At 43.9% G+C, this 62,401-nt stretch overlaps 3 protein-coding genes across 7 annotated transcripts in view; 2 read left to right on the top strand and 1 right to left on the bottom strand.

Moving 5' to 3' along the window:
• Nucleotides 1-1,529, top strand: part of LOC137331613 (coagulation factor X) — a 27,229-nt gene extending 25,700 nt beyond the window's left edge. For both annotated transcript variants that reach the window (XM_067995525.1, XM_067995526.1), the window contains exon 9: nt 365-1,529. In XM_067995525.1, coding sequence (XP_067851626.1) covers nt 365-927 — 563 coding nt within the window. In that variant the 3' untranslated portion in view covers nt 928-1,529. The remainder of the gene's footprint in view (nt 1-364) is intronic.
• Nucleotides 1,530-5,138: 3,609 nt separating this feature from the next.
• Nucleotides 5,139-56,486, bottom strand: LOC137331615 (protein IWS1 homolog). 4 transcript variants are annotated; one of them, XM_067995527.1, is made up of 16 exons: nt 56,328-56,486; nt 51,409-51,524; nt 47,906-48,269; nt 42,482-42,541; nt 41,348-41,975; nt 37,100-37,166; nt 34,710-34,822; nt 32,585-32,735; nt 30,672-30,754; nt 26,280-26,409; nt 24,518-24,635; nt 23,491-23,602; nt 18,389-18,445; nt 15,543-15,654; nt 14,731-14,877; nt 5,848-5,936 (listed from the first exon to the last, which is right to left on the bottom strand). In XM_067995527.1, the coding sequence occupies exons 1-15, from the start codon at nt 56,362-56,364 to the stop codon at nt 14,749-14,751; spliced, it is 2,277 nt and encodes a 758-aa protein (XP_067851628.1). In that variant the 5' UTR covers nt 56,365-56,486; the 3' UTR covers nt 5,848-5,936; nt 14,731-14,748. The 4 variants fall into 4 exon arrangements, with proteins under 4 accessions (XP_067851630.1, XP_067851628.1, XP_067851629.1 ...); XM_067995528.1 differs by having other exon boundaries at nt 5,861-5,936; nt 14,746-14,877; XM_067995529.1 differs by lacking the exon at nt 14,731-14,877 and having other exon boundaries at nt 5,139-5,936.
• Nucleotides 56,487-56,545: 59 nt separating this feature from the next.
• LOC137331146 (fap1 adhesin-like) lies at nt 56,546-58,754 on the top strand. Its single transcript, XM_067994751.1, has 2 exons — nt 56,546-56,586; nt 56,837-58,754. The coding sequence occupies exons 1-2, from the start codon at nt 56,546-56,548 to the stop codon at nt 58,752-58,754; spliced, it is 1,959 nt and encodes a 652-aa protein (XP_067850852.1).
• The last annotated feature ends 3,647 nt before the right edge of the window (nt 58,755-62,401 follow it).

Consider the following 62,401-nt stretch of genomic DNA (forward strand, 5'->3'; position numbering starts at 1 on the left):
AACTGAGCAGTATCACTGAGCAATAGGGTTGACTTTATTTTGACGAACCACCTGAAACATCACATTTTATTTTAAAGACTTCTTACTTCAGATGGAATCATAGAACCTTACAGCATAAAGGAGGCCATTCGACCCTTCATGCCTGTGCCAGCTCTCTGAAAGAGCTAGCCAATTAGTCCCACGCCCCTGCTCTTTCCTCTCAGCCTTGCTAATTTTTCCTTTTCAAGCATTTATCCAATTCCCTTTTGAAAGTTACTATTGAATCTGCTTCCACCACCCTTTCATGTATGGCATTTCAGATCGTAACAACTGCATAAATTAAATGACATAAGCAGGTTCTGACACTTTGCTCTTACTCCCCCAGGTGAATTTGACAAACTTCGAACGGAGAGCTGGGAGGAGAAGGTTTTAGTGAAGAAGTTTCTGATCCACCCTCAGTATGACCCAATAATATATGACAATGACATTGCCCTTCTGTACTTGGATCAACATGTGAATTTTAGTACTTCCATTGCTCCAATTTGCCTGCCCAACGACAACCTGGGCCGGCTCCTACTGCAGGATGGGAAAATGGGGATGGTGAGTGGCTGGGGCCTGACCTACGAAAGAGGCAGGTCGTCCCGATTCTTGAGGCGAGTCCAACTTCCATACGTTGAACAGGAGGCTTGCATAAAATCGACGACGTTGTCAGTCACAGATAATATGTTCTGTGCTGGATACAAAGATGAATCCATGGATTCCTGTAAAGGTGACAGTGGGGGACCCTACGCAGTTTTATATCGAAATACATGGTATCTGATTGGCGTAATTAGCTGGGGTGAGGGCTGTGGCCGAAAAGGAAAATACGGATTGTATACCAGGGTGCCTGGTTACTTATCATGGATAGATGATACATTATCAGAACAAAGCGACAGACGTTGTGAATGAACAGAACAATAGCACAAGCGAAAGGCAGTTAAACAGTAGACACATGACTGAGGCATTGGGTTATACAATACCATTATGACACTGGCAGCAACTCTCAAAATTGCTATTTATCTTTATTAAAAAATTAGCCCCAGTTAAAATAGTTTGAGCGTGCCAATTTATCATCAACAGAAGGTATAGCCGATAATATTCTAGCCTAGTAATTGCTGCTGGTGATAGCAGCGAATGAATACTTAATACATTCATTTGATGTTCTCTGTTGGCTATTTTAGCAGAGATGTCAAACCATTTTAAATAAACTGATTAACATTGGGTTAAAATATGGACAGAGGAAAGTCATACAAACACCAGAATCATTGGCTCACTATCTGCAAAAGGAATTTCTAGGCTTGAATTTCTTCTGAGAGACTCACGGGTGGTACTATCACCAGTGGTTGCTGAATTGTCAGAGTGAGATAACTATTTGTAAATTACATCTGTGTCTCATTTATAGTGTGATGGCGGGAGGGAACATTCAGCTCCTGTCACTATCAGAAGCAGCCTTGGTTGGTACACATAACACACATCCATGTAGACTGGTTATTAAATGATGTGGACTTCAAGAGTTGGAGCTTCTATGCTTAAGATTGAAACAAATAAAAGGTGCCATTCACATGCAGAAGTGGCAAGTGAAAGAGCTGAAGTTCACAGCAGTAAATAAGATTATCACCATCATATACCTTTGAACTGCTCCTTTCTTAGACTGTAATCTGAATTGAACAGCTAGAACGCAACTAATTTCTTCAAGCTAGCCAGCTCTCAATGTTAGTGCTGCAGTACACAGCCTGGCACCATTGCGAATTCCGAGTTGGTGTTGCAATATATAATCTGGCACTATCATGTATTTTAAGTTAGTGCTGTGTTTTATAACCTAACACTTTCATGCGGTCTGGCTCTACAGTAAATTAATTACTTAAATGTTGATAGCTGAATTTTCCTTTATTCCTTTTTGTGGCCCTGACTGCTACCATCCATCAGCCCACCATCTTCATCACACAAAGGCCAGAATGATGGGCTGAATCTAGGAAAGTAACTTCTCTCAATACCAGGTCCATAGGCCAAGTGGCACCATATTTGGCCACTGGGGCACTATGAGTCATTTTCCTCATTCTTTGCATATAGACGAACCTAAAAATGAATGTTTCAACATTAGGTGGAGGACGCACTTGGGGACAACTCACCCTGTAAGTAGTGGCATCAACTTCATTAGGTGATCATCCCCAACCTACTGTAGACAAGGCAAGGACCAGAAAAATAATACATAAGGCCTCAGGAATCCTGCTCAGCGACACTAAGTACACAATGGAGTCCCCAGCTCCCAGCCATAGTCTGAAACTTCAAGACGAAGCCCATGCTCCTTACAGTGCCATAGCCACTCCATTCTCTCTGCGGCAAGGTGAGAACTGTGGGCTGGCATTAGGTGAAAGTCCCTCACCCAAAACAAGTACTTAAAAAATCTTAGGCCAATATCTGGCAATGCAATATTGCCAGGAGTCGAATATAAACCCCGTTACTGTAATTAGGTCACTGAAATTAACATTAGACCTTTCATGTCTTCAATCAGTGAGAAAGTAAATGTTCTATCAGACTGTGTGACCCAGGCTATAAATTATAATCAGATTTATTAAAAGTGAAAAGTAGACTAACTGAAAATCTATACAGCAGAATGCACCAAATTACAGCTCCTTTGGTATAGAAACAGAAGGCATAAAATATCAATAACTCTTGGTGATAATAAACCCGGAAGAGTTTCCGTAGCATAACTTACATGTGAGGGCTTGTCTAACCAGCATGTCTTTATGAGCCAGCTCCACATAGACTGCAGCACAGCGCTATGGAAAGAACTGGTGAAGTGGGAGAGGACCGTCACGTTTATCCTGAGCATCAGCAAGCACTGGCTAAGGAGCTGTCTATCCAGTGGACTTCAAAGGAAGAACACCTCTCCTCAGAAACCTGCCCCAAGAGTATTTTCTATTTCCAGGACAAAACCAAGTATTGGAAGCAGCCTCTCTGATGTGACAATCACAATTGATTTGTCCATCTCCTGCAGTCAAATAAACAGTATTAAGTCATTCTGCCCATGTGAAATTGGCAAATAACCCTAGCTAATCGTCTATTTAGACTGTGATCATCCGCCTTTGAAGTGGCACTTTGCATAATAGACAGTGATGTGTATCCTTCCAACATGGAAAAAACAAGTCAGCAGACAGCCACATACAGATTCTTTCTCCCCATGAAGTAATCAAAATTTAAAGTGACCAGCCACATCTAAGGACCTTTAAAGGCAATTTTTATTGCTGATTTTAAATCCTTGATTTTCCAGATGTTTTTCATTTTTTAAAAAAGCAACAAGAGAGAAAATCAGGGCGAAGTCGGAGAAAGCTGGTTAAAAAAATTAGTTTTTATTTTGATCATTAAATCTCAAGAAAACAAGCAAGAGATAAATAAGGCACAATTAAGCTAAATGGATCATTAACTAATCACAAACATACAAAAAATGAAGGGATAAACTCATTATTCATATTTGTTCAGGCTTTGGTGCATGCAAAATTGGATTTCATGCGGCCAACAATCAAGCTCCAATCCCACCAATATGTAAGGCTGCCTTTAATTCTGCACTATATGATCCAATGCAGTGAAAGATTTTATTCCATATCCACTGAGGAGCAGATTGAGAGCTGTTGCATTGTCTCAATTCCATGGGTCAATGGTGGGTAGCAAAACAATGTACTCATGTATTACCCACTTCATAAATTCTTTTCCATTTTGACATTTCTGAAATTTATGGTAGTTTGAGGTTGCTCGGGATTGGAAAAAAATCAAAACTTCAACTCTTCTTCCTGTTGTTTTTTTAATGATTTCTCAGGATGTGGGCATTGCTGGCAAGGCCAGCATTTATTGCCCAATCCTAGCTGCCCTGAGAAGGTGCTGGTGTTTCACAGCCTATGAACAATATCACCAAATAACTTACCTCAAGTTGTTTCTCTTCCAAGGTTTGGCCACTGAAAGCCGGGGTCCTGAGATGTGTGGGCATCAGGCTAGTCGTGGCATTGCACTAGCGTGACACACAATCATCACGGGATCAACTGGGAACAGAGGTGAGAAATGGGCAGAGATAATTTTTTTCACCAATCCACCAGCCTAGAAAAATCTGGGAATGTATTGGTGGAAATTGGTTAAAAATTTTTTTTAAAAAGGTGTCTACACATCTCACATAGATATTAATATTAGTGGATCTCCCATGGCAATATACACTAAGTCGGAGAATACGGTCTCCCACTTACCTATGTTGTCTCTTTCTGCGTCTGTCCTCATTTGCTACTTTCCTTTATGTGCAAAGTGGTGGTTGGCATGGCTTGGTGCGGCAGAGAAAGGAGCAGCCAATGACTATAGGCTGCGCTTTCTGGTAGGGGTCATAGATAATCTGGCCCTCAGTGGTTCCCTGTCCATCTCCTCACTATTTAACTCATCTTTGCCTCCACCCTCTCACTTCCATTACATTCTCTACCCCTCACCGTCCCGCTAACCCCTCCCATTGTTATGCCTACCTATTTCTTTTTGAATTGCCCCATAACCCCTGTACTCTTCCCTTCGCCTCATTTTCCTATCAACCATCTCACTCATAACTTTCCATCCGCTGCCCCATCACTTCAACTTGTTCCTTCTGGGGCAGGTGGTGAGAGGCCTGAGGCCCGCCATCCTGAACCTGTTTCCCTCCCCTCCTATTCATTTCCCTCAAAGAGGGAAAGCTTCCAAAATTTATTTTCTTTAAAAATCAAATTAGAATGAGGAAAGAAACTGTATGCTTACCCCTCTCCATCTCTCTATCTTTCTGTCTCCCTCTCTCGTTGCAGAATTTATCTCGTGTTGTTAACTACTTTGCAGCTTCCTAGAAAGGTTAACATTCATTTCGAGTGTGACACGATGATGTGAAATATTTTGAAACTGGTTGTCCAGTAAGCAGGCACATAATGATGTCATGACAAAATGACAGTTCTCCTGGGCTTTTCCCTCCCAAAGATGATTGGCTTACAAGGCGATATAGTTTCTTTTAACATCACTTTCTGGTTATTACATTTGATAGCATAACGTTCCATCTACAACACAAAGGGAGGAGGAAGTGTGTGTGGGGAGTGAGCTCTACAACCAACCACCAACTGCTGACAACCACAAACCTTTACAAAGAGGGGTTTATTTGTTTAAAAAATACGGCATGTGTCTACAATCACATTGCATTTCATCACAATCTATATCTCATCAAGAGGATCAGCCCAACCTTTAACCAAGGTATCCACCTACAGACTCATCCAGTTAGTGAGAGCTTACTGAAAGACTTAAAGACCAGAACGATGTGAGGGGTGTGCTGATCTGGCAGAGACAGCAGACATTTCAAGCAATACAACCAAACACAGCACACATCTATATTTAATCAAGTCCTTTTTCCCTCCCCTCTCCATTTACTTGGACAGCAGCTTGGCTCAATGCCAGGCAGCTCTGCTCCTCCACCACTGGGCACCAGTGTGCTATGAAAAAAGTCTGTCCAACCTCTATGCATGCAGTCTTCAGATAAGTAAACTCATCCGTTCGATGTGCAGAGTGGGCTCACCAAATATGCTGTAGTCAGGAACAGCGACTGGATATCCTGGGCTCAGATGTTACAATTAGTCGTAGTTCACCATTCCAAGACTGCAACAAACCACTGTCAGAAAGAATGCCTGAAAACAGAAGAGAACAGAGGAGGTATATTGATTCCACTGGGCCGGACGGGTAGGAGCACACAATCGTGTATGTACACAGTTGCACTACATTCACCAGCTCCAGGTAGAGTTACTGGTAAATAAGGATCACAGGGGCATGCGATTGCCTTCGATGCTAATTTTTACTGCCCGGGACGATTTGGTCATTTTCTTGATATCTTGGAATCGACGCATTTGTTTGTCGAGACGATTCAATGTCTTCTTTACTGCTCCCTGGGGGGAAAAGAAGCACAAAATCAGTGAGCACTTGTTAATATCACATAACTAGTGAGGAACCGAGTGAACAGTCAGTACATTGTCAATTTGCCAATTTAGTATTTACACATACACACAGCTGCCCCTCATCAAATTTTCTCCAACAATTTCAAACAACCCTAAGAATTACGATAGTTTAATTTCAATGAGGGGTCGGTACTGGGACCACTGCTTTTCTTGGTATATATTAATGACTTGGACTTGGGTGTACAGGGCACAATTTCCAAAACTGCAGATGACACAAAACTTGGAAGTGTGGTGAACAGTGAGGAGGATAGTGATAGACTTCAAGAGGATATAGACAGGCTGGTGGAATGGGCAGACATGTGGCAGTTGAAATTTAATGCAGAAAAATACGAAGTAATACATTTCGGTAGGAAGAACGAGGAGAGGCAATATAAACTAGAGGGCACAATTCTAAAAGGGATACAGGAACAGTGATCTGAGGGTATGTGCACAAATTGTTGGAAGTAGCAGGGCAGGTTGAGAAAGTGGTTAAAAAAGCATACGGGATCCTGGGCTTTATAAACAGAGGCATACAGTACAAAAGCAAGGAAGTCATGATGAACCTTTATAAAACACTGGTTTGGCCACAACTGGGGTAGTGTGTCCAGATCTGGGCACCGCACTTCAGGAAAGATGTGAAGGGTTTAAGAGAGGGTGCAGAAGAGATTTACTAGAACGATTCCAGGGATGAGGGGCTTTAGTTACGTGGATAGACTGGAGAAGCTGGGGTTGTTCTCCTCGGAAGAGAGAAGATTGCAAGGAGATTTGATAGAGTTATTTAAAATCATGAAAGGTCTAGACAGAATAGGTAGAGAGAAACTGTTCCCACTGGCAGAAGGGTCAAGAACCAGAGGGCATAGGTTTAAGGCGATTGGCAAGAGAACCAAAGGTGACACGAGGAAAAATGTTTTTACACAGCAAGTGGTTAGGATCTGGAATGCACTGCTGGGGGTTGGTGGGGGGGATGGAGATAGATTAAATCAGGGCTTTCAAAGGGGAACTGGATAAGTACTTGAAAGGAAAAAAATTGCAGGGCTACAGGGATAGGGACTAGCTGGTTTGCTCTTGCATACAGCCAGCACGGACTCAATGGGCCAAATGGCCTCCTTCCACGCTGTAACCATTCTATGATCGTGAGAGAGAGAGAGAGAGAGAGAAACACATACTGACTTAGAATGTCCAAGGGTGAGCAGGTTAAAGCTCTCATTCCCAGTGATGCAACTGGAAGGCTTCAGGAAAAAAAATCGTTTAATAGGAAAAATGATCCTGGGCCAAAGGAATGTTCTTATAATAAGGCTTCACTACACTCACAAAGGCAACCAATTTTTGTTTTAGGTTTTTGGAAGTAGCAACGTTATATTGTAACTGATGCAGAAAGCATTCTGCACTCTTCAAACTACTAAATTTGTGTATTAAAAGCAAATTTCAACAGCTCCACTCATGGATCAGTGGCTAATTGCACCACCCAGCATGGTGTGCAGCCATACAGAACAGAAAGACTTCAGGTTCCATCCCTGGTCTGCATTGAGTCGGCTGATCTCACCTGGGGCAGCATTAGCAACTAATGGCTTTGGCATTCCTTGGTGGGGGAGGCGGGTGGGACAGCAGTCAGAGCTCCTGATCACTATTCGGTGAATCCTTCTGGAAACTGCACATCGAGTCCCATCAGGAAAAGACTGGTTTGGCTTTGATGCCGCTGCCCCCAAAGTTCAACAGCTTGCCAGCATTCTCAACATAAAATGCCACAAGCATCAACCAGAACATCTTCAGAGGCAGAGGCAATTGGAGGAGGGGGAGGGAATTATGAAGAGGGTAGAAAGTGTTTTCAAAAAGCAAACCTTTTCTCTCATGCACGAGAAGTCAGAGAGGTGCCACGAGTGACCTGTGTGGAATGATGGGCTGTATTAATCTGAGGCAGAAGTTTACAGAGTGGTCTGGTCTGTGACCTGTGTGGAATGATGGGCTGTATTAATCTGAGGCAGAACTTTACAGAGTGGTCTGGTCTGTGACCTGTGTGGAATGACGGGCTGTGCTATAGCCAAGAGTGAAGTGGCAACCACAGACACGTAAATTTCAGGACAAGGAAGGTGATGCATTTGAAATACCTGCAGTGAGCTTGGTGATGCTGCATCCACATTTTTGGGAACAGAGCACCTGTTAGCCACAGTGGTAAAACAGGCAGTTGCTTATATCAGCCAAAAACACTAACCATCAATCATTTACAATAACATCAATTTCAAAGTTGTCGGTTATAGCGTCTTAAACTGCTGAGTTTATTTTGGGCAGAAACAGCTGTGCTTACTCACTAGCTCACACCTCGCAGTCTTGATCTACAACATTCTTGTGACATATAGTTTTCAGGGTCATGAACAACTGAATGCCTTGAATTGTTGTCTTGGCCCCTGGATCAAAGGCATCTACAATGGGCTAGTGAAACAATTTAGCAGCTTGCATGATGTTATCCAATCATCTTCATGGGGCTGGTGCTGCGGAACTTGAGGTCCTTGTCAGGCCTATGGCCCAGCAGTAAGGAGTTTCATTCAGGTATATAGCGCTACTACATTATACTGGCCATTGCGTAAAACAGGCAAATCGCGTTCAGATGAACGCGCCTGCTATAAGTGAGGACTGTACTCAATGTGCACTAGAATCAGCCTGCTCCTGGCCACCTCAAGGCGCTTGATGGCTTCACTGTTCATCGACTGGCATTCGTGCTCTCGCTATTCCTTCACATCTCAAGTGGAATTCCCACATTTCCCCCTTTGCTAAAGCTGCCTCCAATGAGCTCAGTGTCCTCCATCATACTAACAGTTTTCCCTTCAACAACACTCAACTCACTGAAGTTCAACTGTGTTCAAGACTTGAATCCTGCTCCTATACCCAGGAAGGCTCTTCTAACCCCTCTATGGAATAGGGTAGACAGCTTCAGTTGAAGAGCCAGCACTAGTAACAGGCACAATGGGCCAAATGATTTTACAGTTCCCAGAAATACCCTTTATTGTTCTGCATAAGACATTAAACTGAGGCCGGTCAGGTTGACATAAAATATCCCATGGCCCGAAGCAGAGTAGGGGAGTTCTCCCCAGCGTCCTAACCAATACTTATCCCTCACCCAATAGCACTAAAGACAGATTATCTGGTCATTATCACGTTGCTGTTTGTGGGACCTTGCTGTGTGCAAATTGGCTGTTGCCTTTCCTATATTACAACAGTGACTACATTTCAAAAGTATTTGATTGGCTGTAAAGTGCTTTGGGATGTCCTGAGGTCATGAAAGACACCATAGAAATGCAAGATTTTTCTTTCTTTTACAGAATTCCGGCCCCTCAATCCAGCATGGGACAAAAATCATTAAACAATAAGTCCCTTGATCAATACCGCCTGAAGTTAGAATCATAGAATGGTTACAGCACAGAAGGAAGCCATTCAGCCCATCGAGCCCGTGCTGGCTCTTTGTAAGAGCAATTCAGTTAGTTCCATTCTCCCGCTCTCTCTCCGTAGCCCTGCAAATTTTTTCCCTTTGAGTATTTATCCAATTCCTTTTTGAAAGCCACAGTTGAATCTGCTTCCACCACCCTTTCAGGCAGCGCAGTCCAGATCATAACTACTCACTGAGTAAAAAAGTTTTTCCTCATGTCGCCTTTGGGTCTTTTACCAATCACCTTAAATCTGTGTCCTCTGATTCTCGATCCTTCTACAAATGGGAATAGTTTCTCTTTATTTACTTTATCTAAACCCTTCATGATTTGAACACCTCTATCAAATCTCCTCTTAACTTTCTCTGTTCCAAGGAGAACAACCCCAGCTTCTCCAGTCTATCCATATAACTGGTTCCAGAAATGAGGGACTTCATTCTAGTAAATTTTTTCTGCACGATTTCTAAGGTCTTCACATCCTTCCCAAAGTTTGGTGCCCAGAAATGGACACAATACTCCAGTTGTGGCCGAACCAGTGTTTTATAAAGGTTCAACATAACTTCCCTGCATTTGTACCCTATGCCTCTATTTATACAGCTCAGGGTCCTGTATGCTTTTTTAACCGCTTTCTCAATCTGTCCCTGCAGGCCCTTTAGAATTGTACCATTTAGTTTATATTGTCTCTCCTCATTCTTCCTACCAAAATGTATCACTTCACACTTCTCTGCGTTAAATTTCATCTGTCACGTGTCCGCCCATTCCACCAGCCTGTCCATATCCTCGAAGTCTATCACTATCCTCCTCACTGTTCACTACACTTCCAAGTTTCGTGTCATCTGCAAATTTTGAAATTGTGCCCTGTACATCCAAGTCCAAGTCATTAACATATATCAAAAAAAGCAGTGGTCCTAGTACTGACCCCTGGGGAACACCACTGTTTAACTTCCTCCAATCCGAAAAACACCATTCACCACTACTCTGTTTCCTGTCACTTAGCCAATTTTGTATCCATGCTGCCACTGCCCCTTTTATTCCATGGGCTTCAATTTTGCTGACAAGCCTATCATGCAGCACTTTATCAAATGCCTTTAGAAAGTCCATACACACATCAGCCACATTGCTCTCATCAACCCTCTCTGTTACCTCATCAAAAAACTCAATCAAGTTAATTAAACAAGATTTGCCTTTAACAATTCGTGCTGGCTTTCCTTCATTAATCCACACTTGTCCAAGTGACTATTCATTTTATCCCGGATTATCGTTTCTAAAAGTTTCCCCACCACCGAGGTTATAGTGACCGACCTGTAGTTACCAGATTTATCTTTACACCCCTGTTTAAGAATTTGCAATTCTCCAGGAGGATTGAAAGATTATGGCCAGAGCATCTGCAATTTCCACCCGTACTTCCCTCAGCAACCTAGGATGCATCCCATCTGGATCGGGTGATTTATCTACTTTAAGTACAGCCAGCTTTTCTAGTACCTCCTCTTTAGCAACTTTTAGCCCATCCAGTATCTCAACTACCTCCTCTTTTACTGTGACTTTGGCAGCATCTTCTTCCTTGGTAAAGACAGATGCAAAGTATTCATTTAGTATTTCAGCCATGCCCTCTGCCTCCATGTGTAGATTTGCTTTTTGGTCCCTAATCGGCCCAGCCCCTCCTCTTACTACCCATTTACTATTTATATGCCTATACAGAACTTTTGGATTCCCTTTATGTTAGCCGCCAGTCTATGCTCAAACTCTCTCTTAGCCCCTCTTATTTCCTTTTTCAATTCTCCTCTGTACTTTCTATATTCAGTCTGGTTCTCACTTGTATTATCAACCGGACATCTGTCATACACCTCCTTTTTCTGCTTCATCTTACTCTCTATCTCTTTCGTCATCCAGGGAGCTCTGACTTTGGTTGCCCTGCCATTCTTCCTCGTGGGAATGTACCTGAACTGTACCCAAACCATCTCCTCTTTAAAGGCCGCCCATTGTTCGATTACAGTTTTGCCTGCCAATCTTTGATTCCAATTTACCCAGGCCAGATCGGTTCTCAACCCACTGAAATTGGCCCTCCTCCAATTAAGTATTTTTACTCTAGATTGCTCCTTGTCCTTTTCCATAACTAATCTAAACTTTATGATACTATGATCACTGTTCCCTAAATGTTCCTTCACTGACACTTGCTCCACTTGACCCATTTCCCCAGAACCAGATCCAGCAATGCCTCCTTCCTATTGGGGCTGGAAACATACTGATCAAGAAAGCTCTCCTGATCACACTTCAGAAATTCTTCCCCCTCTTTGTCCTTTACACTATTACTATCCCAGTCTATATTAGAATGGTTGAAGTCCCCCATTATCACTACTCTATAGTTCTTGCACCTTTCTGTAATTTCCCTGCAAATTTGCTCCTCTATATCCTTCCCGCTAGTTGGTGGCCTATAGAATACACCTAGTAGTGTAATGGCACCTCTACTGTTTCTTAACTCCAAATAGATTCTGTCCTTGACCCCTCAGGGACATCCTCTCTCCAGCACTGCAATATTGTCCTTAATCAATATTGCCCTCATCCACACCCCCACTCCCCACCTTTGATTCCTTCTCTATCTTTCCTGAACAACTTGTATCAAGGAATATTTAATACCCAATCCTGCCCTTTTTTGAGCCAGGTCTCCGTTATCGCCACTGCATCATATTCCCATGTGGCTATTTGCACCTGCAGCTCACCAACCTTATTTACCACACTTCATGCGTTTATACACATGCACTCTAAACCTATCTTAGACCTTCTCGTATTCTCTCTTAGTCTGATCCCACCCAATACTGTACTATTTCTTAATCTAGTGCTATCTGTCGCTCCCAGTCCTTTGTGGACCTTGTTCCTCCTTTCTAATGTTACATCTTGGTGCCCACCCCCCTGCCAAATTAGTTTAAACCCTCCCCCACAGCACTAATGAACCTCCCCACGAGGACATTGGTCCCAGCTCTGTTGAGGTACCTCCTGCCCCAAAACTGGTCCCACTGCCCCAAGAATCTGAAGCCCTCCCTCTTGCACCATGTCTCTAGCCACGCATTAACCTGCCTTATCTTCATATTTCTGTATTCACTAGAGCGTGGGACTGGGAGTAATCCAAAGATTTCTACCTTTGAGATCCTGCTTTTTAACTTCCTCCTAGCTCCTACAACTCTGACCGCAGGACCTCATCCCTTTTCTTTCCTATGTGGTTGGTACCCACACACATGGACCACGATTTCTGGCTGCCCCCCCCCGCAGAATGTTCTACACCCTCTCCGTGATGTCCTTTACCCTGGCACCAGAGAGGCAACTCACCTCGGTCTCACGTCAGTCACAGAAACACCTGTCTGTCCCCCTGACTATCGAATCCCCTATGACTACCACATTTCAACACTTCATTGTGCCCCCCTGTGCAGTCCTTTGCCCTATAATGCCATGGTCAGGACTGCACTCAGTCAAAGTGTCATCATCCTCATTGGTATTCAATGCTGAATACCGGTTTGAGTGTGCCATTCACCCAGAAGATTCCTGCACTGCCTTCCTCTTCCTACCCTTTCAGATGGCCACCCACTTGCTATCCTGGACTCTATAGCTGCGGGGTGACCACCTCCTGGAACGTACGATCCAGGAAACCTTCAGCCTCCCTTATGCTCTGCAGTGACTCCAGCTGCCCCTCAAGCTGTTATGTTTCAAGGATGCTTCCAGTTAGCTATCCCATGGGTTGAGAGTCTTGGAGGGTGTCAAAGTTTTCTCAGCTGAAAATTGTTCATAAGGGAGAGCAGTTTGTATGCAATATTTTTATTCAGAGTTGCCACTAATGAATGCCAGTTCTGAATCTGCCAACAGGATCTGCATAGTTTCTTTAGCCAGCAAGACCTGCGACTGAAATTCTGAGCTTGGTTTGGTAATGCATCTCCTGTGTACGTCTACCTAACTCTTGTATAATGGGAGAGTTTTGCCCCAAATTCAGTACATTCTATCAATCACAAACTGACTAAAAAAACTGGTCAAAAAGGGGAGAACCCATGAAACAGCTCCATTTAAATTCAGCCTCAGCAGTAACCTTCTCATGCTCCCTCCCCCATGTGGAATGTATCATTTAAACAGGATGAAGATGATAAAACATTGCTGGTGACTTATAGCGAAGGGTTAATCAAATGGAACTGCTATTGATTACTCTTTATATTAATTTAACTGTGTTTAGTAACTTTTCAATTGGAACTGATCTCACTAGCAGTTTGATAATCCCTTTGAAATGGACAGACCCTGCAACAAGATCGGGAGTGGTGTAGATGCGAGTGGGTATGTAGATGGAACGCCACCTTATAAATTATTCATTTTTAAAAAAACTTCACAGGGGCAGAGAGATCTGTCGAGAGAGATCATGGCGGTTAGGCGTCTGTAAAGTTGACTGTGTTTTTATACATAAACGGTTGTATGCAAAAGCACCCTGAAAGGCGACTATCTCAAAAGGAATGCGGCCAGGGTGATGGAAAAGTAACATGCACAGGAGTGTTAGAATGCCTTTGATAGTTCTGCAACTGACTTCATCCCAAGGATTTGACAGACAAATCAATCAGGAAGGCAAGTCATTGACACGGGACATGAAAGATATGAAAAGGTACAATAGGTAATACTAAAACATGACATGATTGGGGGGAAAAACGATATAAAACAATCATTGTTGGAAGAGAATCATAATTCGATGAGGCCTGATCAGCCAACCATTTCGCCGTTAACATGTGGATTCTCCGGGTTAAAAACTCCTAATTGCTTCTTAGTGTATGTTTAATTGTCAATAATAGTTACCATATGTTTAATAAATCTGTAAATATCTACCTGTAATGCTGTGAACCCTACTTTTTTGAGGAGTAGCTTATAAGTAAGAACATCCATCCTCTAACAGTAGCCAAAGCAGAGCTAGAAAATGCAGAAATACAAGTATCTACCAAACACACCAACAGTTCCTGGAACCAGCTATGCACCCAAATGTCCAGTATGGTACCAGGTGTCAACACCTTACCCTGAAATATCAGATAAAGGATAAACTCATGCATACCATGCAAAATACACATTTAAAGAAGCAACATCACCTCTGTTAACTGTACACAGACACAAATGCCTTTAACAGACTCCATTTAACAAAAGGCATTCTTCATATCTATCCATCTAAAAATAATCAGCAACGAAGAAAAATCACCAAGCAGATCATGAAGCCAAAAGCAACTGCATCGAGACTCAAGGGGCACAATATTAGCAACACCATGCAACAGCAGCATGTGCCAAGGAGCAGAGACGCCAGATCACACCTCCCTGACAGGTACCATACAATCTGTCACCATCTACAGTGGCATCCTATTCCCCTCAATGCTGAATTTGACGGCCCCTTGCATCCGGTTTAGCTTCCTCTTTTCTGCAAACAATCTCTTGTGTTTTTCCAAGCGGGTTATCGCTTTCCTTGATGAGTCTTGCTAATAGGAAAAAAAAGGGAAAGATCCAAATGTGGTTAAATTATCAATCTTACTCCAAATGCATTCTAACCAGGGTCTGGTGGGATGTGTAGAATGTGACGGAGGTTAAAGAATGTGGCAGAGGTTAGAGAGGAGAACTGAGATTATTGAGCCTAGAAAAGTCCTGGCAGGTCAGCACCATACATGGTATGTCGATACCAGTCCAATTTGAAATTAGTCATGGTATCAACCAAATAAACAACAAAGACAAGTGTGTTACTGACTTGGGCAAAGAAATATATGTAATCTGTCATAGACAGGTTAGATGTACCCAGACAGTAATTACATAACAGCAAGTCCTGGGGATTTATGTAACGCAGGAACAGAAGAGCACGAGTGGTACGGCTTATTGGCAACATCATGTCAACACGTTTATGTATTTGCTTAGCGCGTGGTCGCCCCACTATTTACCAAACCAGGATATGCTCCTGGATTGTGTGGAGGATGCAGAATAAAGATTCATCCTTCTTTTATATGCCCCACCGAATAAGAGGTTGGCCCAGTTACCTCTTCCTTCTGGGCCCCAGCCAACGTGACTCTAGATTTCAGCTGGTAGCAAATGTTTTCCCTTTTGGAATTGACTGTATTTGAACTGCATTTGTCCCCACCCAACCCTCGTTACTCACCCTGCTCCCCTCAATCTCCACATTCCACTTTGGTCTAACAACGTAGTCACGGTTCGATGGCAATGGCACTCTGGCTCTCGCACAGAATCCTGGCTCACCAGGTCTCAGCGCTCTGAAATTGAAAGATAAAATGTGTACTGTATATAAGTAGAGGATGTGTGAAGATCAGACCCACTGTGCACAAAATACTTGGTAGCGATTTGTACAACTAAAAGTCACCCCCTCGGAAAGATAATTTAATTTCAAATTAAATTAGCAATAATACTGTGGGGGAGGAATTCCTGGAGTGTGTACGTGATGGTTTTCCAGACCAATACGTTGAGGAACCAACCAGAGAACAAGCGATCCTAGACTGGGTATTGTGCAATGAGAAAGGACTAATTAACAATCTTGTTGCGCGGGGTCCCTTAGGGAAGAGCGACCATAACATGATAGAATTCCTCATTGAGATGGAGAGTGAAGTCGTTGAATCCGAAACTAGGGTCCTGAATCTAAATAAAGGTAATTACGAAAGTATGAGGTGCGAGTTGGCCATGATAGATTGGGGAACTTTACTAAAAGGGATGACAGTGGATAGGCAATGGCTAATATTTAAAGAATGTGTGCAGGAATTACAACAATTATTCATTCCTGTCTGGCGTTAAAATAAAACAGGAAAGTGGCTCAACCGTGGCTTACAAAAGAAATTAGGGATAGGATTAGATCCAAAGAGGAGACATATAAAATTGCCAGAAAAAGCAGCAAGCCTGAGGATTGGGAGCAGTTTAGAATTCAGCAAAGGAGAACAAAAAGAGATTGATTAAGAGGGGAAAATAGGAGTGTGAGAGTAAACTAGCAGGGAACTTAAAAACTGACTGTAAAAGCTTCTTTAAATATGTCAAGAGAAAAAGATTAGTGAAGACAAATGTAGGTCCCTTACAGTCAGAAATGGGGGAAATTATAATGGGGAACAAAGAAATGGCAGAACAATTAAACACATACTTTGGTTCTGTCTTCACAAAGGAGGACACAAATAACCTCTCAGAAATGCTAGGGAACCAAGGGTCTAGTGAGAGGGACGAACTGAAGGAAACCAGTATTAGTAAAAAAAAAAGTGCTAGGGAAATTAATGGGGCTAAAGGCTGACAAATCCCCAGGGCCTGATAATCTACATCCCAGAGTACTAAAGGAAGTAGCCCTGGAAATAGTGGATGCATTGGTGATCATCTTCCAAAATTCTAGACTCTGGAACAGTTCCTACAGATTGAAGGGTGGCAAATGTAACCCCACTATTTAAAAGAGGAGAGAAAAAACAGGGAATTACATACCAAATAACCTAACATCAGTAGTGGGGAAAATGCTAGAGTCTATTATAAAAGATGTGATAACAGAACACTTGGAAGGCATTAACGGGATTGGACAAAGTCAGCATGGGTTTATGAAAGGGAAATCATGCTTAACAAATCTACTGGAGTTTTTTGAGAATGTAACTAGTAGAATAGGTAGGGGAGAACCAGTGGATGTGGTGTACTTGGATTTTCAGAAGGCTTTTGATAAGGTCCCACACAAGTTGTTAGTGTGCAAAATTAAAGCACATGGGATTTTGTGGAATATACTTGCATGGATTGAGAATTGGTTGACAGACAGGAAACAGAGAGTAGGAATAAACGGGTCTTTTTCCAGGTGACAGGCAGTGACTAGTGGGGTACCACAGGGATCAGTGCTTGGGCCCCAGCTATTCACAATATATATCAATGATTTGGATGAGGGAACTAAATGTAACATTTCCAAGTTTGCAGATGACACAAAGCTGGGGTGGAATGTGAGCTGTGAGGAGGATGCAAAGAGGCTCCAATGTGATTTAGACAAGTTGGGTGAGTGGGCAAGAACATGGCAGATGCAGTATAACGTGGATAAATGTGAGGTTATCCAATTTGGTTGTAAAAACAGAAAGGCAGATTATCTGAATGGTGATAGATTGGGAAAAGGGGAGGTGCAACGAGACCTGGGTGTCCTTGTACACCAGTCGCTGAATGCGAGCATTCAGGTGCAGCAAGCAGTTAGGAAGGTGAATGGTATGTTGGCGTTCATTGCAAGAGGATTTGAGTACAGGAGCAGGGATGTCTTACTGCAGTTATACAGGGCCTTGGTGAGACCACATCTGGAGTACTTTGTGCAGTTTTGGTATCCTTATCTGAGGAAGGATGTCCTTGCCATGGAGGGAGTGCAACAAAGGTTTACCAGACTGATTCCTGGGATGGCAGGACTGATGTATGAGGAGAGATTGGGTTGACTAGGCCTTTTTCACTAGAGTTTAGAAGAATGAGAGGTGATCTCATCGAAACATATAAAATTCTAATAGGACTAGACAGACTAGATGCAGGGAGGATGTTCCTGATGGTTGGGGAGTCCAGATCCAGGGGTCACAGTCTCAGGATACGAGGTATGCCATTTAGAACCGAGATGAGGAGAAATTTCTTCACTCAGAGGGTGGTGAACCTGTGGAATTCTCTAACACAGAAGGCTGTGGAGGCCAAGTCATTAGATGTATTCAAGGAGATAGATAGATTTTTTTATGCTAAAGGGATCAAGGGATATGGGGAAAAAGCAGAATAGGGTACTGAGTTAGGCGATCAGCCATGATCATTTTGAATGCGGAGCAGGCCCGAAGGGACAAACGGCCTACTCTTGCTCCTATTTTCTATGTTTCTAATCCCTGCCCCTTACTGATTTCAGTTAATTTAAAAGCAACGTCTCCGCAGGGAGTAATGCCAGCACCAAATCCTGGCTTTGGGTGCAATTATTTAAACTGCCAGCGGCTGCTGTCTCCCCAGATTCCCCTCTCACTTGATCTGCTCATCACTTACTTTTCCTCTCCTGTCAGCACCTTGTCCAGATCTCTGCGAGGGGTCTGTCCACCAGAACTAAGGAAGAACAAAAACAGAGTTATTTCATTCCTCTCAGGTACTTACAGGCAGGACTTGCACTTGTCCTGAGACTACTTATTAAAGGAAACCAACATAAAATAGCAGTCCCTTTACCCTCCTTTCTGCATGGATAGGATTTCAAGGTTTGTTACAACAAAGCTGTGCACTCCAAGGTCATTCAACAGGGATAATGTACAGGAACTCATCATTTCCCAGGGATTAGTGTCAAAGGATTTGGGAAAATGACAACTCTAGTAAAGGAACAGAAGAGTGCAGGCTTCCATTTTCCTTTTCTGCTCCCCAAATTCATATTTTTTCCAGCACAGAATATTCTGCTTATTCAGGAATTAGTGATCCCATTCCAACTGTTTGAACACCTGCACATACAGCTTCTCACTTGATGTATTTGATGTCTTTCATCGCCCTTACAAAACACATCATTCCTTACTCCCAGAAAAGATAGAGCTAGGGAGCATCTAGTGCATCTCCACACAACCAGTTTTTCAACTCAGCTAACTGGGAAAGGAAAACAGGAAAGAACAATCTTACACTGATATAATACTTATGACGTGCTTTACAGCCAATTTATTACTTTTGAACTTGTTAGGAAGCAAAAGCAGTTAGCAATTAATGCACAGCAAGGTGCACGTTAAATTATCGACCAGTTCTTCAAATAGCCCTATGGGATCTTTTGTATCAACATGCAGATGCGGCCTCAGTGTCATCACTCATTGAAAAGACACCATCTCCAACAATGCAGCACTCCCTCATTACTACACTGAAGTATCAGCTTAGATTATGTGGCATGAACTGACAACCTTCTAAGTTGGCAAAAGTGCTACCAACTGAATCAAACTGACATGAAAAAGAAGGCAGCTCAATCCTCACCTATTAAGAGCCATTTCAGAAACCCGGGTTAAGCTACCTGCCCATTCAACCTGATGGTCAGTGGAGTATGGTGGCTTTGTGAATGTGAAGACACAGAAGGAAATGACATAAACATGGCTGGAGTCAAGTTTTCTGACTCACCAAAACTTCTGCTCCAGTGCTAATCCTTCACTTGACTGGCTGAAGAGTATCATTAACTACGCAGTAATGGACACACACATGCCCTGTTCTATTCCCATATTTAATAGACTTAATAATGGACTTAAGGCCAACTCCTTCAATTTTCCATTTAAAGCCACTGGATGAAGTTGAACAGTGAGTAAGCCACAAGCTTTATCATTGTAAAAATCATAAAATGTGGCTCCTTATTACATCACAACCTGCTCCCCCAAACCAATACCATAGCATTCTACTATAGCGCCTTACCAAGTATCTGACATTGAACCAAGTGACATCACAACAAAATTATGGTACCATTAAGATATCCTCAAACAAGCAACGAGGATCCCTCTAGTCAAGCCAAAATCAAGAAAGTGACCTGTAGCCAGCCCGATTTCAGAGTGACCTGTAGCCAGCCCGATTTCAGAGTGACCTGTAGCCAGCCCGATTTCAGTACAGGAGCTTAGATTGAGTGTTTAACTAGAGACGGTGACACTGGACCAGGAAGTGTAGAGGTCTTTCCCACATATTCAATCACAGACAGGAGAGGGAAAGGCTTTACAGACTAACTCAAGTATTTGGTAAATCATTTGGGAAACTTTGAACCATCTTTATTGATCAGCAATGAACCCACGAAATATGAAATGAAACAAAAAAAATAAAGTGTAATAAAATCATTGAATTGAAAACCTGAAGTAGCGTCCTTGATCTGAAGAGAAGGCATCAGCTGCGTTATCGTCACTGTCTTCGTCCCTAGGGTCTCTTTATAAATGAATGAAGCAGAGTTTAGGGTAGCAGGTGTGGACAGCCATGTTGGAGAAGAGGAACAGATTGCAGGAACTCCGCAACATGGCTGTTCATACAGAGCGATGAAAATAACGTAAAGCAGAGTAGAGAAAGACTGACCGAATCAGGTGATAGAAACAGAGTGCAAGCAGTGACGGGAACTCAATTAAACAAGCGACAGAGCCGTGGCTGGTGAAATGACAGGGGGTGGGAGTGATGTGTGTACATTCTGGATTCTTTACTCCATTCATACAGTACACATGTGGTACTGCGGGGCTCTTCTGATCCCTTTTATTTGGGTTTTGGATGTGAATGGGAGCCATTCCTCCCATTCTAACAACCCAATTGGTGGTCTCCCAGAATAAAATGTTAAGTAATTTTAGTCTTTAAAATGTAAGTCGCATGATCACTGGAGACACAAATGATCACACATTTCCCAGAGGTATAGATAGATAACTGTGCTCACCGTTCTCACCTTCCCAACACCAGTAACTTGTGCAGCAAACTTCCTTTAACATGTGGTGGGGGTGGTTTAGACCCAAAAGTAGACATTTAACACAGGCAACTCTTACAATAAATCAAAAAAACTGTTTGCAAGTAGGGATGTGACTATGTAACAGGAAAGAAAGATGGTAATCAAACTAACCACAAAGGCCCCAGAATTTCAACTGAAAACCCAACCACAGCAGTGATTTTTACCTACCGAGGTGAAATCTGGCAAAGTGTTGCATCTTCCTGCAGTAGAACTTTCCACGAGTTTAGTGCCATGTCAGGAAACACTGGGTTACATACATGGGTAAAGCTTGGGTAAAGCCTTCTCCATCCTTTGAAAGATGTTCATCCACCTCATACTAATAGGATTGCTGACACGTAGGAGGGGGGAAATATAAGACACTGTGCCTCCATTGGGGAGTATCATGTAAGAAAGACATTGTCCTTTCACCCAAGGAGGGATTGTCAGGTAGGACACTGTCTTTATGAAATTTGCCACCTTGATGGTTAGGTGATCTCCTTCTATTCTGTAACAGCCTCATTCTGATCTCAGGTTCTTTGTTCTGGGAGGAAGCTAGAAAAAAATTAAATCAATGTGGTAGATTGCCAGGAGCGGTAAATCAATGTGGTAGAGTACCATACCAGACCAGGGAGCAAATAAAAATAGAAAGGGAACCACCTGCAGATGTGAAGGGAACCCATACGAAAATAGGCTTTGAACAATGTCCTCATTCATTTAACTGTAAAATATCATGAGGAATTACTGAACCTCAGTCCTGCTCTTTAAATATTGAGAGCAAAGGAATATACAGTGAGGGAGCACGGCAGTCAGATTAGTTTTGGATTGCTCTAGCAAATAGCCAGCACCAAATGGCCTCCTTCTGCTGTTACATTCAATGGCTCTATGACCCCAAGTAAGCCACAGCCCATGATGGTGTTCATAGATTGGCAGCTAAAGGTTTTTAGCCAAACAAAAAAGTTTTCCCTTCTAAATGTCCATTGACAGAAGGCAGGGACTTACATTTACTAACTAGCAGGCAATGGCAAAGGAACTTTTCTCTGATGTGAGAGAAGAGAGGTTGATGAGTGGTGAAAAAGGGCTGTTGCAGAATGAAGCTGTTACACAGCAGAATGGGAAGGCCACTGGACCAGTCAGGGCAGAAAAATCTCTGAATGAGATATTGTTGAGGATGATTTTCCTCCATGGCATGGCAGCATTTCCTATTTCTGTGTGGATCCTGAACAAATCGAAAAGAGCTTAACATGTAATAATTGTAAGGAATCTTACAACACCAGGTTATAGTCCAACAATTTTGTTGTAAGATTCCTTACATTTGTCCACCCCAGTCCATCACCGGCATCTCCACATCATAACATGTAATAAGCCAACATCTAAATACAATTTACCACAGTGTGAATCCAGCTCAGGCTGAGCAATGGCCACAGTGTGAATCCAGCTCAGATTGAGCAGGGCTCTCTCTCAGGGACTCAGTGGTGAGTGCAGTTACCACCTTTAAACACCAATAACCAGCCAGTTAGCAGTGTTACACCAAATGCTCACAGCACAGCTCCAGTCTGCTTCTCTACAGACATCCACCACCAGAGAAGGGTGGAACTGAAATGCACTGACTTTAACGAATGCTATATAGTGTTTGTCCATTAAGTCTTCAACTTGTAGACAGCTGCATAACAAACGTAACTAGACACTTGTTTAAGATATGAAATAAGAGAGACCGTGCAACAAAAGCAAATTGAAACCGTGCAGTGAGCAGTACCTGGCAGTCGCTCCATACTGTTCTTTCAAATATGGAGGAAAAAACACACTCAAAAACACAAAGGCAATCCATTCACAAACGCAGCAAAAATACCCAAAATAGCGGAATGAATAGTTGGTGATGAACTGATCTTTGTCAATTAAAATCAAGGAAGCAAGAGAGGCTGTATGGTCCCTGAAAGTTACATCTCATCAGTGTGCACTGTAAATATGAACCAGGTTTAGATATCAATACACCAACTACACCCAGCAAACATTCGTCTGCATGCTGCACCCTTACAGACTACATGCTCCTGTTGCCATGTGATCAGTGTTCCCCACTGACTGGCTGCTACAATGTGACTGGCATCAGTGCAATTAGTTGTCTGCAGAACAGAGGTGAATCAAAGTCACGTGTATTGCACACACTATTTTAAAGGTGCACCACCTGATCGAATTTCAGACCAAGTAACACACACAAAGAAAAATTGTTTTTGAAAACCCACATATAGTGAACGTAGACCATAATACTTTCAGCGTTCCTTTTATTTGTACTTAGGACGATGCCCCGTCCCCATGAATCTGCTGAATTCACCGATCACATTATTACGTACATTTGTCCAGCCTGAAGAGCATGAGCTAGGGGTCAGTTCTGGAGTGGATGTGGGGGAGGTTGAATCTGCAGGCAAGACATTGCTCACACACTGACTTCAACCTTTTGCTCCCTGTCACCCTCACAAACTGTGGCCAATTTCTCCAGTGTAACAACTGCATTTTAAAACCAAAGTCACTTTTGGTTGAAATAAACATTTTCTGGGAAGGGACTGGAGACAGAAACGAAGAATCCCCAAGTGCATTAGTTCTTCAACTCTTCACAAAGAAACTATTGGACGGGTGTATGGTGTACTCTCTGAACCCTTTTCTACTACTACACCTTTAACACCGTGCTCCTGCTGTCAAGTACCTGCTTAGGCGCCGCCGCGTTGGCATCTGGTCAAGATCTCTCTGTTCTCGTTCCTCTCGGGTCATCCCTTTGTAATTTGACGTCAAGCCAAAGATGGGCCTCGACCACTCATCTGGGAGAGAAATGTACAACGCTATATCGATTAGAAAACCAGCAAATTAGGAGCATTTCATTTCATCTTTCAATAGGGTTCTACACAATTACATGTATTAACAAAGCCATCCCTCCTCCCCTGGTCAAGTGGGTGAAGACTAAGTTGTCTACAATTGGTCTGTGTCTTTAAGCTACAATTTTGAGGGGAGAAAATTAGCCAGGGTTCTGCTCTTGATCCTTATCCAGTGATGCCTGCTGTGCAGAGTGAGGACACTTTAAGGCTTTGCTGTAATATCCCACAGTTAGATAGCCTGCTGACACACACCTTCTAGGCCCAAAACAAAAGATGGCCCCTTGGACTGGGGGTGGGACGAAAGAGTGGGAACTGACTGTGGTTGTGAACTGTACCTCAGCAAAAAGCAGACACTTTCAGAGGGGAAGAAAATTGGCATGATATCTCAGCACACTTCTTCCTGCAAATGATACATGGACTTGAGCACAGATGTCAGCATTCAAGGACAGCGGGATTACTGATCCTGCATTCCTTCAGTCACAGCAACTAGACACTGTTGCGGTAGATATTTTTCAGTCAGGAGACCCAAATGGCACTTCTGTCACTTCAATTATATATGTATAGACAACGTGTGTGCACATGCACGGACTCCTGCTGTATTGTGTGTGTATATACGCATGGATTCCTCCTGCACAGTACATGTGTGTAGACATCGTATGAGGACAAGATTAAGCTCTGATGTAATGGCTCCTGCAGTCAAATAGTCTAACTATCTAGGCTAACACATGAAGAACAGATAATTGGGATGAAGTACTGAAGGGTTACCAGCGTCCATGGAATCATACCCCAGCAAGAGTTGAGCAGGAAAATAAAAAGGAGAAAGCTCAGAGGAAAGTACAGTTTCAGTAAAGGTGAACATACTGATGAGCTTTCCAGCCAGTTCCTTGTTGCTTCTGTTCTCCTTGGGATGTTTATACAAGTACATTACACAACGTCCAATCCCACTATGTTTCAGAGTCTCCTGACTCACACTGGGCAACTGTAAGTATCAACACAGCAGTCAATGACATTCAAAGATCCTAAAGCAGGTTAGTCAGGCAACACAGCTAACAATACAGCCAGGGTGGGCATGAAAACCACGACATAGGGTTCGGATGGAATGGAAAGTGCTCACAAAAGCAAGAAAGTCATGGTGAACCTTTATAAAACACTGGTTTGGCCACAACTGGAGTATTGTGTCCAGTTCTGGGCACCGCACTTTAGGAAGGATGTGAAGGCATTAGAGAGGGTGCAGAGGAGATTTACTAGAATGATTCCAGGGATGAGGGACTTATTATGTGGATAGACTGGAGGAGCTGGGATTGTTCTCCTTGGAACAGAGAAGGTTGAGAGGAGATTTGATAGAGGTATTCAAAATCATGAAGGGTCTAGACAGTAGAGTGAGAAACTGTTCCCATTAGTGTAAGAGTCAAGAACCAGAGGGCATAGATGTAAGGTGATTGGCAAAAGAACCAAAGGTGACATGAGGAAAAACTTTTTTACGCAGCAAGTGGTTGGGATTTGGAATGCACTGCCCGAGGGAACGGTAGAGGCAGATTCAATCATGGCCTTCAAAAGGGAACTGGATAAGTACTTGAAACAAAAAAATGCGCAGGGCTACAGGGATAGGGCGGGGGAAATGGGACTTGCTGGACTGCTCGCGCATAGAGCCTGTGCGGACTCGATGGGCCGAATGGCCTCCTTCCGTGCTGTAACCTTTCTATGATTCTACAATTGGATGTTTGATGAGAGCAGTGAAAACTTGTCTGTGATGCCTCACACAGTAGAATGAACTGCCAGTACTCAATTTTCTGGGCTCACACGTGAAGCATAGCCACTTGGGTGAGGTACTGGGGCACCCAACATCCGAGGAACTATGCCTCAATAAGAGTCAGTGCCTTCAGAAGCGGAGTGAAGCAAACCAGGGTGTAGGGGGTGGGGAAAGAGAATCTCCACACCCCTAACCCCCCATATTTACAAACATATAAGGATGTAGGTGACATAATAGATTTCCAGCACCAACATTTGAAGAAAGTGGTGAGGAAGCAAGTTCACCGACATTTTTGTTTGGTGCTTGGATAAATACAAGCAGTTCTTGGTCATTTTCTGCCCTCCATCCCTGAAAGTATTGACTCTTGCTCTGATACGTTCTGCATGGCACCTCATCCAAGTGGCCATTCCACACTTGTGAGCCCAGTGAATACCAGTTGTAATATAATTGTATCTGAAGAGGGGTTACTTAATTTCCTTATGTAGCAGGAAAATGGAGGTTTACTACATACAGACATGATAATGAACTGAACAAAGGGTTATTCCTTGAGTTTAAGCAGTTTTGGGCCATTGAAAAAAAATTATGAATGAGTACAGTTTGCAATTCTGGAAAAGTTGTTCTGACTTTTTTACCCCTGTGAAATGCTATTTTGCCAAGACTCCCATGAGGCGGACAGTCATAACTTTGGAAGAAGGAGAAATGTACACTGGTGGCTGGGGGGGAGGGGGGGGGGGGGGTGGAAAGAGATGAAAGGATTGCCTAAAAATAATTTTATAAATAGGAATTTGTGGCTTGCAACCCAGATATTGATACGCTATTACAATACTGTGCTGTTGTGTCACATGACTGCCAGGGCAATGTACCCACTCTTACCTCCTGCAGTATCTTCAGTAGCTCCTCACGGATCTTGAGATGTGGCAGACTCTTGTCGGGCAATGGGGTGAGCCATTCCTTAATAGCAGACATCACCCCACTGTCAATGAATGTGTCCTTCAAGTCCTGTCTGCAAGAATTGATAGTGAAGAGTATCATCAACAGGAAGCAGAAACTAAACAATTTAATTGTGATCATTCTCAAAGATTTCTGTTCAACAGATACGTCAAAACAGATTACTCTAGATACAAGGATTACATGAGTTATTCTAGGTTGTACTAGTGATCTAGGTAATGGCTTGACAGTTGTTATTCACTTGTGATACATTACACCTGTTGCTACATTAACAGCTCTCCCTTTCCCCTGTATAACAGATAACCCCAGCAGTTTTTTTGTCACTTCTGAACTCACCACTGAGGAGAGTGTTGCAAGTATGAAATTTGCCTTCTTGTCTTTTTATTTTTTCCCCCTTTTATAACTCTGTAGCCGGCAATATTACAGGGTTACAGTAAAATTGTCGATATCCTGGAATTTTTTTTTATATTCGTTCATGGGATGTGGGCGTTGCTGGCAAGGCGGCATTTATTGCCCATCCCTAATTGCCCTCGAGAAGGTGGAGGTGAGCCGCCTTCTTGAACCGCTGCAGTCCGTGTGGTGAAGGTTCTCCCACAGTGTTGTTAGAAAGGGAGTTCCAGGATTTTGACCCAGTGACGATGAAGGAACGACGATATATTTCCAAGTCAGGATGGTGTGTGACTTGGAGGGGAACGTGCAGGTGGTGTTGTTCCCATGTACCTGCTGCTCTTGGCCTTCTAGGTGGTAGAGGTCGCGGGTTTGGGAGGTGCTGTCAAAGAAGCCTTGCGAGTTGCTGCAGTGCATCCTGTGGATGGTACACACTGCAGCCACAGTGCGCGGTGGTGAAGGGAGTGAATGTTTAGAGTGGAGGATGGGGTGCCAATCAAGCGGGCTGCTTTGTCCTGGATGGTGTCGAGCTTCTTGAGTGTTGTTGGAGCTGCACTCATCCAGGCAAGTGGAGAGTATTCCATCACACTCCTGACTTGTGCCTTGTAAATGGTGGAAAGGCTTTGGGGAGTCAGGAGGTGAGTCACTCGCTGCAGAATACCCAGCCTCTGACCTGCTCTTGTAGCCACAATATTTATATGGCTGGTCCAGTTAAGTTTCTGGTCAAAGGTGACCCCCAGCATGTTGATGGTGGGGGTTTCGGCGATGGTAATGCCGTTGAATGTCAAGGGGAGGTGGTTAGACTCTCTCTTGTTGGAGATGGTCATTGCCTGGCACTTGTCTGGTGTGAATGTTACTTGCCACATATCAGCCCAAGCCTGGATGTTGTCCAGGTCTTGCTGCATGCGGGCTTGGACTACTTCATTATTTGAGGGGTTGCGAATGGAACTGAACACTGTGCAATCATCAGCGAACATCCCCATTTCTGACCTTATGATGGAGGGAAGGTCATTGATGAAGCAGCTGAAGATGGTTGGGCCTCGGACACTGCCCTGAGGAACTCCTGCAGCAATGCCCTGGGGCTGAGATGATTGGCCTCCAACAACCACTACTATCTTCCTTTGTGCAAGGTATGACTCCAGCCACTGGAGAGTTTTCCCCCTGATTCCCATTGACTTCAATTTTACTAGGGCTCCTTGGTGCCACACTCGGTCAAATGCTGCCTTGATGTCAAGGGCAGTCACTCTCACCTCACCTCTGGAATTCAGCTCTTTTGTCCATGTTTGGACCAAGGCTGTAATGAGGTCTGGAGCCGAGTGGTCCTGGTGGAACCCAAACTGAGCATCGGTGAGCAGGTTATTGGTGAGTAAGTGCCGCTTGATAGCACTGTCGACAACACCTTCCATCACTTTGCTGATGATTGAGAGTAGGCTAATGGGGCGATAATTGGCCTGATTGGATTTGTCCTGCTTTTTGTGGACAGGACATACCTGGGCAATTTTCCACATTGTCGGGTAGATGCCAGTGTTGTAGCTGTACTGGAGCAGCTTGGCTAGAGGAGCATAAGTCTTCAGTACTACAGCCGGGATGTTGTCGGGGCCCATAGCCTTTGCTCTATTCAGTGAACCCAGCCGTTTCTTGATATCACGTGGAGTGAATCGAATTGGCTGAAGACGCTTCTGTGATGGTGGGGATATCGGGAGGAGGCCAAGATGGATCGTCCACTCGGCTTTCTCGACCTAACACAGGCCAGTCAGCCTAACGTTGGTGGTGTGGAAAGTTGGAGACAATAATCTGGGACAAAATTCATTGACACTTGGAAAAGTATGAGCTAATAAATGAAAGTCAGCACGGATTTGTTAAAGGAAATCATGTTTGACTAACTTGATTAAGTTCTTTGATGGAGTAACGAAGAGGATTGATGAGGGTAGTGTGGTTGATGTTGTGTATATAGACTTTCAAAAGACATTTGATAAAGTACCTCATAATAGACTTGTTAGCAAAATTAAAGCCCATGGGATTAAAGCGACAGTGATGGCGTGGATACAAAATTGGCTAAGAGACAGAAAGCAGAGAGTAGCGGTGAACGGTTGTTTTTCAGACTGGAGAAAAGTATACAGTGGTGTCTCCCCAGGGATAAGTATTAGGACCACTGCTCGTTTTGCTATATACTAATGACCTGGACTTGGGTATGGAGGGTATAATTTCAAAGTTTGCAGATGACATAAAACTTAGAAATGTAGTAAACAATGTGGAGGATAGCAACAGACTTCAGGAGGACATAGACAGACTGGCGAAATGGGCAGACAAATGGCAGATGAAATTTAACGCAGAGAAGTGTGAAGTGATTCATTTTGGCAGGAAGAATGAGAAGAGGCAATCTAAGCTAAATGGTACAATTTTAAAGGGGGTGCAGGAAGAGAAAGACCTGGGGGTGCACATAGGCAAATCTTTGAAGGTGGCAGGAAAAACTGAAAAGGCCGTTAAAAAAGCATATGGGATCCTGGGCTTTATTAATAGAGGCATAGAGAACAAAAGCAGGGAAATTATGCTAAACCTTTACAAAACACTGGCTAGGCCTCAGCTAGAGTAGTGTTCAATTCTGGGCAGCACACTTTAGGAAGGATGTCAAGGCCTGAGAGGGTGCAGAAGAGATTTACTAGGATGGTATCAAGGATGAGGGACTTTGGTTATGTAGAGAGATTGGAGAAGCTGGGGTTGTTCTCCTTAGAACAGAGGAGGTTATGGGGAGATTTGATAGTGGTGTTCAAAATCATGAACAGTTTAGATAGAGTAAATAAGGAGAAACTGTTTCTAGTGGCAGGAGGGTCAGTAACCAGAGGACACAGATTGAAGGTGATCGGCAAAAGAGCCAGAGGCGACATGAGGAAACATTTTTTTAACGTAGCGAGTTGTAATGATCTAGAATGCACTGCCTGAAAGGATGGTGGAAGCAGATTCAATAGTAACTTTCAAAAGGGAACAGGATAACTATTTTAAAGGAAAAAATTTACAGGGCTGTGGGACTAATTGGATAGCTCGTTCAAAGAGCTGGTGCAGGCACAGGCGCGATGGATCGAATGGCCTTCTCCTGTGCTGCACCTACTATGATACTATGAACACCATTGTAGGAGTATCATTACCACAAGAACTACACCGGTCTAAGGAGAAGGCGCATTACCTTCTCAGGGCAACTAAGGATGGTCAATAAATGTCACCTTATCAGCGCCACCCACATTCAGAGATCACATTTTTTAAAAAGTCTCTTGAACAATTAAATTTAGCTTCATACCAAAAATGCAAGTTAGACTGGGTATGTGTACACAGTATAGATGGATTCAGGATTTGAGGGATATGGCTGGTCTCTGAACAAGGAATATGGACATGTTGGGTATTATGACCTTTCACACTTCCTAAAAATCCTTGTTCTTCCTTACCATTTCAAATTGGAATGTAGGTTATATGGAGCTTGCCTCTACACAAAGAGCTAAACTGTAGTGGATATGGTAAAAGTGCTCAAAATATTAATTCCAAAACGCATCAATGATTTTTATATCGAATGCTTTTGCTAGACTGCCCCAACATCAAGCACTTGTAGTGATGGATGAGTCACTGGTGAGAATCACCTTATCCTGTTACAGGTTGTAAACTTGTAAGACCTTTTCTCTCCCTCTCCTGACGGCACTGACTCCTGCTCAAGTTCACTTCCATGGGCTTCAGTTGCCCTCCGATCCCTCATCCAAGTTACCATTCTTCACGAGGGCAACGAGCATCTGTAGACCATTCAACTGTGCAGGACACCACAGCTGCACCCACACAATCTGAATGGCTCTGATCTGTTACCAGTGGATGCACCACTAACTCAGTGATGGAAATTCAGCCCTATGTTGTATTTAAAACTGAACGCAGAAGAGGTAAATCCTGGCTTACTTTTTCAAATGCATCACGACCGTGGGGAGAAGGGTCAGCTTCTTCAAGGCTGGCTTCTTCTGGCCATTGAGCTGTCTATCCTCCTGCAGGAAAGAGAATATAAAAGCGAGAGCAATTAATTGGGATGTTACTTATTCCAATGGGCTTTGAAATATCTCAGTGAGGGGATTTGCTTTCTCCTCAGGAGACGCCGGGAGTACCCTTGGATTGAAACTGTCAGAACCCAAAGACAATTTACCGTCAGCTTGCTAAACCAAACAGACCTTCCCCTTACGATTCGCCGGGTTTCCAGTCTGCTCTATCCCTTATACTCCTCTCCCAGCTCAGGCATCTTTCCTTCCCCCCTGCCCTTCAATGGTAAACAGTCACAAAATAATGATTTAGTAATTCCACCACTTCCCTTTCTTCGGGCACTGTCTCCCCACTGCCACTAATAAAAGATTCAGTGTCTCTCTCTACCTTTTCTTGCTCCAGATACATTTAAAGAATGCATTGACTATTATATTTTGCACTATATATTCCACTCATGCCCCATCTTTGCCTCTCTCGTTTTTCTGACTTTCCTCTGCCCGATTCTGTAATTCTGTCCATCCTGTTCCTTCCCTATATATTGTGTGTTATCCTCTCACATTTTGCCGCTTCTCAGGATTAAATCCTTCCCAGCCATTTTACTTATATGATCAGCCATGATTGTGCTTCCTCCATTAAATTGAAGGCCACCCCATTAGAACAGTCTCCCGTTCACCCAGAAATGGTAGCAATGGGCCAAGCATTTGAACCTCGCCCTCCTCCTGCACCGTGTATTGATCTACCCAGTCAGTGACTCTCCAATGGATTCAGCATGTGGCAAAGGTAATTTTGAGATTACTATCCTGGAAGTTCTTTTCTTCAATCTTTTCCTATCTTCTGAAATTCCCTTTGTAGGGAATGAAGGTGTCAAATGAAGGATCTTCATTTGACATCTACCTGTGTTCTTAGTTTCCAAATGAATTATGACCTCCGATTTTCTCCATCCTACCTACTTGCTCAGGCCCAAAACTTTAAGAAGTACCCAGGAAGCCACACACCATTTGGGACTCTCAGTCGTTTGTGCAAAAGATTCTATCAATCCATCTTTCTATGGGGTTTCTTACAAGTACAATGCTCCCTTTAATCTTATCTGCTCTTTGTACACCGAGGGCAACCTTGCTGCCCCTTGCGATTAGCCTGCTCACTATCATTGTCCATGTCCAGTTCCTTGGAAATCTCTAGTTCCACAGCATCCCGCTGTTGCTGCCTACTCATTTACTTGCCCTAGGGGACCAGTGCCCATTTCTCTCTATCTGCTGCCTCCATTTCATTCTGTCTGAGAGGTGACAACCTCATGGAAAATCACTCCTTGCGTATAACATGAAATACAGCTAGTTGGTTTGTAAGCCTAGCAATTAATTTCTCAAGGGATTCAGTCCGCACTTCATGGTAGTGCACTACTTCATGATACATCCTAGGATGGCTCAAAGCCTGCATGTCACACACCATGAGCTTAGCATTCAAGGCAGCCATCTCAGTTCAGCTATATGCAAAACAGTATTTGGTATTTCAGTTTACAGTATAAATACATATATTGACAAAGTACCCCCAGTCCCAATTCCCCTATCCCCCCACCCACCTTACTCAGCCAAAATCTTCAGAGTACAGAGTTAATATCGGACCTCACTCAGTACCCAACCATGTTGGACATAGCTCCCAACTTCTGCCGCCACATCTCCAGGCTCCCTATCTGAATGTGTTCTCCCACTCTCCACCATTCATAACTTAACCACCAATATTTTGAACGACTCCCATTCATAACTCAACCACCAATATTTTGAACGACTCCCCAAGCTCCGTCTGACCCCACTATCAGTACATACTGAAGCTCAGCTGTTACTCACCTCTGCAGCTTCATTCATTTTGGTGATCATGGCACTAACTACATCGTCCGCGTCACTAATGAAAGTGCCACCATCCCGATTTCGCCGCCGCTTTCGGTTTTGATCTTTCTTCTTCTGCAACATCATCTCAAAATCAGACACGAAGTCTGAACTGCAATAGAAACAAACTCATTAACATGTGAGGGAATTCCATGTTGTATTCAGCAACATAAACACCCATCCAGGAAGACTCAGGTAAAATGTAGAGGGGGCCCACACACCACCTCACTCAAGTAACACGTAGAGGAGCCTACACGTCCCCCTGACTACATGGAACTTCCCAAAGGATTGCAGCTTGTAACATAGCTGGCCACATATCAGAAAGAATTTTTTTCCCCCCTCCAATTGCCTTTCTCTCCTAAAGATACAGAATCTTGCTGGGGTACAATTGTGGTACCTTTGTTCAAGTGGCTACGCTTTATGTGTGAGCTGAGACAGTGAGAATCAAAAGCTATTTAATCTTGGGGCATCACAACCAAGCCTGACACTGTTTTACCTAATGTGGCCTTTCTAACATAGCTCACTGTATAATGATCAGCAGCGCAAACCTGGATGTGTGTGTGTGTGTGTGGGGTCAGCACCTGGTATAGGGGGCTCCACGCCAGATGTTTCCTTGTGATGTTCAGGTGAAATTTCTTCAACTCAACATCAGCAATACTGAAATCATGGCTTTTGGCTCCTGCTATCAACTCCACTCCATTGCCACTGACTTCACCCTCCCATTCAGCCACTTACTTAGACTAAACAAGACCGTGCAAAGCCATGGTATTCTGTTCAACCCATCAGCAAAACATCTTATATCCATTTCCCTTATAGTGCCTACCTCTGCCCCTGAACCTTTCATCTATGCTTTTGTCACCTCAGATGCAATTATTCCACAGTTCTCTTGCTGGCCTCCCACTCTCCACCATTCATAACTCAACCACCAATATTTGATCTCATACTAAGTGCTGCTCACCCATCACCCCCATCCCCAGTGAACTATGCTGGCTACCTGTACCCCAAAGAATTAAGTTTAAAATCCTCATCCTTGTCTTCAAATCACTCAATGGCCTAGTCCCACCCTATTTCTGTAACCTTTTCCAGTCCTATATACCCTCCCGCACACTTATGGCCTTTTGTACACCCTCCACCCTTTTATCCCAGTATTGGTGGCAGACCTTTCAGCTAGATCAGCCACTTTTGAACTTTCTCACTAAACCCTTCCGTCTCTCTACTTCTTTTTCATCATTTAGATCTTTCTCAAAAGTCACCTTTTTAAACCAAGCCTTCAGTCACCTCCCCCTCCATGGCTCAGTGTCTGTACCATTATATATTTCTATTTGTGAAGCACCTTGTTTTTTTTAATATATGTTAAAGGTGCTATATACATACAAGTTGATGCTTGTGTGGCTCAATACCTGGTGTGTGCAGCTCAGCACCTCACTGAGTGATGCATTTACCCACTTAGCCAGGGGAGTGCAGAAATCAGATTATGCATGGCAGCTCATCTGGGGGCTGAAATGGAACAGCCTGGAGTGCTAACTGGTTTGAACCACAGTGCTACCCATCATTCAATCTGGTAGGCACTGCTGAAATTATTGCATCGGGTAGGAACTTGATTTGTAACAACATCTACTTTAAAAGGCACATGTGTACTTCACTTCATAAGCCCAGATTCAACACAATGCTGCACAGGACCAAGATGGAACAAATGCAAGGCAGAGGATGAGCCGTAACTCTCTACCAGATGTGCATGGTCATTCCCAGAGGTGTAATAGTGAATGTTACAGGCTGGGCACCTTCACTGTCTGCCAATGCCTTGAGGACTGAATCAACTGCCGATTCACCACTTTCTAAAAGGCTGTGCTTTGTTCTACCCCTGCGATTTCTGAAGCAAAGTTTTCGATTTTTAGGAACAGGTGAGGGTACTGGAACGCAATTAAGCACTTTCTACTAGGAAAAATGCTTCAAAAACTATAGTAAACTCTGCAGCTCCAGAACACTAACTGTCCTTCATACAAGATTCAACAATTACATCACAGCACAAGAAGCTGCCCCTTGTCATGCTGTATGAACTTAACTTTGAGCCAACGCTTCTACTTACTCTCGCCCTTTTCCATGGACCTCATTGTCTGAGTCAGACTCTTCAGCAACCATTTTCTTCCTCTCTGCCTCGAGAGCAGCCTTTTCACCATCCAGGTCTTCTTGGTTAAAGCCCTGAGCAGGAGGATGCAGTTTAGAGATACAGACAACACCTGCACAGCACAGCCTGAAAGAAAAGAATAACTGGAAGGAGCATGCTTTAATCAAGCTCTTTCTATATGACCCTTCCAGTAAACACACTGTATACTAGAGGTCGTGGTATACCCAAGAGTATTACAGTGTGGAGCTATGGTCTTTTTGAAGGCCAGGACAAAGCAGCCTAGATACTCACTTCACAGACCTACAGCAACAAGTTGAAAGCTGCCCAAAGATAAGCGAACAATTCACAACCTGGTTCTTAAAATCCATTCATGAAACATTTCTTGTAATACATTGCAACTCTGCACACCGACTACGTCAATATCGGATCTTCTCAGAGCTGTGACTCATGTGGGCTGGAGACCAAGTAACATATTTAGCAGCAGAGTTAATGGGGAGAAACCTGGACAACAAAAAGGAGCGACATATGGTGCTCCAATATACTCCAGCACAGAGTGCGGTAAGGCAGTCTGAAGGGTGTAATTCTACGGACAGTTTTTTTTGTTTCATAGAATCATCGAATGATACAGCACAGATGGAGGCCATTTGGCCCATCGTGCCTGTGCCGGCTCTTTGAAAGAGCTATCCAATTAGTCCCATTCCTCTGCCCTATCCCCATAGCCCTGCAAATTTTTTCCCTTCAAGTATTTATCCAATTCCTTTTTGAAAGTTATTATTGAATCTGATTGTACCATCCTTTCAGGCAGTGCATTCTAGATCATTACAACTCACTGTGTAAAAAAATTCTCATCTCACCCCTGCTTCTCTTGCCAATAACCTTAAATCTGTGTCCTCTGGTTATTGACCCTTCTGCCACTGGAAACATTTTCTCCTTACTTAGTCTATCAAAACCCTTCATGATTTTGAACACCTCCATTAAATGACCCCTTAACTTTCTATGCTCTAAGGAGCACAATCCCAGCTTCTCTAGTCTCTCCAAGTAACTTAAATCCCACATCCCTGGTACCATTCTTGTAAGTCTCCACTTCAATGCCTTGGCATCCTTCCAAACGTGTGGTGCCCAGAATTGGACACAATAATCTAGCTGAAGCCTAATCTGTGACTTATAAAAGGTTTAGAATAACTTCCTTGCTTTTGTACTCTATGCCTCTATTTATAAAGTCATGGATCCCATATGCTTTTTTAACAGCTCTACCAACTTGTCCTGCCACCTTCAAAGATTTGTGTACAAAGCAGTGACTGCACTTCAAAAGTAATTAATTTACTGTGAAGCACTTTGGGATCTCCTGAGGATGTAAAAGGTGTTATATGGACACAGTTTAAGCAAATAAGCAGGATAGTGCTAGATACAGTTTAGGAGGGAATCTAGAACAAGGGGATAGAATCTCAGAATTTGAGCTAAACTTGTTAAAAGTGATTTGAGTAAAAAAGGGTTCTGAGAATGTAGAATGCAGTGCCTTAGAAGACCATAGATGCAGGATCAAGTGAGGTGTTTAATAGGGTATTAAGGGCAGTGGGGCTACATGTGGATTTCTCTAGCTAAGAGTTGGCACGGATATGATAGGCCAAATAGCCTCTGTGTTGTAAACATCCATGGTTCTAGTCAACACGAACTGAAGTCTCTTTTAGAGAGACACTACGAGGGTGGCTGGAACCGGACATCACACTGATGCAGTAGAAAGACGATACAAAATGATCACTGGTTGAGCGCCGGACCACCAATGCCTCCCGAGTGCACAGTAGTACCTGATCACTGGCGCTGGCTGAATATGCAGCAGCGCCCAACCATTGGCATCACACAAGTGTCCAACCACCAGTACTGGCCAAGCGCCCAACAGCAGCCCTCAACCACTAGCACTGCCCAAGTGCACAAAAGCATCTGTTCACCAACAGTAGCTGAGTGTGTAGCAGTGAGTGACTACTGGCACTGGCCAAATGCACATTAGTGCCCGATCACCAGCACTTGGAGGACATGTAACCTTCCGTGTGTAACCTATGTTACCCCTACTGGGTAATCTAGTTTACAGGAGCAGGCTACATGTCAGATTGAAAATGCTGTACATAAATAAGGAGCTATTTAACAGATTTTTTTTGAAGAGAAAGACCAGAGTATTTTGTATAAAAAGTATCCCCAGGATCTTCAGTCACTGCTGAGGTTGTATGCTTTCATTATTTAAATTAAGTAACTTTTTTTGATGAGTTGAATAAAATTCTTTGGTAGGGTTTAATGGTCCACTGGGAGATTCCAATAGCAAGCAGGCCTCTTTCATTACAAACCAACTCTATACGTACTGTAAACTCTTCCCCTTCATCATCAGATTCACCAAAAATGTCAGCTATCAAGTTTCCAACACCAGCCCTGTTTAGAGGAAGCAGAGGAAAATGTTACCAGGTTACTCAGAGACATTAGTCCTGCAATCTAGACTTGAGGGACTTTCACACATTCAATCTCCAATGCCCCTCAATGAGCTTCAAGATCAATTACACATCATTGACAATGCCACGGGTGACAACTTAACCTAGGACACCCTCCATGGGAATTAATCTCCACACATATTTGGCCAAATGTTTGGAAACTTTCTAATGCTGGCCCCGTATCAAATCGTGCATTACACAAGATCAGAAACATGGACATGGAAAGGCAGACGCAGGAAGGAAGAGAAGCTGCAGCTCATCAGGCCTAAAACCAATATCCATCAAATGTCCACTCTCAGGATCAACTTCATTCAGTGGTAGTATTCTCAGCCTCTGAATCAGAAGATAATAGGTTCAAGCTTCACTCCACGACATGAGCACATAATCCGGGCTGATACTTGCGTACAATACGAAGTGAAGGCCACATTGTCGGGTGGGGAGTGGGGTGCCAAGTTTTGGGTGAAATGTTAAACTGCGGTCCCATGTGCCCGCTCAGACAGACATTAAACATCCCATGGCACTATTTGAGGAGGAACAGGGAGTTCTCCTGGTGACCTGCCAACATTTATCCTTTAACCAATGGCACCAAGAGAGATTAACTGGTCACTTACTCATTGCTATACGTGGAACCTTGTTGCACCTAAATTGGGTGCCTACAAAACAGTGACTGCATTACAAAAGTATCCATTTGTTGCTAAGTGCTTTGGGACGTTTTCAGGATGCGATGTTAGAGAAATGCAAGGTCTTTCTTTAACCTGTTTAGTTAGGTTACCACTTCCATTAAAATAACAGAGTGAAATATCACACCACATTGCAGAGAGGAATTTCTAAGCTATAAAGTTTGCTTGCTGTGGAGTGGTAGAAATGTCCAACCTATTCAATGAAGCTATGGATACAGCACAAAGCCATGCAGAGAACATTAATGATTGATATTAGCATATTAATTTTGCACATCTGCAGTCAAAATGCGATTATTAAATTTACAGTTCAGTATTTAAAGTTGTTCCCAATTTGCATTTCGCAACGCTGTTTATACTTGTTGGCAATGAAGCACTTTTGGGATGTTCTCAGGATGTGAAAGGTGCTCCATAAATGCTAAGCTCTCTTTGAAATATCTAATTATAAATTGTTCCATGCTATCTATACACACTGCCTCCATGTCCATTCCATGGCCCAGAAATGGGAGAGGCTGTGCTCATTTTATAGGCGCCTAAGGATCCAATAAGGCGGGCAGCTTGTGCGCTCATTTCACGCCTGAAGTGTGCCTCCCGTCATATTGGTTGGGGCTCCTCCATAAGAGTCATTGATGTTAGGCCACCGATTTGCATATGCAGATTGCTTAACGCCAGTTTCAGGACCCCTTTGTGAAATTCAATTGCGAATGACTGCGGTATGCGCCCTGCATGCTGCGGTCAGTTTCTTCAGGCACGTCGCAGGCAAACCAGCTGCCCTTAAAGGCCCAAAAGGTAAGTTTTACTTTTTTTTTACTTACCTTATTGTGGAGCTGGGAGGAGTAGGAGTGCTGCCTTCCCATGACCTGCAAACTGCCTCTGGGGCCGTGACTGGCGCCTGCAGCTCGTCGGTAATAAACAAATCAGGCCGGCTCACCAATTTGCCGATGTCCTGTCGCCTGCCCCCTTAGGCAGATGCAGCCCCAATTCGGGATGTGTTCCAATTTCGAGCCCCGCATGTTCGTCAGCCTCTGAGTGAAGTAGTTAAGTCTGCACCTTTCCTCCTCTAAGCTTGAGCCCTTGTCCCCTGGTTCTAGAGCTTCTGAAACAGATCAGGGTTTGGATTATCCGGTCCCTCCTGATGAGCTCGAATACTTGAAATAATATCTCCTGTGAGCCTTCTCTTCTCGCGAACGAAAAATTCCAGGTTCTTCAGCCTCGCCTCACATGCCTTAATCTCTATCACCCTGGTTACCCTTTTCTGCACCCCTCCAATGACTGAATATCCTTGCTGTAGTACAGTAACCGGAATTGTACAGAGTACTCCAGGTACTGACTCACTGTGACAGATTTTCAATTTGCTACCCAGGTATTAAACTGGCATTGCAGATCAGCCGTCTGTTATACAAAACTGCCTGATTTTCATTTTCATTGATTTCAATGGATTTGAAAACTGGGCGGTCGATCCACAGCGACAATTTTATGCCCGGGCGGCATGTTGAAAATCTACCCCTTTATTTCCTATTTATGCTCTATTCCTCTCGCTATACATCCCAAGATCTGGTTAGGTTTCCTTATTGCTGTCGCACCTTGCGCTGTTGGTTTCAGTGAGCTATTCACCAATACCCCAGATCCCTCTCCTGTGTTGAGTCCTGTGGCCAAGTGCCATTTGGTTTAATGTAAAAGAAAAGCTGCTAGTGTTGGAAGTCTGTTCTGTTGAAGGGTGCACACCAGAAATTACACATTCTGTCTTTTTTCTCTTTGCAGAAACAGACTGACCAACTGCAATTTTCCACCATTTAGATTATATTCCCATTGTTCATTTCCCTCCCATAGTTTCATTATCTTGTATTCCTTCACATTAAATACCATTTGCCATTCATCTGCACACTCGTCCACCCTATCTACATTCCTTTGTATTTGATTTGCCCAGACTGCTGCAGTGGCGATGTGACCTCATCACCAAATCACATCTTGGCCTGTCGCCCTAGTCCTCTGGCACCTTCTCCTCTTTTAAACATCTCACCTTGTTCCACCTCTCTCATTTAAAATAGTCGTTCTCTAACATTCACCCAAGTACCACGCCAAGTTTCTCCCTGAGATATCTTCACTGCTCTCTTCCCTCTGACTTCTCACCCTCGGTGATTTCAACCTCCATCTCAACTCATTGTGCCCCCTCTCCTCCGTGTTCACTGCCCTCCTAGCCTCCCTTAATCGCTCCCTCCATATAAACTCCACTACCCATATTCACGGCCACCCCCTCATCTCACGTGGCCTCTCTACTCCCATCGTGTCAATCACAAATAAGGCCGTCTCTGATCACTTCCTTGAATCCCTCTCCACCCACATCCCCCCTTCCCAATGCTACTTCCTTCCGTCTCTACCCCCTCCTATTTCTCATCTACACGCTGCCCCTCGGTGACATCATCCGAAAGCACATCAGATTCCACATGTACACTGACATCACCCAGCTCCACCTCACCATCACCTCTCTCGACCCCTCCATTGCCTCTGATTTGTCATGCTGTTTGTCCGACATCCAGTATTGGATGAGCAGAAATTTCCTCCAATTAAATATTGGGAAGACTGAAGCCAGTGTCTTTGGTCTGCGCCACAAACTTTGTTCCCATCCCTCTAAAAATGGAGGCTGAATGAAACGAGCAAGCAAAAACAACCGATACCCAGGAGCAAGATACAGGTTTGAATCTAATCAACGAGTTAAGATGGTTTATATATAGACTTATGGATACCCAGAAGTTAGTTACAGGCTGGAATCTAATCATAGGGTTCGGATGGAATTACAAAAGTACTACAGCCAAGCTGAAGCTGTTCGTCATTGTTATCTGAAACACAGTTAAATTACTGCCTAAATTAGTTACTTTAAAAAATGATTTGGCAATGTGATAGTACTGCACTCTAAATTTTTGCTCCAGTGCCAACAGCAGAAAGTTTCAGATCATGCCCAATTACTGCACATTCAGAGGTCAGTGGATTTCTTCAGTGAATCAATGTCAATGAACCACAGGGAAATATAAAATCCCTCTTCACACAAAACACATTGATATGTGATACGCTTTTTCTGGGACGCTTGGTTTTAAATCTCTCCCACTCCCAGTAACAGGCCTATACCCATCAGGAATTCAGCCCAGTGTTATACAGTGACAGCTGTGCCACCGCATCACGGTAGCATGCAGAGATAGACCTGTAACCTAGTGTTACTCATTAGCACTTCGGCCTAGTGTTACACAGCCCAAGCTTGGGAGGACTGAACATAGGGTTGTACTGCTGGCTGTTCTTCACAGTTCAACTGAGCACAGTATGAAGATTTGACACACCCCTTAGGTTTTACTGAGATTACTATGAAACAATCCGAAATGGTTAGGCAGGAAAATTCTGCCATGGATCTACAATACTCATAGCACTGCCCTCGCCTTTAGGAACCTTTTTCACTTACTCATCCTCAGATTCACTGTCACTGCCGAAAAGACCAGATTCCTCTTTTTGGGAGGGTTCTTTATTCTCCTCATCCTCGTCACTGCCAGATAAGATGCCCTTAGACTCTCGTTTTTCTGGTGCAGCATCGCTGTCGGAATCCTCGCCAGCGGAAGGGGGCCGTTTTATCTTAGCAGCAGTGTCGCTGTCCGAGTTTGAGTCCTCGTCTTCCGACATGACACGTTTCTTCTTAAGAGCGGTGTCGCTCTCAGAGTCATCGCCATCGGAGAAGACCCGCCTTTTCCTCACACCCGTGTCGCTATCAGAATCCTCGGCATCAGAAACGATCCGCTTTTTCGTGCGGGTGTTGGTGTCACTGTCTGAGTCTTCGGCGTCTGACACCACGCGCTTAGCTTTTGAGATGGCGGCACCGCTGTCTGAATCGTCGCCATCCGAAACAATGCGCTTCGCCGTAGCAACATCGGCGTCGCTGTCCGAATCTTCGCCACCCGAGACGGCCAGCTTTCTCTTCAAATCACCAGCTTCGCTGTTTGATTCCTCCCCACCCGAGATACTGAGCTTTTTCTTGCTGGGAGCAAAGTCACCGTCCGAGTCCTCACTGTCCGACACCACGCGACTTTTCTTAGCAGCTGCAAGTGAGACAAAGAACACCTCATTTAGACCAGTCCTGCACGTTGGATCAGATTGTTAACCCTTTCATACACTTGCATTTGTTACGGGTGCTGGGAATGTGGTTTGATGACACAACCACATAACCCTCCCGTCATAAAGATACCAAACTGCAAGAGTGAACGGGCAGATTACTCACCTTTAGATGGAGTGATCACTGTGCTGTATAAAGGATGGCTCCAAATCTCATCTTCAGATGCAGTTTTAAAAAAACAAGGTATAATGCCAAGTAGTATCATCTTTAGGGACAATGACTTATCAGCCAAAGCCAGGGCATGTCTGAAGAGTGCAGTGAACACAGGCCAAAGCCAGGGCATGTCTGAAACCATGGCATAAACTGTTTGAATTTTTTAAGTTCTGTACACAAGGTGTGTTTCTGTGGCAGTGGAGGGGGATTTGCTGCATTTCGAACCCTGCATCACACAAACTCATCAAAACTGCTCTTGATTCACGGTTGAATACTCACGTTTATTCAGTCCTTCTTTCTCCTCTTCGCTATCAGACACGACTGGCTTCTTCCTCTTTACTGAAACAAAGCTGCAGTGTATTAGGAATTTTACAAAAAGACATCAAATATCATACCTGGAACCATGGAATTTTACAGCACAGGAGGAGGCCATTCAGCCCATCGCACCTGTACCGGCTCTCTAGAAGAGCTATCCACTAAGTCCCTTTCCCCATACCCATGCCTTGTTCTATATAAAATCCTTTAGTTGAGGTTTCACTGATGGCTGAGTGGTTAAAGGTACCACTTGGGCAGCACCTATCCACAAGCATTAAAATTCCACAGGTGGTTTGTGCTTGGTTAGCTGGTCTCAGCTGGGAAGGGAGTTGGGCACTATAATTAGTCTCAGTGCCCCAGACTAGAGAGGGAGGAAAAAAATACTCGGTCCCTAGCTCCATTCTGCGATCCCTGCTGGAAAATGCATGTCAGACACAGTTGACAATGGCTTGTCAACACACACTTAGACTCACATGAAAATTGACTCTTTGCGTGAGGTACTGGAGGGCAACAAGTGTCTGTGGAATCCACAAGTTAACAGATCTTTGGTTCTTTCACCAGTTATAATATAGTCAAATACTTATAAAGAGCACTGTGCCATTCCAATCTTAAGTAATCACTGCCCCAAGCATCCGTCACTGATACAAACCTACTGTGGGTGCAGCAACTGTTCGTGAACATTTCACCAATCCTGTAAATGTAATCGTTTAAATGTTAATTGCATCCAAAATCTGCCCACACTTAATCTCTGATATGAGCGTAAGCTTTAACCTCAGGCAGTGAATCAGCCCAGCTTAAAGCAAACACATTTCTGGGAAAGAGACCCTGGCAGGACTGACTCTCTACAGATTATACAGTCAGGAAATCAGTGGCCCATTCTGTCCACTGCATGCATAAATGCATTAATATTGTGGGGTTTTTTTTTGTGGGGGGGTGGGTGGAGGGGGTGGTGAGACTTATTTGTCAAGAGAATCAGCATCACTCAATTCTTCCCTTTGAACGGAGTTACCAAACAGGAGTCGAATGGCTATTCTTCGTGTGTGAGCCATGACAGTAATGGCAGGTTTCCGGATGGAAGAATTTCGGAATCGAGGTCAATCCTGCTCTGATCTGATGTCCACATGTGCACTTTCCAACAGGGGTCAATGGATAATGATCATGAGCAGGGACACTGACTAATATTCTGCTCCCTAGCCCAATTCTAGTGTCAATACCCCTGCACTGTCTGAGATCAGCTAGCACAGAGTGGATATTGAACTAGGATTATCATGGTCTGCATAGCTCAGTACCACACCAAGTGTTTCATTTGCCACTAAACTACCTCTGCTCCTTCTTACAAGAAAGAAAGTATTGTCAGCTACCCAATGCCCTAATATTTACATGGAGACCCGGTGCCATAATTTCTAGCCCGGTGTATCCTACTAGCCCGGATGCAGCTACACCATTTTAAACAGCTGATTAACTTTTAGTAGGTAACAAGAAAAACTAAATGCTGTAAACTCTCAGCAGGTCTACTAGCATCTAGCACTAATTGGACCCTCTCTGTAGCTCTGGGATAGAATACGCCAGCAGAATCACCTATTTACCGAAAATAGGAGACAGATGAAGCAGCACACTAGATACGAGGTGGCTCCCAATGAGATTCCTGGTCATACAGAGGGAGCACAAAGATCAGGAAGGAGTGAGGATGGAAATCAATGGGAATCGCACCCGGCTAGAAAAGAAAAAAATTCCTTCTGAGAGACTGTCTTTCTAATCTAATAGATGGGGAATGTAACAGGGAGGAGGTGCGACAAACTAACCATGAATAATACCCAGCTTCACACTCTCAAAAATCCATGAGCAGCACTGTGCCCCACATACCAAACTAATAAGGAATATCATGTCCAAACTAAATTGAGCAACCCCGTGGACCAAGAACTAACTGTAAGAAACACCACATCTGCACCCCAAAACGAACATAGCATCGCACCCCAAATTAACGATGAACAAGGCCACACCTGCACCCCAAAGCTATGAGCAACACTGCACCCAGACCCCACAATTGTGAGCAATGCTGCACTCCAAACTGAACAATGCCAAGCCCCAAACGCCAAAAAAACTGAGCAACATCACAACCCAAACCAACTGTGAGTAGCACTGCATCCCAAGCTAACTACAAGAAAGACCACGCCTTATACTGTATCTCAAACTAATTGTGGGAGCAATACCATGCTCCAAACTAAATGTGAGCAATGCTACCGTCGAACTACTAACTTTTTAAAAGATAAGGGTAACATCAGTATCTCACCCAAGTGGCCATTCTTCATATCACCTTAAACATGGAGTGAACGTTGGCACTGCACAATTCAACCATGGAGCACATTGCAGTGCAGCCTGACCCTTTCCTCACTGAATACAATGCCCACACCCATACTTCTCACAGGGTAGTTATCAGGAGTGGGAACCCTGGCTGCCTTTACCCCTCCCTAGCCTAGAGATACAGTTCAGACATCACACCTAACCTGTATGGCTCAGCTTTTCACTGATTTAACCAGTTTTGCCAACAGGGACCCGGGAGCAAAAAAACCCAAATTATTCAAGCAGGTTCTGATCAACAAACTAAGGTCAGCGGGTATCAAGAATAAGACATGGATGTGGACTGCTAACTGCTAAAGAGAAAGCAGAGGAGAGATTGTAAGTAGAACTAGGGAGGTATTGAATAGAGTGCCCCAGAGATCTGTGCTAGGATACCTCTTGTTCTTGAAATACATAAATAACCTGGAGTCACAGTTGCAATGCATATTAAATGACACAAGAGTGGGTGGGACGGGAGACTGTGGACTTAGAGGAGGCAGAACTAGATATGGATAAGCACCTCTGCTGATCATTGGCAAATAAGCACCTCTGCTGATGATTGTTCAATATGGATAAATGCTATTTGATGCATATTGAAAGTAAAAACTGAAGCCGCACGTGCTCTATGGATGCGAGAGAATTCGCAGAAGGGGAGTTTGCAAGAATGTTAATTAACTTGTCACTGTCTGTGGCTAAACATTGTGAGGTGGCAATAAAGTTAATAGGATGCTGGGCTATATTGCCAAATCAGCTGTTCAAATCCCCAGAGACTGGTGAACCTGTTCTGGGACCTAGTAAGGCTGCACCCAGAGCACAGCATACAGTTTAGGTTACCGTGACACAAGAGGCAGTGGAGAGAAGGGCAAGGAACTGGAGACCCCAGTCAGAGGGGAGAGCTGCGAGGTACAACCTGATAAACTGGAGCCCCTTGGTCTCAAGATCACACAACTTGGAGAGGTATATAAAATACTGAATGGGATAGAGAAAATAAACCCAGAACAACATTGAAATACGTAGGACAAGTGGGCATAGGGTCAGAGCTGTGAAGGGTTCATTCAGGAGAGACACCAAAGTATTTCTTTATACAGGGGATGAACAACAGGTGGAATGGGCGGCCAGGGAGTATGGCCAAGGCAAGAACAATGGACTTAAATACAACAGCAAGATGCTGTATTGCGGAGATGGTGGGTTAGTATGCTGAAAGATCTTTTGCATCCAAGCCTATCCAGTGATATTGCGCAATAACTTAAGCTTCAACATGGACACAGTATAGGTAGGAGTGCTTCTGAAATGAAATGATTGAGTTTGTACTGAGCACTGGTCTGGCCCCAACTGCAGCACTGTGTGCAGTTCTGGTCCGTGTGTTATGGGAAAGACACCCAGGCATTGAAGAGGGTGCAGTGAAGGACAATTAAATTGTGTTAGGGTTAAACTGATAGCTGGGATTAGGCACCAACATATGAGGACCGGCTGCAGAAGCTGGGAATATTTACACTGAAAAGGTCAGTGGTGATCTTATGAAATATTCAAGATCCTGAAGGGTACACACAAGGCAAATGTTAATATGTTTAACATTGTCGCAGATTTTACAAGAGGGTACAGCTGCAAGCTTAGAAGAGGGAAGATTAAAAGACGGTTTAGATTTAATTCCTTGAAAAAGGGGATGGTGAGCATATGGAAAGGGCTTGCCATGGCAAGCAATGGGGCTGAAAGTACCAGCAAGTTCAAGTGGCATTGAATAAGTCCCACATAAGAGGTTAGTGTGCAAAATTAAAGCACATGGGATTCGGGGTAATATACTGGCATGGATTGAAAATTGGTTAACAGACAGGAAACAGAGAGTAGGAATAAATGGGTCATTTTCGGGGTGGCAGGCAGTGACTAGTGGGGTACCACAGGGATCAGTGCTTGGGCCCCAGCTATTCACAATATACATCAATGATTTGGATGAGGGAACCAAATGCAATATTTCCAAGTTAGCTGACGACACAAAATTAGGTGGGATCGTGAGTTGTGAGGAGGATGCAAAGAGGCTTCAAGGCGATTTAGACAAGTTGAGTGAGTGGGCACAAATACATGGCAGATGCAGTATAATGTGGATAAATGTGAAGTTATCCACTTCGGAAGGAAAAACAGAAAGGCAGAGTATTATTTAAATAGTGATAGATGGGAAATGTTGATGTACAAAGGGACCTGGGTGTCCTTGTACACCAGTCACTGAAAGTAAACATGCAGGTGCAGCAAGCAGTTAGGAAGGCAAATGGTATGTTGACCTTCATTGTAAGAGGATTTGAGTACAGGAGCAAGGATGTCTTACTGCAGTTATACAGGGCCTTGGTGAGATCACACCTGGAGTATTGTGTGCAGTTTTAGTCTCCTTACCTAAAAAAGGATATACTTGACATAGAGGGAGTGCAGCAAAGGTTCACCAGACTGATTCCTGGGATGGCAGGACTGTCGTATGAGGAGAGATTGGGTCGACTCGGCCTGTATTCACTCGAGTTTAGAAGAATGAGAAGGGATCTCATTGAAACACATAAAATTCTGACAGGGCTAGACAGACTGGATGCAGGGAGTATGTTTTCCCTTTCTGGGGGGTCCAAACGAGGGGTCACGGTCTCAGGATACGGGGTAGGACATTTAGGACTGAGATGAGGAGAAATTTCTTCACACAGAGGGTGGTGAACCTGTGGAATTCTCTACCACAGGAGGCTGTGGAGGCCAAGTCACTGAATATATTTAAGGAGCTGGATAGATTTCTAGACACAAAAGGCATCAAGGGGTATGGGGAGAGCGCGGGAATATGGTATCGAGATAGAGGATCAGCCATGATCATACTGAATGGCAGAGCAGGCTCAAAGGGCCGAATGGCCAACTCCCGCTCCTATTTTCTATGTTTCTATAATTTAAGAGGGGGTAGGAGAGGTATTGTGGGATATGATATTCTGAAGACACTTGGACCAGCAAGATGGAATGCAGGGGTCTTTTCCAGTCCTGTACATTTCTATCAACTATTTTAATGATGGTGAGTTTCCTTTAACTAGTACACACCTGTTTTCTCCCCCTCTTCCTCATCCTGCTCATCATCGCTGTTGGATGCCCCGTGAGGTGCGGGACCATCGTCGTCACTGGCCCCTCGGCTCTCGTTGTGTGCCGGTGATATTCTCACATCCTTTTCACTGTCTGTGTCGTTCATTCGATCGTGGCTCCCTTCACGCTCTCCGCCGCTGTCTTTATTTATGGAGTGATTCTCCTCATCACTGCCTGCTTCATCATCCGATTGCTCAATGCTGCGAGGTTTCTTGGGTTCCTCACTCTCGGAATCACTGCTAACGTGGTTTTCCTCCCTGCTTTGTGGGCGGCCGGGGCCATCACTGTCTTCTGCATCACTCTGATATTCCTTATGGCCTTCGTCCTGAAACAGAAGCAATATGAAAACTTTCAGAGACTGGGGGTTTAAAAATAACTTTCATTTATACAGTGCCTTTAACATGGAAAATGTCCAGTGGAGGCAGTGAAAGAGAAAAACAAAAACAAATAACAGGAATAAAGGAGGGGACACCGAGTCATCAAGGGACAGTTAGGAAGAATGACTTGAAAGCTTTGTTGAAAAGATGGGTTTTGGAAAGAGAAATGAAGTAGTAGAGATGTTTAGGGATGGAGTTCCAGGCAGTAGGGCCGAAGTGGCTAAAATTCTACCATCGATGGTAGGATAAAAGGATGGGTGGGAAATGCACTAAAGGCCAGAGTTGGAGCACCGGAGAGTATGGGAAGATGGGGCTAAAAGGCTGGAGGAGGTTGCAGAGACAGCTGGGGTGAGACTATGAAGAACTTTGAGGATGAGGATCTTAAATTTAAGGTGAGAATAGGGATGATGGGAAAGGAGAATTGAGCTCTGTTGAGAAACAGTATAAGGCATGGTCTTTCTGTATTACTCAGTACCACATTAGGTGGTGCCTTTACCCACCAGGTCATCAGGAGAGCTTTCTCTTCTAATATTTATGATCCTCCCATGCTCACAGCTTTATTGTGTCATTTTTAACCCAATAAACTGCAGAAGTCAAAACTAGCTCTAATCAAAAATTGCACCTTCAAGAACTGAAGCAGATGTTTGTCAGCTTCCAGGTGAACAACAACAACTTGCATCTAAATGGTGCCTTTTACGGAACAAAATATCCCAAAGCACTTCACAGAGGTCTAATTAGATAAAAATGAACACCGGGCCAGAAAAAGAAGGGCGACCAAAAACTTGATCAAAGGGGTAAGTTTTAAGGAGTGTCTTAAAGGAAGAGAGGGAGATAGAGGGGCAGAGGGGTTTCGGGAGGGAATTCCAGAGTGTGGGGCCTAGACGGCTGAAGGCACGGTCGCCAATGACAGGGTGAGGGTGATGCACAAGAGGCCAGAGTCAGAGGAACGCAGAGTTCTTAGAGGGTTGTAGGAGGTTACAAAGACAGGGAGGAGCAACACCATGATATAAGGATGAGAATTTTAAAATGGATGCATTGGGAGACCAGGGGCCAATATAGGTCAGCAAGGACAGGAGTGACTAGAGCTTGGTGTGGGATAGGGTAGGGGCAGCATAGTTTTGGATCAGCTAAGATTTAGATCGTGGAGGATGGGAAGCTGGCCAGGAGAGCACTGGAATATGACAAAGGCAGGCACGAGTGCTTTAGCAGCAGATGGATTGCAGCAGGGGCGGAGGCAGAAGTAGGCGGTCTTTGTGATGGAGGATGAGACAGAAGCTCAGCTCAGGGTTGAACAGGAGGTTGCAAACAGTCTGTTTCAACCCAAGATAGAATTATAGAAAGGTCACAGCACGGAAGGAGACCGTTCGGCCCATCGAGACTGGGCCGGCTCTATGCAAGAGCAATCCAGCTAGTCCCACTCCCCAGCCCTATCCCCGTAGCCATGCAAATTTTTTCCTTTCAAGTACTTATCCAGTTCCCTTTTGAAAGCCATGATTGAATCTGCCTCCACCACCCCTTCTGGCAGTGCATTCCAGATCCTAACCACTCACTGTGTGAAAAAGTTTTTCCTCATGTCACCTTTGGTTCTTTTGCCAATCACCTTAAATCTATGTCCTCTGGTTCTTGACTCTTCCACCAATGGGAACAGTTTTTCTCTATCTACTCTGTCTAGACCTGACATGATTTTGAATACCTCTATCAAATCTCCTCTCAACCTTCTCTCTTCCAAGGAGAACAACCCCAGCTTCCCTAGTCTATCCACGTAACTAAAGTCCCTCATCCCTGGAATCATTCTAGTAAATCTCTACTGCACCCTGTCTAAGGCCTTCACATCTTTCCTAAAGTGCGGTGCCCAGAACTGGACACAATACTCCAGTTGTGGCCGAACCAGTATTTTATAAAGGTTCATTATGACTTCCTTGCTTTTGTACTGTATGCCTCTATTTATAAAGCCCTGGACCCCGTATGCTTTTCTAACAGCTTTCTCAACCTGCCCTGCCACCTTCAACAATTTGTGTACATTTACCCCCAGATCTCTCTGTTTCTATACCCCTTTTAGAATTGTGCCCTTCATTCTTCCTACCGAAATGTATCACTTCACATTTTTCTTCATTAAATTTCATCTGCCACGTTTCCCATGCCATCAGCCTGTCTAAATCCTCTTGAGTTCTATCACTATCCTCCTCACTGTTCACTACACTTCCAAGTTTTGTATCATCTGTAAATTTGGAAATTGTGCCCTGTACACCCAAGTCCAAATCATTAATATATATCAAGAAGGAAAGGAGACGGAAAGAGTGACAAAGGCACGGAGTTTGTGGCAGGGGCCGAAGACCATGGCTTCAGTCTATCCAATGTTTAACTGGAGGGAATTGCGGCTCATCCAAGATTGGACTTTGGACAAATAGACTGACAGGGCCGAGGTAGAATAGCGAGAATAGGAGAAGTGGGTTTCAAGGACAATGATGCATTTAAGGGGAAGCTCGATAAGTACACAAGGGAGAAAGGAACAGAAGGAACTGATAGGGTGAGATGAAATAAGGTGGGATGAGGCTCGTTTGGAGCATAAACTCCGACTCAGACCTGTTGGGCCAAATGTCCTGTTTCTGTGCTGTAAATATTATGTAACAAGATAAACTTGGAGAGGACATAGGGGCAGATGGGAGAGAAACGGGAGAGAAACTGGAGAAAAATGTAGGTTCAGGGCTAGGGCAGGGGGGATCATGAGGGGCGGGGGCAGTTGGTTTGGCTTGGTTGGTGCGAGGAAGCAGTAGAAGCAGCTACACAGATGGTCATTAGTGACAAAAAAGACCACGAGCGCCTCCCACTTGTTGGAGGTGAAGGTAAGGAAAAGTCGTCATTGGTTATTTTTGCTCTCCAGGATGATCTTAGAGTAGTGGGTGGTTTTGGCAGAGGACAGTGACACCAGAGGGCACTTGATTTGGTGATGGATGGCTAAACCAGTTATGCGCCAGATACGCTCAAGTCTGCACCTGTTGGCCTTGAGGGACCAAAGGTGGCGAACAATACCAAGGGGAATGACCAGATGGCAGAGCGAAAAGTTCTGACTGGGAACGAAGCTCTTACCTCAGAGTGATGTCCCACACTGCTGCCTTCAGATGCAGCACGGTGTTCAGTCGAGTCCTCCTGATCATCTGAGCCTGAATTGTGTTCATCCTGTACCGGCGTTGCTCCACCATCATCTATTTAAAGTAAAGCAACAGTCACTGTCACAGCACTACAGCCAGTGCACGTCACCATTACAGCACTCCGACATCCCTAGTGCACATAACCACCATGATCAAAAGAACTTTGTTGGCTGTGAAGCATTTCGGGATGTCCTGAGGTGCAAATTCGTTCTTTTTCCTGTGTTCTGTTGGACATATAAGGGTGAATTAGCCCTCTGCTGCCAAACTGAGCATGCCAACTGCCTCATGACCGTGCCACAGTACAGCAACTGTGCGTCTCCGGCCTTCCATCATCTTAAGTATTCACAAAATAATTACTTGTCCTTAATTTTTGAAAACACTGCATAAACAAAAACCATGCATCGGTACATCACTTTTTCACAGTGCAGAACACCCCAAAACACTCCCATCCAATGAATCACTTTTCAAATGTAGTCACTGTTTTGTAAACAAATGCAACAGCCAATTTGTGCATAGCAAGATCCCACGAACACTAAATGAGATAAATGACCAATTGATCATTTTTCAGTGGATTTGGTTGAGGAATATGGGAGAACGTCCTGCTCTTCGAATAGTGCCACGGAGTCTTTTGTGCCCATCTGAACAGGCAAACGGGGATCGTGTCGGACTCTGACTGTCTGCCTGGTCCTGGTGCAAGTTCTCGGTTTTCTGTGACTCCATTTTTTGTTTAAATGGTCCCATTCTGTCTATTCTCAGTAGTCTCTTATTTGAAGTACTGTCCCCCTGGCCACCACCCCAACTAAAGCCCTGATGCGATGTGTTCCCCTCCTAATGTTTCTTGTTTTAAAAATAGTAGCCTCACGTACGGTGTGTTCTCTTGCCCGGCCTCTTCTTATTAAAAGGCCGATTGAATGATGTGGGGATTCCCCGAGTCTTGTTGCTTGGTGTGGGTTTTTCGCCCACTGTCATTGCACGGCATAGGTTTTTTTTCTCCTTGTCTTGTTGCAGCTATTCTATAGCTACATCCTTCCCCATCTAATTCCACTGCTACATCCTTCTCTGTCTAATACAAATTAGAGTGTACACATAGGGATTGTTACTCCAGCAAGAACAGGAAAATCAATGCTCTTTACCAACAGCAGTGCTGAGGAGAGAAATATACTCTGAATGCCACACAGGAATAACAGGAGAAAAAACTTGGGAACAATGCACTGGAACTTAGCAACTAAGTATATACTGGAATAAAATCGCACTGTACAATATCAAACACACTTCTCCAGGTAAAAATGGGATTGATTCTTGAGCAGAACGCTATCCTACCAAGACAGCAACAAATACATGCAACAGAGGGTCAGAGAAACAATTATGGTTTGAAATGGGAAAGACACTTAAGAAATGATGTGTGACACATGGTAAAAGAAATAGTGGGAAGATTCAAGAGAAAATGGAAGGACAATTTGAGGGGAATGTACAAGAGTGAATGTGAGCAGGGTGACAGAGGAAGCACAAGTGATGCTGACAGGTAGTGTCGTCACCACAACATTCTGCACCAGATGCTGAAATGGTGACTTACAGGTCACCACACCTGTAGTAACATGTTATTTATTTGTAACCTGCACACAAGCAAGTGGACCCCAATCACTCAGTGTGAGGAGGCCTGTATTACTGTTCATTCCACAGGAAAGTGGTAACTGTCAGCAACAGATCACCAACTACACAGAACAATTACACTTTTTGTGTAAGCCATTAAATACAAATACTTCAATTCTCTGCATTGGTTGTGTGCAAGTGTTCTGAAAGATGACTGGCTGCCTGTTAGAGAAAGGCTCCCAATAATTGAAATAATCAGGAATTATTCTATAACCTAATCGTTTTAACTGTAATTAATTAATGTCTGTGCAGTTGCCACCAATGAACAAACCTGGTGTGGCTTGGGTAACCGAGAGCTAAAGTTCCTGTTTAAAGTTCACTGAATGTGTCTATTCTGGGATTAGAAACATTATCGCAGTGTGAAATAAAAACATTCCCGATTAGTTGAATCCAATTTCATACCAGACTGTTTAACAAATCATTGAGTACACTGCTCAAAAATTCCCATACCTAAATGAAAGTGATTTTAATCTACACTCAGCCTGTAAGATCTTTACTGGTTGGTCCAAGCTACAAGCACAGGGTCAGTGAGGGTGTACACCAGTACTTAACAGTTGTTTAATGACAAACCAGTGACCCAGCTCATTGCTTTGTTGGGGGGGGGGGGGGTAATCTTTGGAGCTGATGTGGCTCCAAGATGAAGTAATAAAAACAGAAAATGCTGGAAATACTCAGCAAGCTAGGCAGCATCTGTGGAGGAAGAAACAGAGTTAACGTTTCAGGTCGATGACCCTTCATCAGGCCCTTCTTCCAAGATGAAGTATCTAGTGATGGGAGACCGGAACCTAGTTTGTGGCAGACTAAGTAATCCTGAGCTGGGTAGATCAGCAGTACTCCAGGGCATTGCTGTTAACTGACAAGCCAGCTTGGCTCAGTAATAGAACCCGGAAGGATAGACCTGTCACTGAGGAGGGGGCGCAAGGGGTGGGGGCGGGGAGACTCTCTTCCTACTTAGCTCCAGATAAGCCTTTAAGACAATAGTCAAATGGGTAGGGCAGTTTTTATGGACAGCAGCAGAGAGCTCAGAGAAAAAAAAACGTGCTTTTATATAGAGCCTTTCACAACGTCAAAAAATCTCATAGCAAATGAAGTACTTGTGAAGTGCAGTCACTGTTATAAGGTAAGGAAATGTTGCAGCCAATTTAGCACATAGTAAGGTCCCATAAACAGCAATAAGATAAATGACCAGGTCTGTTTTTACTGATGTTGGTCAAGGAATAAATATTGGCTAGGACAGATCTCCCCTGCTCTTCTTCAAATACTGCAACGGGATTGTTTAGGTGCAAGTTGCTGTTGACCGTTCCCTCTGTTTCACCCTGGTCAACACTTCCATCATCCCCAGCATCTGCTCCCTTTCCTCCGGCACCTTCCCCTGCAAGCGCAGAAGACGCAACACTTGCCCTTTCACCTCCTCCCTTTCCACTTTCAACGACCCCAAACACTCCTTTCCAGGTGAAACAGCGATTTACTTGTACTTCTTCCAACTTAGTATACTGTATTCACTGCTCACAACAGGGAGACCAAATGCAGATTGGGTGATCGCTTTGCCAAACTCCTCTGTTCAGTCCGCAAGCATGACCCTGAGCTTCTGGTCGCTTGCCACATTAATTCTCCATCCAGCTCAGACCTCTCTGTCCTTAGCTTCCTACACTGTTCCAATGAAGCTCAACGCAAGCTCGAGGAACAACTCATCTTTCTACTCAGCATTTCACAGCCTTCTGACCATAACATTGAGTTTAACAACTTTAGCTCTTAACCACCATTCCCATTTTCTCTCAGACAGCAGGTGCTGGCAATGGAGGATGGCTGCACCAGAGCCACTGGGAGTGATGGAGGTGTGGACTAGTGATCCCCTTTCGGTACATGGCTGGCAGAGCAGTCCGCAATCGTGGGGTCTACCTGCCATTCTTCTGCCACATTCCTGGGCCACAGCAACCCTCTCCGCTTTGCCAGATTTTCCAGGCTTCCCTCCCCCTCTATTCTGCTGTAACCATTTACACCTCTTCTGGACTCATCTTTTGTTTCTACATTTGTCCCATTATCACCCCCTATGTCATGAACCATCATTCATTTTGTCTTTTAATCACTCCTGCCCTCCACCCTGTCACAGACCTTCCCTTTCTGTTCTTTCCCTAGCCCCACTTTTCCGTGACTCTGTACTTGCTTAAAAGCCGTTCATCTCTAACATCTTTCAGTTCTGATGAAAGGTCAGTAACCTGAAACGTTAACTCTGTTTCTCTCTCCACAGATGCTGCCTGACTTGCTGAGTTTTTCCAGCATTTTCTGTTTTTATTTCAGATTTCCAGCATCCACAGTATTTTGCTTTTGGTTTATTGACGATGTCATCCAGCTGAGAGCGCCTCGGTTTAACATCTCATCCAAAAGACAGTACCTCCAACAGTGCAGTACTCCCTCAGTATTGCACTGAAATGTCAGCCTAGATTATGTGCTCAAGTCTTTGGCGTGGGGCTTGAACCTACAACTTTCTGACTCAGAAACAAGAGCACTGACATCTTAGTAGCATACTGGCTCTATGCTGGGAGGCTACGTGGATTTTAGCTTGTTGAACTTCAGTATTACCCCAGTGTACATGGGGAAGGGGTCCCTAAGTCCAGGTTCTGCCAACCTTAACCGCAACTCTGGATCTCCTCCAGCCCTACGAGAACTCTACGTTCCTCTGACTCTGGCCTTTTGTGCATCCCATTTCCTTCGTCCCACCACTGGCGGCTGTGCCTTCAGCTGGCTAGGTGCTAAGCTCTGCAATTCCCTAACCCCCTTTAAGACGCTCCTCAAAACCCACCTCTTTAGCCAAGCTTTTGGTCACCTGTCTCTTTATGTGGTTCTCTTTATGCGGCTCGGTGTCAGATTTTGTCTGATAACACTGTTGTGAAGCGTCATGGAACGTTTCACTATATTAAAGGCACTACATCCGTGCAAGTTATTGTTGATAAAGTGGCCGTGTCCTTATGGGGACAGCGTGCGCTCCATTGGGCCAACAAACTATACCCGTGAGGATCTCTCAAGTGATTCTCAGACTCCAACACAAGCACTGCAGGCCCGGGATCAGATCCCTGCACTCACTCACGGGCTGCGGCTGCCGGCCGACCCGGGCCGGGCCGGGCCGCGGACTAACGCACGGGCTACCGGCCAAGGCCCCAAACCAGTGCCCCGTTAACACAAGCTTCCCTATCCCGGGGCCGCTCTTACCTTCCCCTTCCGGGTAGTACCCGTCCTCCAACTCCATGGCCGCGGGCAGATACCAGCCCGCTTCCGCTCAGTCCCGACCCCGCACACTTTCGGCCCGCCGTCTATTCACAAACTGGAATCGCCGCTCTGGCCTACACACTCCGCGGCACTGCGCATGAGTGCGGGTCATAGGTCACGGAGCACGGGATCGTGGCTGGCGGTGAACTGACGCCAGGAGCATGCGCAGAATCGTCAAATCCAGAGTTCAGCCTGGATTCAGGTCGTGAATGTTGATGAACTGCTGCAATCACTGGTGAAATCATCACTACAATCACTGGTGAAACCATCACTACAATCACTGGTGAAATCATCACTACAATCACTGGTGAAACCATCACTACAATCACTGGTGAAACCATCACTACAATCACTGGTGAAATCATCACTACAATCACTGGTGAAATCATCACTACAATCACTGGTGAAATCATCACTACAATCACTGGTGAAACCATCACTGCAATCATTAGTGAAATCATCACCACAATCACTGGTGAAATCATCACTACAATCATTAGTGAAATCATCACTACAATCACTGGTGAAATCATCACTACAATCATTAGTGAAATCATCACTACAATCATTAGTGAAACCATCACTACAATCACTGGTGAAACCATCACTGTAATCATTAGTGAAACCATCACTACAATCACTGGTGAAACCATCACTGCAATCATTAGTGAAACCATCACTACAATCACTGGTGAAACCATCACTGCAATCATTAGTGAAACCATCACTACAATCACTGGTGAAACCATCACTGCAATCATTAGTGAAATCATCACTACAATCACTGATGAAACCATCACTACAATCATTAGTGAAATCATCACTACAATCACTGGTGAAACTATCACTACGATCATTAGTGAAATCATCACTACAATCACTGGTGAAACCATCACTACAATCATTAGTGAAATCATCACTACAATCACTGGTGAAACCATCACTACAATCATTAGTGAAATCATCACTACAATCACTGGTGAAACCATCACTACAATCATTAATGAAACCATCACTACAATCACTGGTGAAACCATCACTACAATCATTAGTGAAATCATCACTACAATCACTGGTGAAACCATCACTGCAATCATTAATGAAACCATCACTACAATCACTGGTGAAACCATCACTACAATCATTAGTGAAATCATCACTACAATCACTGGTGAAACCATCACTACAATCATTAATGAAACCATCACTACAATCATTAGTGAAATCATCACTACAATCACTGGTGAAACCATCACTACAATCATTAGTGAAATCATCACTACAATCACTGGTGAAACCATCACTACAATCATTAATGAAACCATCACTGCAATCATTAATGAAACCTTCACTACAATCATTAGTGAAACCATCACTACAATCACTAGTGAAACCATCACTACAATCATTAGTGAAACCATCACTACAATCACTAGTGAAACCATCACTGCAATCATTAATGAAACCATCACTGCAATCACAAGTGAAACCATCACTGCAATCATTAGTGAAACCATCACTGCAATCATTAGTGAAATCATCACTACAATCACTGGTGAAACCATCACTGCAATCATTAGTGAAACCATCACTGCAATCACTAGTGAAACCATCACTACAATCACAAGTGAAACCATCACTGCAATCATTAGTGAAACCATCACTGCAATCACTAGTGAAACCATCACTACAATCATTAGTGAAACCATCACTGCAATCACTAGTGAAACCATCACTACAATCATTAGTGAAACCATCACTACAATCATTAGTGAAACCATCACTACAATCATTAATGAAATCATCACTAGTGAAACCATCACTACAATCATTAATGAAACCATCACTACAATCATTAGTGAAATCATCACTACAATCATTAGTGAAATCATCACTACAATCACTCGTGAAATCATCACTACAATCATTAGTGAAATCGTCACTACAATCACTAGTGAAACCATCACTACAATCACTAATGAAATAATCACTACAATCACTAGTGAAATCATCATTGCAATCGCTATTGAAACCATCATTACAACCATTAGTGAAATCATCACTGCAATCACTAGTGAAACCATCACTGCAATCATTAGTGAAATCATCACTACAATCACTAGTGAAATCATCACTACAATCACTAGTGAAACCATCACTACAATCTTTAGTGAAATCATCACTACAATCATTTGTGAAACCATCACAACAATCATTGATGAAATCATCACTACAATCTTTAGTGAAATTATCACAATTAGTGAAATTACTGCCATGACTACAATCGTGAATATGATCAATACAATCATCAGTGTAACTACCATTGTCACAGCAATCACCACTGACCACCCCTCACTCGGCCGCCACTGACACTCGCTTACCTCTCATTCAGTCGCTGTTACCTGCAGTCACTCACTATAACTCAATTTTCCTTTTTTATATTGTTTTGTATTCACATGTTTTATATAAACAGTATGCCTATACGTGCACATAAAATGCTGTATGGCCTGTCATCAGTGGCATCCTGTACAACAAATACAGTGTCACAGAATCTCGAGCTGCGAGAAGCCAGCAGAATGTGAAAGGCCAGGAGAGTGTGGAGTGTAGCCCTAGGGAGTTCAGCAATTGGACAGGATGGTTTTCCGATAATTAATACCTATACAAAGACAGTAAGCAGAATTTGATTTTTGCCAAGGTTTGATGCTAGTAAGAATTCGGACTCATGCTATTTATGATTTTAAGTTACACAGAAAGGGATAACAGAGCAGAGATCCCTCATGATGTGTGTGGAGTGTGAGATATGAACCATATTGGATCTTAATGTTATGTAAGAGCAGCCCATTTGCACTAAGTGTCAGAAGATCTCTGTACTTGAGGAACAATTGGCCAGACTCTACAGCGTCACAGAAGTTGATGGGTTTCTGGCTTGTACTTTCCAGAATGTCACCAAAGAGGCAGTATATGGAGTTAAGTCACAAATCAGCCATGATCTCATTGAATGACGGAACAGGCTCGAGGGACTAAATGTCCTACTCCTGTTCTTATGTTAGACAGTTCAGAACACTGGGATAGCAGAGAAAGAGAAGTGGGTGACCATCTGCAGAGGCAGCAGAGGAAGACAGGACTCACAGGTGCAGGAGAACCCCTAAGTTACTGGAACTGTATAATACTAATACAGTGTTGGAGAGTATGAAGTAGACAGTGACTCAGGATGTCCTGAGCAACACTGGTACTGTAGAGCAAGGGATTAGCCAAGGAAGGGGAGGGAGAAGCAAGAAGACTACAAGAATAAGAAAGTGGTAGTAATGGGAGATTCAATTGTTCGCGTATGTACAGCCTTTTTTTTACAGTTATGACAATGACTGGCGATACAGTTTGTACCGAGTGAGTCTCCAAGGACAGGCTCCAGACTACTGCTGTTTCTTCTGTTCCAGGCAGAGGCCTAACATCACTCTTTCTAATTCAAGTATGTTCCATATGTGCTTCATCCACTCGTGGGGAGGACTGTACTTCCCAATAAATAGAGGGGACCACACATTCTGATAGCTAGTCGCAAGAGTTATGATAACCTGCTCATTGCAGGGGCCCTCCAGCAGTTGTTTGTTATGGAGGCATGATATTTGTGGTTCTTGTGTGGATATAATAGGTAAGATTTCTGATCTTCAGTTAACCTTTGTGTATTTTGCTGCAGTAGTAGTGTTGAGGATCTGTCTCTATACCTCTTGCCACTCCTCCTCCCTTGACAAGTGGTTTTAGTCTCATTGCAGGCTTCCCTCGGGTTTTCTGTCCCTTCCTTGGTCATGGAGGTGAGCATGGTGCACTGGACGGAGATGTGTCCACAGGAGAGTGTTGGGGAATGAAGGAAGTGTTCCAGGGGTCAGCGCCTGCTGACTTCTGCAAAATAGTGCAGGGTTCTGGAGATAGTGATTCATCTGGAGATAGAAGTATTGGTCATGCTGGGAGAGGTGAAATTTGTATGTTCAGGACCTGGCTTTAGATTCTTTGGTATAGTTGTCTCAGTGAGACTTGCCATTTTATACAAAAGGAAATTCCACCCCACCTAACCAGATGAATAAACAGCCTGGATAGGGTGAACACAGTAAAGATGAATACCCTCCCCTGCCTCCGTCACTAATTTCAGATGCTGCCTGTTTATGTACCATCCAGAAAATTCTGAACTGGACAGCTGCATCTCCAAGGCAGGCAGAGGCTGCAAAGTATATATCAAGCGTCTTCAGTTCATGAACAAGAACCAAACTAATCTAGAGTAAAAAAGGTAGAAAAGACCCAGAAACATAACATTGTATACTGTGCTCAAAATTATTTATTAAATAGCCTGAAATGAAATTGGATTCAACTAATCCGCCATTCGGTCATTTTTACAATGTGGTAACACCTGTAATCACAGAATAGGCACATCCAAACTATTTTAAACAGGAGCTCTAGCTCTCAGCTGCTCCGAGCAAACCCAGATTTATTCATTGCTGGTAACTGCAAAGACATAATTAAAATATATATTTGAAATGCAAAGCAAATCACAAGGTAAAAATCTTACAAATCAGAATAATTCCTGCCTAATAATTGGGATCTTTTCCCGAACAGCCAGTCGAAACCACCTTTCAGAACATTACAATCACCTCTTCATCGGGTGCGACAAAGAATTGATGTGCATACATTAATGACGCTCACAAAACGTCCGTACTGATGGGTGTCTCAGGTCTGTGCAGGGTGCTTGGTCATGCTCTCTCTTCCTCTCCCTCTCCCCCCACCTCCCACCAGAGTGTCAGATGACTTGGGTCTGATTGCACCTGTGACAATTACAACAGCTACCGTTGATATAGTGCCTTTAACATGAAAAGTCCCGAGACTTCACAGATAAGCATAAGGAAAATGGATACTGCGCCACGAAGCTTTTGTGACTCCACTCACTTCCTCTAAATAAAAGGTGTCAAGATGGGAACCCATATGGGTCCTCGCTATGCCTGCCTTTTCGTGGGATACGTGGAACATTCTTTGTTCCAGTCCTACACAGGTACCCTCCCTCTACATTGGGGAGACCAAATGCAGATTGGGTGATAACTTTGCAGAACACCTCCATTCAGTCCGCAAGTGTGGCCCTGAGCTTCCGGTCACTTGCCATTTTAATTCCCTGTCCCACTCCTACTCCGACCTCTCTGTCCTCGGCCTCCTACACTGTTGCAATGAAGCTCAACGGAAGCTCGAGGAACAGCACCTCATCTTTCAATTAGGCACTTTACAACCTTCCAGACTCAACACTGATTTCAATAACTTCAGATCATAACCACTGCTCCCATTTTTTCGTACAACAGGTGCTGGTAACAATTCTGCTGTTGCTATTTACAGTTCCTCTAGACCCATCTTTTGTTTCTTAACTTGTCCCATTCCCACCCTCCTTGCCTTGCACCATCATCCCTTTTGTTACTTAATCACTCCTGCTCTCCACCCTATCACAGACCTTCCCTTTTGATCTTTCCTACCGTCCCCTGCACCACTCCCCCCCATCCCTGCTGTTGGCCAGGGGCTGAAGTAACCTGAGATTCCGAGCTGCTGACACACAGGCAACCGGTGACCTCCGGTCAACACCGCCACCCTTTCCCTGGCTCTGTATTTGCTTAAAAACTGTTAAATCTTTACTTCTTCCAGTTTTAAGGAGGGAAGAGAGTCGGAGAGGCAGAGGGATGTAGGAGAGGAATTCTATAGAGTAGGCCCTGGGTGGCTGAAAGCCTCTGCTACCAGTGGTGGGTAAAGGGAGGAGAGGGAAGCACAAAAGGCCACTGCTCATAATTTCAAACTCATTATCCTCATTTTCAAATCACTTCACAAGCACTTTCCTTCCAAACTCCACAACATGCTCTAATCTTCCATCCATATGTATTGATGACAACACCCAGTTTTACCTCTACTCATTCCCCCATACCATCTCTATGCTGTCAGATTGCCTGTCTGACGTTAAGTCATGGACGAATCAAAGTTTCCTGCACTTTCCTGCAAAGCCA

The sequence above is a fragment of the Heptranchias perlo genome, chromosome 13, assembly GCF_035084215.1.
Source record: "Heptranchias perlo isolate sHepPer1 chromosome 13, sHepPer1.hap1, whole genome shotgun sequence".
In the NCBI taxonomy this organism is placed as follows: Eukaryota; Metazoa; Chordata; class Chondrichthyes; order Hexanchiformes; family Hexanchidae; genus Heptranchias; species Heptranchias perlo.

Bases quoted from the DNA above. Each gene is read 5' to 3' on its own strand.
- LOC137331615 (XM_067995527.1), bottom strand. From the start codon at position 56,364: ATGGAGTTGGAGGACGGGTACTACCCGGAAGGGGAAG. The intron at 48,270-51,408 runs GTAAGAGCTTCG...CTTCTGTTTCAG, and splicing joins GTGTGGGACATCACTCTGAG to GACGAAGGCCATAAGGAATA. The intron at 37,167-41,347 runs GTAAGTGAAAAA...TCCTCTAAACAG, and splicing joins GACAGTGAATCTGAGGATGA to GGCTGGTGTTGGAAACTTGA.
- LOC137331146 (XM_067994751.1), top strand. From the start codon at position 56,546: ATGCGCAGAATCGTCAAATCCAGAGTTCAGCCTGGATTCAG. The intron at 56,587-56,836 runs GTCGTGAATGTT...TGCAATCATTAG, and splicing joins AGAGTTCAGCCTGGATTCAG to TGAAATCATCACCACAATCA.